The sequence below is a fragment of the Dreissena polymorpha genome, chromosome 10 (genome assembly GCF_020536995.1).
Source record: "Dreissena polymorpha isolate Duluth1 chromosome 10, UMN_Dpol_1.0, whole genome shotgun sequence".
Taxonomy (NCBI): domain Eukaryota; kingdom Metazoa; phylum Mollusca; class Bivalvia; order Myida; family Dreissenidae; genus Dreissena; species Dreissena polymorpha.
The window spans coordinates 57,729,509-57,801,597 of NC_068364.1; the positions used below are offsets into that span (position 1 = coordinate 57,729,509).

The following is a 72,089-nucleotide window of genomic DNA, read 5'->3' on the forward strand; positions in this document are numbered from 1 at the left end:
AAGATCTGTCTGTGACATCATGACCACTGAACTTGACAACTACATAGGTTCATTTCTCCTGTCCATCCGTAAAGCCGACGGGTCTGAGTATGAGCCTGACACACTCACAAGCTACCATCGAGGCATTGACCGGTTTGTAAAAGAAATTCATATTTATACACCAAAACATAGTAGAATAAAGTGCTCAGTGTATAAACAATCAACATTGAATCGAAATAGTATTTCAGTGATGATCATGCAATGTTGTTGTAGTACTGTATTACTCACTGCTGTAGAGATAGTTTAAACCTATATATTTAAGCTTGAGTCCATCGAAAGCCTAAGGCTTATATAAACACTCTCGAGTCCATTTTCTGGGCTTAGAACCATGACTATGTGTCTTTGTGAGAGATCTTAAGAATGCTTGCACGGTGGGGATCGAACCCATCACCTCCCAGTGGCTAGACGGACACCCTATCCATAAAACATTAAAACATGTCGACCTTGCTGTAGAGTTAATTTACTACATCCAACATAAAGTGATTAAATTAAAATATTTAAACAGCATGAAATGTTATAGCTGTGTAATTATGCTTTATAGTTGTTATGTTAACCTGATTGGTTATTGCACACATCTATGAAAATAAAATTTAATTAAGTGGCAAATAAACGTATAAAAATTATTAAACAAAACAATATGTAAATTGAATATAACCCGCACAATGATATTAACGGTGTAAGAAAAAATAATATCTCGAACAAAATGTAAATAATGCCCATAATTTTCCAATTATTTTCAGTAAAAAAAATCAAATAATTCTGTACATGGTTCAAGTTTAAAAAATGAAAGAATGAAAATCAATTGTTTAAATGTGATTTTTTTCCAGATATTTAAGGGAAAATAAATATTCCCACAGCATTTTGGATGACAGAGAGTTTGAAACTTCTCGAAAGGTTTTGGCTTCCAAAAGAAAGGAACTGAAGCAAAAAGGAAAAGGAAACAGGCCCCATGCTGCTGAGGCCATTACCTCTGAAGAAAGAGGGATTTTAAAACAAAAAGCAGTAATTGGACTTCAAAGCCCAAGACAGCTGTTGAATCAAGTTTGGCTAAATAATTCAACATTGTTCGGCATTCGTGGTGGAACCGAAAGTCACAACCTTAGATAGGGCGACATCAAACTGAAAAAACATGATCAAGGAAGAGAATACCTTGAATACAATGAACGGTTGACCAAAACACGTACATCGGAAACCAAGTCGGATTAAAGGGCCTTTCCACCTAAGCAGTTTGCTCATACCAACAAAGATTCATGCCCTGTTGAAGCGTACAAGGAGTTTGCTCATCACAGACCGAAAGAAGCTCTGCGTGAAGATGCCCCTTTCTACTTGTGTATAAACTATAGTCGACACGCTGGGTCCAACAAGTGGTATAAATGTCAGCCCTTGAGGTCAATAATGAGAACGATGGCCGAGAGGGGCGATCTCACAGGTCGGAAGACAAATCACAGTGCCCGAAAAACAACCTGTACGACTCTCTTGCATAATGGGGTTGCTCCAACAACAATTCAACAGCTAACTGGACACAAAAATGTGCAAATTGTTAACAATTACGCAAAGGCTTCTCTCGAAATGCAAGCAGCCATGTCCGACATATTATCAGAAAATCCTGACCAACAACAAATTATGCAACTTAACCCTAGACCTACCTATGGTTCTGTCATCCCGGCCTCGGTGCGAAACACATCTATGTCAAGCAGCAACAAAAACACATCCAACGCCGCCATTGATGATTCCCACGATAACACAAATCTCCAAGGTGCACAATTATTCCGGTGTAACGTAACCATCAACAACTGCTATGCACACTCTCCATCGAAGAAACGCAAGAGAATATGCATAGTAGAAAGTGACAGCGATTAACTGTTGGTGAATTATAAATCCAGCTGGTAAATCCAACAAAATGTGCTTTCAACACGCGAAGATTAAAACATGTGATTCCCCTGTTCAAATGTGTACACGTTAGACTAATTTGCATAAACTGTATTCATGCGCGTGTTATATAAACTATGGCGTTCCGTTTGTATCATTGTGTTGTCTGTTTTGTTAAAGCAAAAAATACAATTGTTAACTGTTTTCGTTAGTTGCTGTATATAATAAATGGAATATTACGCTAGTCAATTGTTCCAAGAGTTTGTATTCAGACTCGTGGCTTGTGCTATTTCGCATCACACTCGAGGCTCCGATACGTCATCACACAAGCCACTCGACTGCATACAAACTCTTGGAACAATTGACTAGCGTAATATTCCGTATGTATTTCGTTCCCATCCTATCCAAGCATGTTAACTGTATAAATGTTGTATGTAATTCAATATAACACAATGTGTATTGTTTGAAATAAATATGTTTAAACTAATCTAAATTTAGCGCATTCACTGCACCTTTAAAATAGATAATAATACACTACAAGATGATACTTGCAATAAATATCGGCAACATCAATCTCTGTTTACATAAAGTATCACGGCAACGTAACTTGTTTAGATATTGATCTTAAAATCCTGTCTACGTCAATTCGCTTACCTCTGATTCAAGTAATTAGGGTGCGATCCCTACCGGAACAGTGTGTCCCGTAGTTCACGTAGATGTAATCTTCCTCTGTACACATTTGAATCATCGTGCGTCGCAGGGCAACGAAACTCTACTATCGGTTTAACGATTAGACACTATCTTATATTAAATAAAAGTCAAATATTTTGTATCATAAAGTCGTAAAGTAATCTTAAATATTATATTAATAATAATAATAATAATAATAATAATAATAATAATAATAATAATAATAATACTCACAGAAACACGAACTACTGTTCGTTCCTATTTAAAGTAATATTTGAATAAGTATTAAGTTTGTTTTATTACTAATAAACTAAATTTAGCGTATGCACTGTACCTTTAACATACACTACAAGATGATTCATGCAATAATTATCGGCAACATTATTCTCTGTTTACATAAAGTATCGCGGCAACATAAGTTGTTTAGATATAAATCTTGAAATCCTGTCCTCGTCCATTCCCTTAACTCTGATTTAAAGGGACTGTCAACCACGAATGACGAAAAAAAGAAAAGTTGTAAAATACCGTATTTATTTACAATTATTAGTTTATATTGATTTAAATTTCAAGACTGGTATATTACATTACCACTGGGGGCTGACGAGGTCAAAGCGTAGTCCGTTTCGCTACGACGTCGAGTATATGTTTTACTACGAAAACATTGTTTAAATACACATGACATCGAGAACGGATAAGTCGAAAATTGTGTTTAAAACATGTAAGATTATGATTTTGTAATAACAAAACTCTGAATTTAAGCACAATGTAATTTCATAGGTCTGTTACATCAAATTATAATCCAAGATGTGTCTGGTTTATGCGGTTAAACATGAAATAGACTGCTGATTTATCAAACCGAAGTCAAGTTTCACTTAAAAAAATGCAATTAAGGTTTACAACTGTGTTTAATTGACACAATTTTACAATTTCCATATTGATCTATGTATTGTTAAGCCACTGGTGTGTTTAGAAATGTGTAGGGTGACCCAGTTATCAGAAATAAAGGCTACATATTATTATAAGGCATGATCATGTCTCTGACAGCATACGTATATGCCTCGCTACGACAACGCTTTAGCGTGCATGCGTTTCTCACAGAAGACGTATTGGTTATCTCTCAAAGGCAAAATAAAGAAGAAAAAAAAATCAATACAGAGTCATGGAGTGGCTGGATGTTTCCTTTGAGACAGAGGTAGTAACAACGGCACAACATGATCCGAAGCGCACAGTCGACATGGTAATGCACATTATTATGATATAATTACATTCACGACTAGGCCAAAGGAAACTATTAAAATCGAAAATCCATATATAAGATGACAGTTGAGAGTCGAGAACCTAATGTCGTCGGTCTCAATAAAAATGACGCATCTTCACCTTTTGACAATCCCTTTTACGTTCATTTTGATAGAGACCGACGATAGGTTTTCAGCATACGGTACTCTTTATCAAATGACATTCGATTCTCGTTATTCCCAACTCGCTTATCTCGAAACTCTGCTTATGTCAAAGTAAATCCCATGTTCCAACTTCGATCATTATTTATCTCATACGGATTTTGATTTTTACATTGTATATATCAAAGCGATTTTCTTGAAAATCGGTTATCGTCAACTAATTTTGAGGTGAATTTCATGTTCGTATACATGATTGTACCTGTAAAATCCACACCTGTAACAGCCGTAAGGTGTGGAAAGTAGGACCCCAATGGCACAAATCCGCAATTGCATAATCAATATATTGTTGTAAAGTTGTGGCAGTGGGTTTCTGTCACAGGTTATTGTTAACTGCGTACATTACGGCCGGTAAATTTACTTCGTGTTACAATGCGGTTAAGGCCCAGTCTCACTATGATGCCGGCGGAGCCCCAGTGCGTGATCAGGCATCTACCGGGATGAACCGGGGCCCTACCGGGATGAACCGGTGCTCCACCGGGATAAACCGTGGACGACCGGGGACAACCGGTGCTCCACCGGGAAAGTATTAAAATGTTTAATACCTCCGGGATGAACCGGGAGTCACCGGGTAGGACCGGCAACGACCTGCGTGGCACCTGGAACAACCGGGACTGTACCGGGAACAACCGGGACGGCACCTTAGCTCCACCGGGGCCCAAAACCATCCCGGCAGAGCTACGGCAACGCCCCGGTGAATGCCGGCAGAGTCCCTTTATAGCTACGTTACATAAGTAAACCGGTGCTCTGACGGTACCGTCCCGGTTGTTCCCGATGCAGTCCCGGTTGTTTCCAGTGCCAAGCCGGTTATTGCCGGTCCTTCCCGGTAACTCCTGGTTCATCCCGGAGGTATTAAACATTTGAATACTTTCCCGGTGGAGCCCCGGTTGTCCCCGGTTAAACCGGGGCTTTGCCGCAGCTCTGCCGGGGTCTGATGCCGGTATAACCCCGGTGAGTGCCGGCGTAGTGACGGTATACCGGGGCTCTGCCGGGACTCTGCAGGCTTTCACCGGGTTCAACCTTTTCGTTTGGATGTTCATGCGCACAGTGAAGCACGGCATCTTTTGCACTGGGAAATGGCAGTCTGCAGTAACTGAAAACTGCATGTGATATGTCCAGAAATGGATACAGAAACTTCGTTGAGCAACCTATACATTATATTTGTACTTCGTTACGCAACCAATACATACTCTGTGCGAAACCTTTACATAAAACGACTTGTAATTTCCTTCGAAACAAAGAGTTTGCATAATTAAAATATATGTTCGTAACCTGTTTTGTACTTTAAAATGTGTAATGTACACTGAATCGAAGTAAAATGTAGTTTTATTTAATTTAAGTTACCGTAATTGGCTATTTTAACAGAATAACCACCTTATGCATTGCTTCAAATCAAAATATTTCGATTTTAGCTCAAAATAAACTTAAAGGTTGCAACTACGCGCATTTGTTATTAGTTTGTTATTGAAAATAAGTACCTACCATTACTGGATGTTCCGTTCTCTAATCCATAAACACCAGAAAATATGAAACTCGCCTGATTAAGTAGTGTATTTACACCATGTTTTCGTAGTAAAACATATACCCGACGTCGTAGCGAAACGGACTACGCTTTGACCTCGTCAGCCCCCAGTGATTACTTGAAAAAAGTTCATATTTTCAGTATATTCGGAAATAAAATTTCGCGATGTGAAATCGAAAGTACATCGCGAAAATAGGTGAAATAACGATATACACACTATAAATAACGAAAGTAGATTGATCATTGTATATATACAATATATAAACTTCACTACGCATGCACAATTTGCATTCCCGGGTTTACCACGTGACGACGATGATCAATCTACTGGCGTTATTTTTAGTTACCTGGTAGACATACCCAGTAAAATTTATTACCGAAAATACTGCAAATATGAAAACTTCACAACTTTTTTCAAGTAAAAAAATGTACCAGTCGTGATATTTTAATCAATATAAACTAATTGTAAAAAATACGGTATTTTACAACTTTTCTTTTCTTCATCGTCGTGGTTGACCGTCCCTTTAAGTTTGGCAGATATCAGTCACAGGAATAAGAATGTGCAATTAGCACTGTTAAATCATCTAACCGAGAACCAATCACCTTGATATGACATAAATATGTTTGAACACGGCAAACAATCTCATTAAACAAACAATAACCTCTTTGTAAACTCCAGTGGTTATCTCCACATGCGGAATAACGATAGCGAGCTGTGCTCTTACACAATCAAATCTATACGCGGAGGCAGGTCGATTTGATTTCACTTTATGGACTTTGTTTACTTTATATGTATGATGATAATATACTTAACCTCATATATATATATATATAAAGTCTCTATTAGCCTTGTTGTATGACATTCCATGGATGATTTCCAAATAATGGGACTCGAAAAACTCAGCGGGTCGGACGAGTACCGCAAAACCATGGAGCAATTGTGGAAGTCAAAACTAAGAACATACCGACCATATGGCATCAACGTGCAAGAATTAACGTTAATAAAAGGGCGCGTAAACAACGTTGACGCCGGAAATGCACGACGTCATATTCGTTCATAATAAAACATCTGAAAATAAAAAAATGGCCGCTGATGAAGACCGTGAGGTCGAAAGCTTCGGCAAAAAATAATACAGCGTTTTTGTTTATATATATCATATATAGTATCATATTATATATATATTTGTTCATACGCTTGATAATGGCGGTCGGCTTCAGTGCAATATGTATTTACATGTAAGATTGCTACTTTCGTTCTTACCGTTGGTCAATGTGGGTGTGTATATTTTATATTGTTTATATTTATATGTTATATAAAGTCAAATATCAGAAATAATCATAATGTAATATTGAGTAAGGTATTTGATATGTTGTACACTATTGTTTTGTTTGCGATATGCTCACTTTTAATTACAATCAAAGGTAAAACAAATGAGTGTAATGAATATGTATGTTTGTTATCGTCATGCGCCTTATTACTGAAACAAATTTGGTGATAAGTAATTTAGGCAAATTTACTCAAAACAAGTATTTTGATGGCCGTTCTTTGCTCATCGGTATTTACCTCGTCTGCTTCACTTCGTATAATTACATTACCCATACGAATGTCAACATTTTACTCATGAGATGTTTGCTATAACTGTTTTATTTTTTGAAGTGCTTAATTGCTGAATTTATTGTATCGTAAAGTACACGCAAACTAAAATTGTATAAAACGCATACAATTCAAACTGTAGAGAGCACATAAAATCGTTGTAAAGCCCCAATAACATTCAAAATCAACGAATATTTTATAAACTATTTTGTAAAATAATGTTAATCCATACAAATCAGTGTTCCTTAGAGAAATAGCCAAACTTTCAACGTTAGATGTGGTCTGGTAAGATAGATTTAACATGATAGAAATTGGTCATTTTTATTTTTTCTGGGGTACAATATGTTCCATTTTAATTTTCCGCAATTACATATATTCATACGACACTCACACACTAACATCGTACATGAACATGTATTGAATATAATATGCCACAACAAATAAATAAATAAGAGCATGTGGTATCTTGTTAAATCTATGTTACCAGACCTCATCTATCGTTTTAAATTTTGGCTATTGCTTCAAGGAGCACTGTTTTTTTTAAGGGTTATCTTTATTTTTTTAAATGTTTTACGAAGTATTAGTTGACTTTGAGTGTAAATAGGGCGTAAAAAAAATACGATTGTATTGCAATTTTTACCATCATTAAGCTGCGCAAGCAGTGACCCTTTATAAACGAGTTAAGATGTCTTTGATATTATTTCATTAAAGTCCCATTAACCCCAAAAATCAACGAAAATTTCGTAAAATATTTTATGAAGAAGGTTAACACATACAAACTCAGTAGCCCTTATAGCAATAGACAAACTTTCATTGCTAGATGTGATCTGGTAACATATATTTGACAAGATAAAAAATGCTCTTTTTGCATTTGTTTGTGGTAAAATATTTTCAACACATGTTCATGTACTAATTTAGTGTTCGTGTGTCGTATGAATATATATTGTTCCGGGGAAATTAGAATGGAATATATTGTACTACAAACAGGAATAAAAAAGCATTGGGAATCTTGTTGAACCTATGTAACCAGAACACATCTAGCGTTGACATTTTGGCTATTGCTATCAGGAACACTGATTTGTATGGGTTAACTGTATTTTACGAAATATTTTACGAAATATTTTACGAAATATTCGTTGAATTTGAGTGTTAATAGGGCTTTAACACAAAAAATATAATTGTATTGCAATGTTCACCATCATTCAGCTCCCAAATCGGTGAACCTATCTGCAGACACGACAGACGTGTCAGCTGGTCACTCACCACATCTGACTTGTCTTCATGAAAATTTACCCAATCGTCTCGTGGTGGCTAAATGGAGAAATAGCTCTGATCGCGCAAGTTAACGGAACAGAGTGCCTGAATACCCCAAAGAATCCAGCTTATCTTACTTACTGTTCATGTACATACACAGTGCACACATGTACACTTAAGAGCTTCAACAGGTCTAACGTTGGTGACCAATGAGCGTGCTCTATTAGTGATTGGGATGGTATTGTAATAAAAAGTAACATTCTGAAATTAACTTTGCCAGGTATTTATTACACCATTTTTATTTATTCATTTATAAATGTGGCACTAGAAACATTTGTTTGTTTACATCTAGAAAGAACAGCATGTATGTCAATGCTTTTACTGTATATGATCGAAACTGACGCAACGTTATGTCAAACATTCGAAACCTCTTGCACCGGACATCCACTGTGTCATAATGAAGGTTCTGTTTAGAGGGGATATCAGTTTAGACGTGAGTTATTGCCACCAAGTATATGTTGAGTCTCTGAATGGTAAACTATTGAAACGCACATAATTATTAATGAGTTAATATGCGTTTGATGTTATTTCATATAAGTCTAATTAACACTCATAATCAACGAATATTTCGTAAGTTATTTCATAAAATAAAGTAAACACATACCAACTCAGTATTCCTTATAGCAACAGATGCGAATTGATTGCTAGATGTTGTCTGGTAACAAAGATTTAACAAGATGCAAAATGCTCTTTTTTTACAGTTTTTGTGGTACAATATATTCAACACATGTTCACCGCCGTTAATCACGCGCGCCACCTCTTTTTTGTGATGCATTTATACATGAGCCAATGCAACTTCCGAGGTGGCGCTCAAACCCGGATGTTTTGAATTTTCATGGACAATTTTTACAGGGTGATTAGGTTTTATATGTTTTTTCAACATAATTAACATCATTTATAAAATCGGGCAATGTAGTGCGATTCAGTGAAGATTGATTCGTCCAAAAATGTACACACACGTACATTCTCAACCAATTTAAAAACGTGAGAACCTTTATAAGTTGTGGCATGGTGGAGTTTTAAAAAGCATGTTGATGAGTTGTTCCAGTGTGACGAGAAAATGTCCACCCAATTAAATCGCCCACGGCATCAAACGATTACGTACAACATGCATTAGATGCTGCATGCACAAAAATATTGGCTTCTTGCCGACGTACTAGATAATCTTTCATTTTCCAAAATGAGATGGAGCCAATGCTTAAGAGGTGGCGCTATTGATAAGAGGTATCGCTGATGCAGGATGTATCAATTAACAGTCGTATAATGACATTATCACATGACGTAGATTTGATAGATAATGTAATTTGTTATATTAAATTAATTTTTCATCATACATACGAAGGCCCAAATCTTTACAGAACATAACCACATTCTATAATAAATAAGATGTAGTTTTTTAAATATATCAGTCATCAACTCAATTAAGAAGACACCAACATGAATAAAACATATTGTACGATGTATACCGAAAATGCGTAATACTCAATCAAACCAATAACTTAATATTCAACACTATCTAAATAATTAATCGACAGCAAAATTTGTTTACAGCAAGATAATTCACAAAATAAGTATTAGATATCACTTTTTCTTGAAACTATGATTTGTGGCCGTTAATCCAAATGCTTAATTAACTAAAAGGCCAAGGTCATCGTATCTTATTAAGGTCTTTTTTTCACTATCAACTCCAAAAAATGAAGATAGATCGGTCTTTTTCCGTTAACATTTTGTATAATACATGTTAAATGTTGTTATCTTACAAAGATGAACGTTTAAATCCATCAATATATTATTAGAAATCTACTTTTTTCTAATTAAAAACGCACGCGACTCAAATGTGCTGAAGTAGTCACTTACAAAATATCATCTAATTCCTGTAGACATAACAATAACCATAACATTAAAAAAATCACTTAAAAATATATCCAGAGCTCCAGATAAGGGTCGTATTTTCGTAATTACGAATTATTTTCAAGTCCGTTACGTATTTATTTTAAAATCTTGTCGTACCATTAAGAATTACAAAATCAAGTTACGAATATTATTTTTACATCGGTTCGTATCGATTTTTATTGAGTTCTTTTCGAGTATTAAAGATCTTTGCGGTACTTATATAGAATGGTTATCGGGTTTGTTTAACAAAGCACATTTTTTCCAATAAAAGCGGCGTATACAGTCTATCTGTCAAAAAACAATGGCGGCGCCCAGAGAGCGTCCTAAAAACTGCAAAGCGTCCAAAAACATGCTTTTAACATATTGTACGCAAAGTGAGCCGAAGTTAAATGTTTAGAAAGACATTATAGAAATGATCTTATACGATGTTGTATGTTCAGTTTCCGACACAGTCGGAAAAGCTAAACAAAAACGCGACACGACGGGTCCAAATTTAAACACACAAAAAAACATTGAACGAGTTGAAGGGACAAGTCCCGTGGCTAATCGTTGAAAAGATTGAAGGGGAGACCCGTTTTAATTGTGAAATATGTAAAAAATTCATCTAAGGCATGCAATCTAAGCACAGTTTGGGCATATGAAGGTATTTGAAAAATGAAATTGTATAATACTAAAAAGACACTGCTGAACTCGTATAAATACAGTTGCTAGTATGTTTATTTTGATTTTTTTGCATGAAAAGAACCATTATTATTTATTTTTAGGTCATTTATAAAAAATAAGAATTATTTTCCAAAACTTAGTAGTAACGTTAAGAATAAAATTTCAGAGTTAAGAATTCTTTTTGAAAATCTGGTAGTAATTTAAGAATTTCACAAAACCTTATCTGGAGCTCTGTATATCTAAATGTGCATTTGCGCCACCTCCTTATCTGAGCGCCACCTCCTTGGCATTGGCTCCATCTATTTTTGAAAAATGCAACTTTATCTATCAGATCGATTAGAAGCCGATGTTTTTGTGCACGCATTTACTTGAATGTACAGATTCAAAGCAATAGTTGTATGGAATGAGCGAATTAATTGGTAGGTAATTCGCTCGTCACACAGGCAAACTACATCGATTTGCTTTAACAAATTCTACCATGCCACAACTTATAAAGGTCCTCACGTTTCCAAATGGGTTGTGATTGTATGTTTCTGTGTATTTTGAGATGCATTTATAAACGCTAAATCGCACTTCATTGGCCTATTTGTTTTAAATATCGTAAAATGTGTTGAAAAACATATTAAACTAATCTCCCTGTAAACTTTTCCATTAATATTCAAAACATCCGGGCCTGAGCGCCACCTCGGAAGTTGCATTTGCTCATTTATCAATGCATCTCAAAAAGAGGTGGCGCGCGTGATTACCGACCGTGATGTTTATGTATCAATTTAGCGTTCTTGTGTCGTATGAATAGATATCATTGCGAGAAATTAAAATGGAATATACTAAAAAATTAAAAAAAAAATATCTTGTCAATTCAATATTACCAGAAAATCTCTAGCATTGCATTTTAAGCTATTGCTACAAGGAACACTGATTTGTATGGGTTACCTGTATCTTACGAAATATTTTACGAAAAATTCGTTGATTTTGAGTGTAAATGGGGCTTTAAAAAATAAATACAATTGTATCGTAATTTTTACCATCATTCAATTCACAAATCGGTGAACCTATCTGCAGACACGACAGACGTGTCAGCTGGTCACTCACCGCATCTGGCCTGTCACCATGACTACTATCAAATCGTCTCGTGGTGGCTTAATGGAGAAATAGCTCTGATCGCGCAAGTAAACGGAGGAGACTGTCTTAATACCTCAACGAATTAAGATCATCTGGCCGACTGTACGTGTACATACACAGTGCACACATGTACACTTAAGAACTTCAACAGGTCTAACGTTGGTGACCAATGGGGGTGCTCTATTAGAGCTTCGGATGGTACTGTAATAAAAAGCAACATTCTGGCATTAGAATTGCAAGGTATTTGTGACACCATATTTATTAATTCATTTATACATGTTGCACATAAAATATTTGTTTGTTAACATCTAGCTAGCACAACAAATATGTCAATGCTGTTACTGCATATGATTGACACTGACTTAGAGCATCGGAAACCCCTTAAACCGGACATCCCCTGTATCATAATAAAGCAAACAATGAACACATGTAACTATATCACGAGGAAATCTTTGTTTTGGTTTTTTAACGCAACTTTTCTATAGAGATAATGTGTATAACGAATACTCATAGTTTATTTGTTCTTTTGTGTAATTGTGTCATCTAAGTAAGTAAAAGCTTCCTGTTAAACAATGTACCAATTTGTGAAAAAGTTAACATGTAACGACTTGTTACAAACATTTTAGTTAAATATCATTTTGTTTTCAATTCGTGAAAATATTATAACCGCGTCTGAAAATAAACGGATGAGCCTTTGTCCGGGGTAGTCATTTACGAAAGTGCTTTTGTCTACCAACAACATCGTCGGGTGATCGAATGACAATGTTTATCCAGATGCTGTTTTTGTTACGATCCTTGTAGTCCTAGTTTCTACTTAACCTATTTGAAACTTGCACATAATGCTTGTCAGTGACTTATTGTCATATAGTGTCATCTCTGCATATATGTATATTGACGTTGATCTAAGATAAACTTGGATGCATTTCAGTCATTTTTAAAATACAATATAAAAATAATCAATTAGTATGTTATGAATCGATGACTGTACAACATAATATTGCGTGAGTGTCGCATATTTCTCGTTTTCCATACAAAAGCACAACTTTACAACTTGCATTGGCATTAGTATATATTAAAAGCAATTAAAATGATTACGTTTAACTAACGTAGACTTGGCACAAAGAAGTACAAAAAGATGAAATATTTGTTCTTCTACTACTTTATTGCCAAAGCAACATCATAATCACAACAAATATACATTTTCTCCGGACCGAAGTGAATGTCTTGTTTTTGAACCTTGCTTACATTGTCGTGAAAATCGTCGAAAAATTGAAATATTTCTTAAAAAAATAGAAATGATAACTTCAAAACATTCGCTCCAAAGTGTTTTTTTGTATAAAGTTTCCCCTTCTTTTAAAGAAAAAAATATATATTGCTTTTATATAAATTATCCAGTAAATTTAAATAATATTTTATTTTAAGAATTGCCAAGAGGAAATAGTGCCGAAAAAGCAGTGATTGCTGGTTCAGTTGGTGGCGCTGTTGGTGGACTTATAATCATCGTTGTTATGGTCATCATATTAAAACGTAGAAAAAAAGGTATACATCTTTCACATTTTCAGTTTTGTGTACACTATGAATGTTTCTGGCAATATGCTTGTTATACATGTCTAATAATAACTCAATAAAATTTGGATTACGAGTGCTTTCGTAAAAAAACATGATATATAATCGACAGTACGTTGATTATTATCGTTGCTATTTATTTTTCAAAGCCGCATTAACACTCAAATCAACGAATATTTCGTGAAATATTTTGTAAAATAACGTTAACCCTTACAAATCAGTGTCCCCTATAGCAATAGCCAAAATAAAATTTCAAATTTAGATGAGGTCCGGCAACAAAGATTTAACGACATACAAAATGCTTTATATTTCCCGAAACGATATCTTTCATACGACACACTCGCGCTAACATGGTACAAAAACATGTGTTGAATATATCGTACCACACCAAATAACAAAGATTATTTTGTATCTTAATAAATATTGGTGTTTTACATTTTTTTGTTATCAATTAATTTTATTTTTAAGATATTCGAAGCGGCAGTGATGACCATGCTCTTGCCAGTGATTTCTGTGATTCCAAATGAAAAGCCCATATCATAAATTGAAATGACAGACGAACTATAGAGTATTAGTCGATAGCAACTATTTTACGTTAAGGCCCAATTAATACACACAAATCAACGAAATGTTCGCAAAGTATACGTTAAATAAAATTACACAATCAAATATTAATGTTCCTTATAGCAAAATCCAAATTTTTTATACCAGATGTGTTCTGGTCACATTAATGTTTGTAGCTACAAAATACTTGTTCTTAATTTTTCGTGTCACAATAATGCCCACGTTAATTTCCCGCAAATATATCTATTCATACGACACATAAACAATAAAATGGTACCATTTAAGTGATCTTGTGTCGTATGAATAGATATATTTGCGGGATATAAAAATGAAATTTATTGTGTCACTAAACAAAGAAAAACGTGCATTTTATATCTATAAACATCTATATTACCAGACCTATTCTGGCGTTAATTTTTCGGCTATTGCTATATGGAATACTAATTTTTAATTTAACTTATTTACGAAATATTGTATGCTATTTTCATTGATTAGGAGTTGTAATGGGGCTTTAAGCTTGTTATACAAATGAAGCAAATATGTGTACAGCAAAGCACTTGTGAAAATAGATTAATTTAAGTTGAATCCATTAAATACATTTCCGTTGCCATAACCTCTCATGTCAGTGTGTCGCTACTGTGGTTTATGCAAAATCAAAACATGTGTTAGGAGATATACGTTTTTTGTGTAGTTATTATGTGAGTAATGCACCTCATGCATTGATGTTCTTAATTTATCTGATGCTTCATTTACTTTAGGCTAGCACAATAAACAAAAAAAATATAGCCAACACATAAAGAATAACATTAAAATTCGGACTCAAAGCGTGTAATTTGTGTGAGTTTGTTCAATCAAATATTAAAACAACTGACAATCTTTTTTAGGAATGCAGTTACATTCAAGAATTATGGACAAAACTGCAACATTTTCTGAAAATTCTGAACGTGAACATTGAAATAAAATTAAGCAAAGAAATGGCCTTTCTTGGCATTATCGACAAAAAGTATACAATAATGTTCTGAATTGTATAGTAATTTTATTGAAAACATTTATATTTAACATGCAAATTAAAAAGTGCATCCCAAATTGTAATATTTTTATTAATTATCTTAAAATACAAATACAGAAAGAAGTATACATTGCCCTTAATAAAAACAAATATGAAACAAATAAAATGCATCCACTTCGTATAATATTGTTCAGCCAACAAAACTTGTGATATTCTTTTAAGTTACATATTAAATTGTATATGGTGCCCATGCTCTCAATAATTGGAACTTGTTTATGTTTAAAACGTCAACCACAACATACTTACAATGTGTTTGAAATGCTTTATATCTTTTTTTAACCGTTTAAACACAATCTGTATTGTGTGTATGTGTGCCAGTGCGTGCGTGCGTACCTGTGCTCATGTCTACACGTCCGAATGAGGACATCCATCAGCCTACACAGCAACAAATAAGGAATCGATGTCCATATGAGGACGTCATCACTCGTCAACAGAGTAAATATGCTTCAAAATCCTTATTTTTCCCCATAAAACATAAACAATTTGTTCAGATCGAAGAGTCCCACTTGTCGTCCGATTCCTACCATTGTTTTCGTGTATATCATCTGTGTACACCTCGACCATTTTCCGAATCTTCAGTTATATACACACGATATGCTTGCGAATGCGCAATCATGATGTGACGGCATCGTTCAGTAAAATGGTGTAGCCGGTCGCCTTGAGAATAGGATTTCGAAATAAGAACGATTTTACAAATAAAATGGTAAGATTTGAAAGTTTTGAAATTATATGTATGGTAATATGATGGTAAACATCTGCATTACCATTAGGGACATTATTTCGTGACTGCGTTGATCCTTTTTGTGAAATAGTGGGCACTTATACTTATCTGAACTAGTTTTATGGATTGTACATAGCACAATTATGACAGAGATTTATTTATATTGTAAAATATAAAAGGGTTATTATGAGAGGTATTTTTTCTTTTTCCGCGCTTTTTTGATTCAACAGTATCAGCAAAAATCTTCACAAAAGAATTTTGTGAAAGTTCTTTCGTTTTGGATTTCTCATCAACCCGGACAATACTTAAATCTGTAAACCTGACAATTACGGTGGTGACATGGTAGATCCACTTATCAAATGAGATAATATTGATTAAATAATTATAGAAGCCAAATAATTTTATGGGGAGAAAACGTATATGTTTGATGAGTATATTAATACATGTACGGAACACGACCGGATTTAGAAAAAATAAACATGAAGTGATAGCATAAGTTACTCCCGTCCAATAAATTTTTATTTCATCCACGACTTGGTATATTTTTTAAGTTTTAGCACAGTTTGTCGATTTCTCTAAGAACCTTAAAAATGGTTCGTATGTCTTAAGCCAAGGGAGTGGAGTGGTGTTCCCTAGACCGTAGACGAACAACCAAACGAAGCGGGCCACACTGCTGCAGTGGGACTATCGACGCGAGACAGAGACCCCCTACTCCCGCAGCGTCCGACTGCCTGGCAGGGGCTCTCTGCTGAAAACGTTTAAGTCCTAATTTCGAGCGAAGTACAAAATGTCACCAGCCCGATAAGCGGGACCGTAAATGTTCAGTTTGAGTTGCTCGCCTTTGACGGAGTCATTTCCAGTGGTTTCCCTTTTATCGTAGACAACAATAGTCTGCGATATTGTTCAAGTATCAAAAGCAACCAGCCCGATCAGCGGGACCGTCGCAACGGCGTCGTTCAGTGGGACCGAAGGCAAACAACCGAAAGGAACGGGCAACACTGCTGCAGTGGGAGTATCGACGCGAGACAGTGACCCCCTACTCCCGCAGCGTCCGACTGCCTGGTAGCCAACAGCCCGACTAGCGGGACCGTCAAGGTCCAGTTCGAGTTGCTCCCCTATGACGGAGTCAGTTCCAGTGGTTTCCTCTTGACCGTAGAAAACAATAGTCTGCCAAATTGTTTAAGTATCAAAACCCACAAGCCCGACCAGCGGGACCGTCGCAACTATTGCCCTATTCCCACAGGCAGCGTCGAAAGAGGATTGCAGTTGTTTTCCCTAGACCGTAGGCAAACAACCAAAAAAAGCGGGCCACACTGCTGCTGCAGCGGTATTGAGACCCCCTACTCCGACGGTAAGTAGGCGAGAAATGTCAATCCGAATGCGAGCGAATCTTCCTGTCCGTCAGCGTCGAAGGGTGGGCCAGGCCATGCTGCCCAGCAAGGTCTATGCGAAATGTTCAAGGTCTCCAAACACGCAGACACGACCAGCGGGTCTATGACCCTAAAAACGTGAAAGCAAACCCCTCCCTGGGTCGACTGGTGGACTAAACTTTTTCATAAAACCTTTCGTCCGCCTACCAGTAAGTTCACCGCAACTGCACCGAGAGACTCCGTCTTCGCGTGACCTGGGCCCGTATTCACCAACCGATTCTTAGACTTAAGAATAAATAATAGACTTAGAACGAAATAAAATGTGTTCAGTGTTTAAACATATACAGGCCTCCCCTGGTGATTATGTCATTAACAAAATGTTCTGTATAAAGAAAAATTTAGATAGAGATGTTTACTGCAGAGTTCAACTCAAAATTAAAGAAATTCTTGAATATTCTAATTTAAAGAATTTTCTTTATTCTTAGACTTTAGTCTAAGAATTGTTTGGTGAATACGGGCCTTGGGGAGAAATGCCCGTCTGAATGCAGACAAATCTAGTCGAAGGGCTACGCCAGGCCAGTTGGATGACTTTGACTTAGTCATGCGACTATGTCTACTAGTTATTTTATCACCGCGACTGCACCGAGACCAACACTCCCGCGTCGACCTGGGGAGAAATGCCCGTCTGAATGCTGACAAATCTCCTTGTCGAAGGGCTAAGTCTCAACGGATCGAAGTGTGGTAGCTGCTCTGCCTACGTACGACACCCCGAACGAGAGCTAGGTCGTCTGCGGATGATTTCATATCGCTGCTTTCGCATGGGATAGATCTCGCTTAGTCCCGCGGCGCTCGTATTCGAGCGGCCCGCCGAGCGGCCGCATGGTGTGGCTAAACCGACACGCAGTAATGCGGGCGTATCTTTGCCTCCCGTAGGCGGCAGTGAACAAGGTATCGTCGTGCTTATCGGGCAGGCACCTAAACCAAATGTCTGAACCTGCGGTTTTTTCTCGTACTGAGCAGGATTACAATTGCGACGACTCTGCGTCAAAAGTAGGGTAAAACTAACCTGTCTCACTACTGCCTTAACCCAGCTCACGTTCCCTGTTAGTGGGTGAACAACGCTTTGCGAATTCTTCTTCGCAATGATAGAAAGAGCCGACATCGAAGCATCGAAAAGCAACGTCGCTATGAACGATTGGCTGCCACAAGCTAGTTATCCCTGTAGTAACTTTTCTGACACCTCTTGCTTGAAACTCTCAACTGGTCAAAATGAGCGATAGACCGCGCTTTAACGGTCCGTATTCGTACTGAAAATAAAGATCAAGTGGGTTTTTGCTCTACGTGAGGTTTCCGACCTAGCTAAGCCCACATTAGGACACATGCGTTACCGTTTGACAGATGTACCGCCTCAGTTAAACTCCCCGCCTGACAGTGTCGTCGGATCGGGACGCCCGCCGCCACCACGACGGCGAGCTTCGCTCCACAACCTAGGCGCCTTCGCGCCGGGTCCCGTCTCACCGCATAATTAAAGGAACGATAAAAATAGTGGTATTTGACGGTCGCCTCGCGGCTCCCACCAATGTTACGCCTCCCGTGTCCCTTCACAAAGCCAAACTAGAGTCAAGCTCAAAAGGGTCTTATTTCCCGCACGAGTTCCACAGATCTTCGCTCATAATGAGGCAACGGACATCAAGCTCGCACTATGATGTATCGGAACTGAGTCTAGATGCCTCCATTTCTCACAAAAGAAGGACACCAGCCCCGAGGACGCTCAACAGGCGTCGCAGACGTCCAGCTTTTATTGATTAAAGTATGTTTTGTGTGTCTTTGATTACTTCATCACTATTATATTCCTTATATATATAAACGTTTTTTAGAGCAGACATATGATACTCTGTCGAAAGTGAAAGGTCTAAACAAAATCCTTAGCCATAAACAAACAACTGTGTCTCAATGACATACGTACAGAACAATACCGCTTATTTGATGCAATTCATAATGCAGATAACGATAAGAATCTGCACATAGTCACAACTAACACACAACACTCTGTCCTTAATAGTTCTGAATAGTTAAGTGGTACAACGCACAACCATCACCACAACAAAAACACCTAGATATAAATACTTGTTTATTTATTTATTTATTTATTTATTTATTTATCTATGTATGCATTTATTTATATACGAGAGTTGCCCAATTTCACGAACAAAACAAACAAAAGACATGAATAATTTATTTTCTAAACACATTTTATTGCAACAAATGCTCAATATGATGTTCATTGCAATTATAAATCGCCTTGATATGCTTTTGCCACGATTTCAAAGTCTTGTTGATGGTAATTTGTTCCAATTTGCGCCATTCGTCCTTCAGAGCTCTTTTGAGACCAGAAAGTGAGTTGACTTGTCGTTTCTTTAAGCGTCGTTTTAGTATCCCCCATTTACCAAAATCAATTGGGGCCGCATCTTAAAACTTTGGCCTTCATTCTTTGAGTGTTATGGACTAAATGATTGATCTTTTAGAAAGTTAACTGTGTGTTTGGAAGTGTGGCTAGATGCACTGTCTTGATGGAACGTCATGACGTATTTACCCTCCGGAAAGAGTCTCGGGACATCATATCGTATAAATTGTTTCAGAGCTTTAATATTATAGTATTCTGAGTTGACCTTAGTCACTTGCGGAAATTATTCTTATCTCTAATTTACCTCTGGACGATACAGCAGCCGATGCCATGACGACACGCCAGCGTTTTCTGCCATTCTGACATAACATACTCTTCTTCTTCCATAACTTCCACAAAGATAAAGCATCGCCTCGTCAGATGTAACGAAATCTCTCCACTTGTCACATTTAAGTTTTAGATATAGCTTCCAAAACCTGGCCCGCGCTTCTGAATATGTGTCATTTTGAGCTGATGAACCTTGAACTTCTTACGTAGTTTTACTTTCAAAACATTCCTGATAACGTACTATACTGTTCCTTTGGACATTCCTATGTCCAATGCCACTTTTCCCTGGGACGGCGAATTGATTTTAGAGATCCAGATACGAATTTTGCATACGACGTCAGGTTTGACCTTATATGGTCGTCTACTTGAATTTGAATATGTAGCACCACCAGGCGTTCTATTACGCTGTAAAGTAACCTCATGTAGCGAAAGTAGCGAAAATGGGCAACTCTCGTATATTAATAGATATATTTATTTATTTATTTATTTAGGACGAACGGACGGACCGACGGACGGACAGACTGACAGACAGACAGACATTCGTATAATGTAAAAAAGTGGACTCTGACCGCCGTTTATTCCTTTTAATGTTCGATTAATGATTTCAATAACAAAACACGTAAAAATGTCCTTTTATTGAAGGTTATCCAACGATAATCGATTCATCGTCGCTGAAATATAAAACAATAATCCGCTCAGTATGTTCACTTATGTACGCAACTTTTCCATAGAGATAATGTGTATAACGAATACTCATAGTTTATTTGTTCTTTTGTGAATTTGTGTCATCTTAAGTAAAAGTTTGCTGTTAAACAATATACCAATTTGTGAAAAAATTAACGTGTAACGACTTGTTACAAACATTTTAGTTTTCAATTCGTGAAAATATTATAATTGAGTCTGAAAATAAACGGATGAGCCTTTGTCCGGGGTAGTCATTTACGGGTGCTACAGTCTACCAACAACATCGTCGGGTGATCGAATGACAATGTTTATCCAGATGCTGTAATTGTTATGATTCTTGTAGTCCTAGTTTCTACTTAACCTATTTGAAACTTGCACATAATGCTTGCCTGTGACTTAATGTCATATAGTGTCATCTCTGCATAAATATATATTGACGTTGCTCTAAAATAAACTTGGATGCATTTCAGTCATTTTTAAAATACAATATAAAAATTAATCAATTAGTATGTTATGAATCGATGAATGTACAACATAATATTGCGTGAGTGTCGCATATTTCGCGTTTTCCATACAAAAGCACAGCTTTACAACTTGCATTGGCATTAGTATATATTAAAAGCAATTAAAACGATTACGTTTAACTAACGTAAACTTGGCACAAAAAAAGTACAAAAAGATTGAATATTTGTTCTTCTACTACTTTATTGCGAAAGCAACATCATAATCACAACAAATATACATTTTCTCCGGACCGAATTGTATGTCTTGTTTTTGAACCTTGCTCTCATTGTCGTGAAAATCGTCAAAAAATTGCAATATTTCTTAAAAAATAGAAATGATAACTTCAAAACATTCGCTCCAAAGTGTTTTTTGTATGAAGTTTTCCCTTCTTTAAATGAAAAAAATATATATTGCTTTAATATAAATTATACAGTAAATTCAAATAATATTTTATTTTAAGAATTGCCAAGAGGAAATAGTGTCCAAAAAGCAGTGATTGCTGGTTGAGTTGGTGGCGCTGTTGGTTGACTTGTAATCATCGTTGTTATGGTCATCATATTAAAACGTAGAAAAAAGGAATATATCTTTCACATTCTCAGTTTTGTGTACACTATGAATGTTTCTGGCAAGATGCTTGTTATACGTGTCTAATTATATCTCAATAAAATTTGGATTACGAGTGCTTTCGTAAAAAACATGATAATCAACAGTACGTTGATTATTATCGTTGCTATTTATTTTTCAAAGCCGCATTAACACTCAGAGTCAACGAATATTTCGTGAAATATTTTGTAAAATAACGTTATCCCTTACAAATCAGTGTCCCTTATAGCAATAGCCAAAATAAAATTTCAAATTTAGATGAGGTCCGGGAACAGAGATTTAACGAGAAACAAAATGCTTTATATTTCCCAAAACGATATCTTTTCATACGACACACTCATGCTAACATGGTACATAAACATGTGTTGAACATATCGTACCACACCAGATAACAAATATTATTTTGTATCTTAATAAATATTGGTGTTTTACATTTTTTTGTTATCAATTAATTTTATTTTTAAGATATTCGAAGCGGCAGTGATGACCATGCTCTTGCCAGTGATTTCTGTGATTCCAAATGAAAAGCCCATATCATAAATTGAAATGACAGACGAACTATAGAGTATTAGTCCATAGCAACTATTTTATGTTAAGGCCCAATTAATACACAAAAATCAACGGAAATTTCGCAAATTATTTCGTTAAATAAAATTACACAATCAAATATTAATGTTCCTTATAGCAAAATCCAAATTTTTTATACCAGATGTGTTTTGGTCACGTAGATGTTTGTAGCTACAAAAAACTTGTTCTTAATTTTTCGTGTCACAATAACGCCCACGTTAATTTCCGGCAGATATATCTATGTATACGACACATGAACACTAAAATGGTACCATTTAAATGATCTTGTGTCATATGAATAGATATATTTGCGGGAAATAAAAATGAAATTAATTGTGTCACTAAACACATATAAACGTGCATTTTATATCTATAAACATCTATATTACCAGACCTCTTCTGGCGTTAAACTTTCGGCTATTGCTATATGGAATACTAATTTTTAATTGGCGTTAAACTTTCGGCTATTGCTATATGGAATACTAATTTTTAATTTAACTTATTTACGAAATATTGTACGCTATTTTCATTGATTTGGAGTTGTAATGGGGCTTTAAGTTTGTTATACAAATGAAGCAAATATGTGTACAACAAAGCACTTGTGAAAATAGATGAATTTAAGTTGAATCCGTTAAATAAATTTCCGTCGCCATAACCTCCCATGTCAGTGCGTCGCTACTGTGGTTTATGCAAAATCAAAACATGTGTTAGGAGATATACGTTTTTGTGTAGTTATTATGTGAGTAATGCACCTCATGCATTGATGTTCTTAATTTATCTGATGCTTCATTTACTTTAGGCTAGCACAATAAACAAAAACAATATATCCAACAAATAAAGAATAACATTAAAATTCGGACTCAAAGCGTGTAATTTGTGTGAGTTTGTTCAATCAAATATTACAACAACTGACAATCTTTTTCAGGAATAAAGTTACATTCAAGAATTATGGACAAAACTGCAACATTTTCTGAAAATTCTGAACGTGAACATTGAAATAAAATTAAGCAAAGAAATGGCCTTTCTTGGCATTATCGACAAAAAGTATACAATAATGTTCTGAATTGTATACTAATTTTATTGAAAACATTTATATTTAACATGCAAATTAAAAGGTGCATCCCAAATTGTAATATTTTTATTAATTATCTTAAAATACAAATACAGAAAGAAGTATACATTGCCCTTAATAAAAACAAATATGAAACAAATAAAATGTATCCACTTCGTATAATATTGTTCAGCCAACAAAACTTGTGTTTTTAACTTTTAAGTTACATATTAAATTGTATATAGGTGCCCATGCTCTCAATAATTGGAACTTGTTTATGTTTAAAACGTCAACCACAACATACTTACAATGTGTTTGAAATGTTTTATATCTTTTTTTAACCGTTTAAATACAATCTGTATTGTGTGTATGTGTGCCAGTGCGTGCGTGCGTACCTGTGCTCATGTCTACACGTCCGAATGAGGACATCCATCAGCCTAGACAGCAACAAATAAGGAATCGATGTCCATATGAGGACGTCATCACTCGTCAACAGAGTAAATATGCTTCAAAATCCTTATTTTTCCCCATAAAACATAAACAATTTGTTCAGATCGAAGAGTCCCACTTGTCGTCCGATTCCTACCATTGTTTTCGTGTATATCATCTGTGTACACCTCGACCATTTTCCGAATCTTCAGTTATATACACACGATATGCTTGCGAATGCGCAATCATGATGTGACGGCATCGTTCAGTGAAATGGTGTAGCCGGTCGCCTTGAGGGTAGGATTTCGAAATAAGAACGATTTTACAAATACAATGGTTAGATTTGAAAGTTTTGAAATTATATTTATGATAATATGATGGTAAAAATCTGCATTATCATTAGGGACATTATTTCGTGACTGCGTTGATCCTTTTTGTGAAATAGTGGGCACTTATACTTATCTGAACTAGTTTTATGGATTGTACATAGCACAATTATGACATAGATTTATTTATATTGTAATGTATAAAAGGGTTATTATGAGACGTATTTTTTCTTTTTCCGAGCTTTTTTGATTCAACAGTATCAGCAAAAATCTTCACAAAATAATTTTGTGAATGTTCTTTCGTTGTGGATTTCTCATCAACCCGCACAATACTTAAATCTGTAAACCTGACAATTACGGTGGTGACATGGTCGATCCACTTATCAAATGAGATAATATTGATTAAATAATTATAGAAGCTAAATAATTTTATGGGGAGAAAACGTATATGTTTGATGAGTATATTAATACATGTACGGAACACGACCGGATTTAGAAAAAATAAACATGAAGTGATAGCATAAGTTACTCCCGTCCAATACATTTTTATTTTTACGACTTGGTATATTTTTTAAGTTTTAGCACAGTTTGTCGATTTCTCTAAGAACCTTAAAAATGGTTTGTATGTCTTAAGCCAAGGAAGTGGAGTGGTGTCCCCTAGACGGTAGACGAACAACCAAACGAAGCGGGCCACACTGCTGCAGTGGGACTATCGAGACGAGACAGAGACCCCCTACTCCCGCAGCGTCCGACTGCCTGGCAGGGGCTCTCTGCTGAAAACGTTTAAGTCCTAATTTCGAGCGAAGTACAAAATGTCACCAGCCCGATAAGCGGAGCCGTAAATGTTCAGTTCGAGTTGCTCCCGTTTGACGGAGTCATTTCCAGTGGTTTCCCTTTTACCGTAGACAACAATAGTCTGCGAAATTGTTCAAGTATCAAAAGCAACCAGCCCGATCAGCGGGACCGTCGCAACGGCGTCGTTCAGTGGGACCGTAGGCAAACCACCGAATGGAACGGGCAACACTGCTGCAGTTGGAGTATCGACGCGAGACAGAGACCCCTACTCCCGCAGCGTCCGACTGCCTGGCAGCCAACAGCCCGACTAGCGGGACCGTCAAGGTCCAGTTCGAGTTGCTCCCCTATGACGGAGTCAGTTCCAGTGGTTTCCTCTTGACCGTAGAAAATAATAGTCTGCCAAATTGTTTAAGCATCAAAGCCCACAAGCCCGACCAGCGGGACCGTCGCAGCGCAGGTGATCAGCGGGACCGTATGAAAACAACTATTGCCCTATTCCCGCAGGCAGCGTCGAAAGAGGATTGCAGTTGTTTTCCTTAGACCGTAGGCAAACAACCAAAAAAGCGGGCTACACTGCTGCTGCAGCGGTTTTGAGACCCCCTACTCCGACACGACGGTAAGAAGGCGAGAAATGTCAATCCGAATGCGAGCGAATCTTCCTGTCCGTCAGCGTCGAAGGGTGGGCCAGGCCATGCTGCCCAGCAAGGTCTATGCGAAATGTTCAAAGTCCCCAAACACGCAGACACGACCAGCGGGTCCATGACCCTAAAAACGTGAGAGCAAACCCCTCCCTGGGTCGACTGGTGGACAAAACTTTTTCATAAAACCTTTCGTCCGCCTACCAGTAAGTTCACCGCGACTGCACCTAGAGACTCCGTCTTCGCGTGACCTGGGCCCGTATTCACCAACCGATTCTTAGACTTAAGAATAAATAATAGACTTAGAACCAAGAAAAATGTGTTCAGTGTTTAAACATATACAGGCCTCCCCTGGTGATTATGTCATTAACAAAATGTTCTGTATAAAGAAAAATTTAGATAGAGATGTTTACTGCAGACTTCAACTCAAAATTAAAAAAATTATTGAATATTCTAATTTAAAGATTTTTTTTTTATTCTTAGACTTAAGTCTAAGAATTGTTTGGTGAATACGGGCCTTGGGGAGAAATGCCCGTCTGAATGCAGACAAATCTAGTCGAAGGGCTACGCCAGGCCAGTTGGATGACTTTGACTTAGTCATGCGACTATGTCTACTAGTTATTTTATCACCGCGACTGCACCGAGACCAACACTCCCGCGTCGACCTGGGGAGAAATGCCCGTCTGAATGCTGACAAATCTCCTTGTCGAAGGGCTAAGTCTCAAAGGATCGAAGTGTGGTAGCTGCTCTGCCTACGTACGACACCCCGAACGAGAGCTAGGTCGTCTGCGGATGATTTCACATCGCTGCTTTCGCATGGGTTAGATCTCGCTTAGTCCCGCGGCGCTCGTATTCGAGCGGCCCGCCGAGCGGCCGCATGGTGTGGCTGAACCGACACGCAATAATGCGGGCGTATCTTTGCCTCCCGGAGGCGGCAGTGAACAAGGTATCGTCGTGCTTATCGGGCAGGCACCTAAACCAAATGTCTGAACCTGCGGTTTTTCTCGTACTGAGCAGGATTACAATTGCAACGACTCTGTGTCAACAATAGGGTAAAACTAACCTGTCTCACTACTGCCTTAACCCAGCTCATGTTCCCTGTTAGTGGGTGAACAACGCTTTGCGAATTCTTCTTCGCAATGATAGAAAGAGCCGACATCGAAGCATCAAAAATCAACGTCGCTATGGACGATTGGCTGCCACAAGCCAGTTATCCCTGTAGTAACTTTTCTGACACCTCTTGCTTGAAACACTCAACTGGTCAAAATGAGCGATAGACCGCGCATTAACGGTCCGTATTCGTACTGAAAATAAAGATCAAGTGGGTTTTTGCTCTACGCGAGGTTTCCGTCCTCGCTAAGTCCACATTAGGACACATGCGTTACCGTTTGACAGAGGTACCGCCCCAGTTAAACTCCCCGCCTGACAGTGTCGTCGGATCGGGACGCCCGCCGCCACCACGACGGCGAGCTTCGCTCCAGAACCTAGGCGCCTTCGCGCCGGTCTCCGTCTCACCGCATAAGTAAAGGAACGATAAAAATAGTGGTATTTGACGGTCGCCTCGCGGCTCCCACCAATGTTACGCCTTCCGTGTCCCTTCACAAAGCCAAACTAGAGTCAAGCTCAACAGGGTCTTATTTCCCGCACGAGTTCCACAGATCTTCGCTCATAATGAGGCAACGGACATCAAGCTCGCACTATGATGTATCGGAACTGAGTCTAGATGTCTCCATTTCTCACAAAAGAAGGGCACCAGCCCCGAGGACGCTCAACAGGCGTCGCAGACGTCTGGCTTTTAATGATTGAAGTATGTTTTGTGTGTCTTTGATTACTTCATCACTATTATATTGCTTATATATATAAACGTTTTTTAGAGCAGACATATGATACTCTGTCGAAAGTGAAAGGTCTAAAAAAATCCTTAGCCATAAACAAACAACTGTGTCTCAATGACATACGTACAGAACAATACCGCTTATTTGATGCAATTCATAATGCAGATAACGATAAGAATCTGCACATAGTCACAACTAACACACAACACTCTGTCCTTAATAGTTCTGAATAGTTAAGTGGTACAACGCACAACCATCACCACAACAAAAAACACCTAGATATAAATATTTGTTTGTTTATTTATTTATTTATTTATTTATCTATGTATACATTTATTTATATACGAGAGTTGCCCAATTTCATGAACAAAACAAACAAAACACATGAATAATTTATTTTCTAAACACATTTTATTGCAACAAATGCTCAATATGATTTTCATGGCAATTATAAATCGCCTTGATATGCTTTTGCCACGATTCCAAAGTCTTGTTGATGGTAATTTGTTCCAATTTGCGCCATTCGTCCTTCAGAGCTCTTTTGAGACCAGAAAGTGAGTTGACTTGTCGTTTCTTTAAGCGTCGTTTTAGTATCCCCCATATACCAAAATCCATTGGGGCCGCATATTAAAACTTTGGCCTTCATTCTTTGAGTGTTATGAACTAAATGATTGATCTTTTAGAAAGTTAACTGTGTGTTTGGAAGTGTGGCTAGATGCACTGTCTTGATGGAACGTCATGACGTATTTACCCTCCGGAAAGAGTCTCGGGACATCATATCGTATAAATTGTTTCAGAACTTTAATATTATAGAATTCTGAGTTGACCTTAGTCACTTGCGGGAATTATTCTTATCTCTAATTTACATCTGGACGATACAGCAGCCGATGCCATGACGACACGGGCGAACGCATCACGTTTTACAAACTTCCACAAAGATAAAGCATCGCCTCGTCAGATGTAGCAAATATCTCTCCACTTGTCACATTTAAGTTTTAGATATAGCTTCCAAAACCTGGCCCCGCGCTTCTGAATATGTGTCATTTTGAGCTGATGAACCTTGAACTTCTAACGTAGTTTTACTTTCAAAACATTCCTGATAACGTACTATACTGTTCCTTTGGACATTCCTATGTCCAATTCCACTTTTCCCTGGGACGGCGAATTGATTTTAGAGATCCAGATACGAATTTTGCATACGACGTCAGGTTTGACCTTATATGGTCGTCTACTTGAATTTGAATATGTAGCACCACCAGGCGTTCTATTACGCTGTAAAGTAACCTCATGTAGCGAAAGTAGCGAAAATGGGCAACTCTCGTATATTAATAGATATATTTATTTATTTAGGACGAACGGACGGACCGACGGACGGACAGACTGACAGACAGACAGACATTCGTATACTGTAAAAAAGTGGACTCTGACCGCCGTTTATTCCTTTTAATGTTCGATTAATGATTTCAATAACAAAACACGTAAAAATTTCCTTTTATTGAAGGTTATCCAACGATAATCGATTCATCGTCGCTGAAATATAAAAAAATTAATCCGCTCAGTATATTCACTTATGTTATATCTCTAAATTAAAACACATAATTGCAGTGACATAAACTAAGTTAGTTAAATGTAAATAAAATGCGATTATATGCGGTTGATTAATTACACAAATATTATAAGGTTTAAAAGCTCAAACGAAGCAAGAATATAATAATTTGTATGTACCTGCTTTTTATTTGATAGTGACCTAAACAAATAAGTTTTCAAATCTTTACTTTTTTAGATATCCACTTAATAATAAGTAGGTACCGAATATTTTTAGAAGGTATCTACTTAATCCGAGTTCGAGTTTTTAACCTGACTTTAAATATAGGCAATAGATACTAGTGCTAAATGAAATGACATTATTCGCGCATCCAATTTTTCTAAAACTTCATCAAACATACATACACGAGTTCACAAACTGGCTTGAACTGGCGACTACATGGAACATCAACCCAGTGATAGTTGTGCGAGGCAACAATGGCCCCACAGTTCCCTCCAGTACCGTCGTTTGGTTGACCATGATCCCAGTCTGTATATTCCGCACGCTTTTCCGAAGGATACCAGGTCCAGATACCTTCGTTTGTCGCGTCGGATAGTCCAATCCAGTGCTGTTGATCTGAGAGCACGTATGTTAATAGTTATTTTCCTCACGCAGTATGTCTAGTGTGTAATAAAACACAACCTGCTGCGACAGTTCTGGATTCAAAAATACTCGGATTTGTGAATTCTGAAATAAAGCATGTATTATGCTGGTGCAGGCTATGCTCCATATTGTTTATATTTAAAGTGTGATTGATTACATTATTCACGTTTATTGATATTTTGCTACAAATATTATATACAAACGTTGTTTTTTATCTACATTTTATGTCTATATATGCGCACTTGTTATTGTCTATTGGCTTTAGCCAATGGACTTAATAACCATAAATTGAAAAGACGTCTCGTCAGTTGGGTGTAAAACTGCGATAAAAATGCCCGAATGTAGTAGGATTTTGACAGAAAAAGAGATAAGATAATTAAAACTGATTTTTCTAATTCTTACAAATGTTCACTTACAAACCTTTTTTCGTATATTTTCGGGGAGCAAAGTTCAGATATAAAGCGTATTTTAATACGAAATAAACGCTTATAGCATTTTTATTGATATGGCTAGAAATTGAACGTCATTTAGTTAATAAACAAAAGTAATAAAGGTTATAATTTAAGCCTAGTATAACGATTGTTTACCTTCAACATCGTTTATAAAAGTATTTCGTTCTTACCACTCAAAAGCATCAAAAATCCTTTGAGAAAATCGCTCTCATCTTTGGACTCAAGGTTTACCAGCGAAGCACCGTAATGTTCACAATGCCTCTAAAAATATTATAAAAATCAATTAACCATACAAATAAATTGCGAACACATTAAACCAGGGTTATATGTACCTATCATATCGGGTCGTCTGCATAAAAGGCAGAACAACGTGTATAGTAATGAGCAAACGTCGTGTGAACTAAGTCAATACGAAATGCAATCAATAAAGAAACAAGTTAAAGCGAGATGATACGATTTTGTAAACTATTTATGAATTTATATAAAAGTTGTAAAATAACTTATTATGTATATATGTCAATATAATTTAACTAAAAGTAAAGAAAAACATGTGTCGAAAAATTAGAAATAAGCCAGATATTTAATTCTGAAATCGAAAATGTCTGTACAGTCGAATTCGCCAGCATGTATATCATGCATGTACGATGTGAATCTAAATTTTGTTTTGCGGATCATTTTAAATCCCTGCAATAATATATGTTTACACGACACAAAAACTAACTCCTCATAAAAAAACGAATGCTTCGGTTATTGTAGGAACATATGTACAAAATATCTTCGTCACAATCGGCTCGGTGCGCTAATTTGTCCTTGCTGCATTTTATGAAATTTGTCTTCAATGTATAATTGTTCTTGCCCATTTTGTCTATAACTGTAACATAGTTTATCAATATGTTACAATTTAACACGTGTAAAATATCGTATAATCTCGCTTAAGATTCTTTATATCCGCGTTCCAAAAATACGGGTTATCCTACATGCCTTATTTAATGAAGGACAACATAATCACCGCTCACATTTGGCAAAAAAGGTATTTAAGTCCGTTTAAAATGCCATGTCTTAGACAAAACGACCGTACTTTCTGTCGTTTAGATCTTCACGATGTATGACAGAATTATATATTTAACGAATACCATCAACGTCGAACAGCGACTTGAAATATATTATTCGTCATGCTGTTACCTGAGAATCCAGAAAGTTGTAAGCTGTGTGTCCAAAATGGTAGCACGAGTGCTCGTATCTCACCCAGCCGTTTGGACATACTGATTCACAAAATGCTGCAATTAAACAATTAAGAGTTTACAGCAATCTATTGTTCGTGTGAAATGCACGTGACGCACGTGTTGAAACACGCTCGTACTCCTGAGGGCTGAACGAGTATTCATGGCCATATAATAAATATTGTTAGAAGAGCATATTACAACGAACATATATGCATATGTAACGGTTGTATAGAATGTTTATGTAAGATTTGCTCTTTTATAATCTTATATTTTATTAAAAATAAACTATCGCTTACATAAACTAAATGTAAATCATTACCGTGTACAATAAATCAATTAATGAAGGTATACTCCTACAACATATGTTGTGTATTTTAGTGTTACACAAATACGTCTAAAATGAAACTAGAATTATTTCAAATATTGAAATTACAATAACGAGTAACGGGATTATCATGATAAATATTTTCATACCAATAGTTACATACCAAAAAAAGAAAATATAACCGCGCAAAATAGTTTCGTATTCATACTTGACGCACAAAACACGGTAGTTTAATAGCTCTAATTTGTATCGCTATAACATAGAAATCCACTTTGGGACACTCTTATCTTTCACACGTTATGTACACAACTAATTAGTGTTGGAAACGATATCTTTCTGTCTGTTACACAACTTAATTAAAGGACGGAAACGGCACTTGACGGTGTTTGATAGTAGGAGGCGAAAAAGTACACCATTTTACATTAACAATAGAACATGATGGCCCTAAAGCGTCTGGCCAAGTTTCATCAATATTGAGGCATACATGTGGTTTTATGGTTGCATTACAGTGAATTGTAAGGTTGAAAATTCGGAAAGAGTGTATGACCAGGTAACCCAGAGTTTAGGACGGTAATAATCCAGATTCCAATTTTGCTTACATATTGTAATCAACATCATGACCAGTCATATCAAAAAAAAGTTATAAACGTAGTTTCTTGCAGGATTCATGTGTTTTTTTATAACATTTCACCTAGTAAAATCTGGCAATACAGATATGAGAAGGAATTCCCCATTTTTTGTCATTGTCTTTACTTTCGATTTTGTCATTTTTAAGTATAATTTGATGTTACGAACAATACGTATTGTTGTTATACTTGTAAACTGCGTCTTACTGGGAACGAACAACAATCAACCTGTGTCGTCAAAGCAATATAACAGCACTTCAGTAACGTCCAAATACTGATGAACACCCCATGTTTGCAATGGAAACGATTTTGAACTAGCATTTGATATCATTTAAATTTCTTATTGGAAAATGCGTTCCGATATTCGTTACAATTTAAATATTGTATGCGCACAAAGCATACTTCACGCAATTCAATCACCCTCGCGCGAACAGTCACATTCGAGTAAGTTATCTTCAAATGCTTAGAGCTTTGCTACATTAAAAAAGAGTGACTGGCAATGAGCAATTCCTTGCTTAGAACATGCATATAATTGGAAAATGCATTAGTGAAAGTGCTCTCCCTAAGGGTTAACCCTTTCCACACAGAAGCAAAGTGGAAAGGGCTATGTGCAAACATCATTACACCAGAACAGCCTGCAAGTAATTCGCAGTCTATTCAGGTTTTATGTTGTTTGCTGCGCATCAGTATCTAACAGTCCGAACTGAAACCTTTTTAAACTTGGATATAGTAAGAAAGGTCTTTAATAAATTTATCTTTCTGAGGGACAACAAATGCGTTCAAATGCGTAACTTATTGGTGAAGGGTTTAAAATATGTGTCTGTCGAACTTAACACGTCTCATTAGATGTGATATATGTTACACATTGATACTCTGTAAGTGGCTCTTTTCCAACAGATTACATGCGGGAGATATAAGCACATTAAATGGAACTTAAAATATGGCTTACGTAGTGGTAACAAAGCTAACAACAAATACAATCGTAGAATGAGCGAATCTTTAAGTTGAGAGATTCCTCTTAAAATAATGTCAAGTTTAAAGTAAAACAAAACTTTCTGATACCTTAGCGAACACTACTATAGTAGTATTGATCAGTCCTCAGCCACAATATATGAATTTAAGGTTCAAATAAAATCCTGTATCATCTAGTTGCTTTGCAGAAATAACTATTTCTATTTAAAGGGGCCTTTTCACAGATTTTGGCATGTATTGAAGTTTGTTATTAATTGCTTTATATTGATAAATGTGAACAATGGATCTGAAAAGCTCCAGTAAAAAATCAAAAATTAAATTAAAACAATTAAAAAGTAACCCTCAACAGGGCTCGAACAACTGACCCCTGTAGTCCCGGAGTAAAAGTCTACAACTTAGACCACTCGCCCGTCCGTGCTCATACGATGAAGGATGTATTTTATTTCTTAATATAAGCAATCCTCGAAGTTTTACAAGATATAACTACAAACAAAAACTGCAAATTATTCAATCGTTTCGCATTGCAACGCTTTATAATTCTCAGGTTTTTTAATCGTCAAAAGATGTATATAATGGCTATTTTAGAGCATGGTAAATGTTCAGTATTACTGTTTTCACACAAATATCATAACTAAAACGAAACTTTGCGAATCGTACACGTTTTTTTTTTATTTTATCAATTTACCAAAACGTGAAAAGGCCCCTTGAAGCACCTTTCACTACCAACTATATAGTATTAAGAACGTTTATTTAGTATCTACTGTCATTATTGGTCACATATCTTGACGATCATTGATAACATTTAGTTATGTTATTGCTTTGATGAATAATCTTTTACCATTATTTATGTTGCACTTACCCTTGATATGTGGAGTTTTAGATGTTTTGTGTTTGCGAATGCGACATTTCTTGCAAAACATAATAAGTATGCAAAATGTTTAGGATTGTATTTGTTGTTTATCTATTTTCCATAACTTTTTTCTATGTATGTGGTGAATACACAGATATGTGTCTACAGATGCCCTCATTATATTTTTGTCTTAAAACTCCGCATACGTAAAACAGCTCAAACTTGATCTGAAAGTCATGCAGAAAGACTCTCACACTACAAATTAGGTAAACGGCTGAACATATCGGCAAAGTGTTACTTAAGAATTTTGTTTCAGTCAAAGGTCATTAACTTCGTCGAACATCAATTAACCGGAACACAACTCGAATTAATCTGTAGTTCAGGTATGTGGACCTACACACCAAAATAAGGCCAGCACCTTAAAGCGTTTCGGAAAAAATCCGGAAAAGTTGTATTTGTAAGAAATTTCCAAAGTCCGTCCGTTACTTCTTTAAAAATCAATCAATGGAAACAAAGCTCAAACTTTATCTGTAAGTCATGTAGATAGACTAACACACCAAAACCATCCGGTAAATTTATGCAAGCGTTTAGCAGAAAGTCCGGAAAATTGTTATTGTCGAAATAAGGTCTCAAGTCCATAACTTCGTTAAAACTCAATGGGGCAGAACGAAATTCGAGCTTATTCTGTAGCTCATACAGAACAAATAACATACCTAAAATCAAGTACATATCTCAAATCTTTAATCTAAAATGTCGGTTTGTTGTTACGATTTAGACTCCTTCTGTCAATAAGTTCTTGCTTTGACTAGATTTGTTTGTAAGTGGCGTCGCATTGATATGGGGAATAACTTTGTTGTTGTATTGTCGTATGTTCAGGCAGGGACCTATACAAACAAAGGGATGAGACACTCACTGAACCGAAGAACAAGCTATCGCGTTGTTACGCAAAAGGGAACGAGACTTGCGACCCAACGAGACTTCGCGCTTCGAGGCAAATTTTAACAGCCGCCATTTTGACAAAGCGAGACCGTGACAAAGCAATCGAGAAATAATAAGAGTACAAATTAACCAAGTGTTGCCAACACAGAAGTATTCATTGCAAAGGTTTGTTGAGTTTGATACATCTTATTGTTTCATTTGTTTTCGACTATGCTTTGTATTTACTTATAAAACAACGGTGGGTATTTTCACCAAATCATGCGTATCATTGTTTACACTTCCATAATCCGAGAAACGTGTGTCGTGGCTTTTTTCAAAAGGCTTGGTCAAATAAAGCTCTATACTATTGATTTTGGTATTCTTACAAACGTTACATTTCAACGCATTGTGTGATGCTAATTTTATTTGTATTGTTAGCAAATTCATGATTTTAAATGAGCACAAAGGCAATACAATTTAAGTCATTTTTTAATTTTTACCACTATCAGTTTCATCAACATATGTCGTGGCTCTTTTTGAAAGGCTCAGTCAATACTAGCCCTATATTAATCTTATGGGTATCTTTACAAACATTACATTTCAACGCATTGAGTGATGCTAATTTTATTTGTATTATTTGCAAATTCATGATTTTGAATGAGCACAAAGGCAATACAATTTTAGTCATTTTTTTATATTTTACCACTTTCAGTTTCATCAACATATGCCGTGGCTATTTTTAAAAGGCTCAGTCAATACTAGCCCTATATTAATCTTATGGGTATCTTTACAAACATTACATTTCAACGCATTGAGTGATGCTAATTTTATTTGTATTATTTGCAGAGGCATAATTTTGTATTAGCTCAAAGATTATACAACTTTAGTCATTTTTTATTTTGTAATCACTATCAGTTTGATCAACATATGTCGTGGCTCTTTTCGAAAGGCTCAGTCAATACTAGCCCTATATTAATCTTATTGGTATCTTTACAAACATTACATTTCAACGCATTGAGTGATGCTTATTTTATTTGTATTATTTGCAAATTCATGATTTTGAATGAGCACAAAAGCAATACAATTTTAGTCATTTTTTTATTTTTTTACCACTATCAGTTTCATCAACATATGTCGTGGCTCTTTTTTGAAAGGCTCAGTCAATACTAGCCCTATATATATCATGTTGGTGTCTTTACAAACGTTGCATTTCAATGCATTGTGTGGTGCAAATTTAATTTGCATTATTTGCAAAGGCATAATTTTGTGTTAGCTCAAAGATAATACCATTTTAGTCATTTTTTTTATTTTGTAATCGCTATCAGTTTGATCAACATATGTCGTGGCTCTTTTCGAAAGGCTCAGTCAATACTAGCCCTATATTAATCTTATGGGTATCTTTACAAACATTACATTTCAACGCATTGTGTGATGCTAATTTTATTTGTATTATTTGCAAAGGCATAATTTTGTATTAGCTCCAAGATGATACAATTTCAGTTATTTTTTAATTTTTTTAGTTAAACGTGTTATCAACATATGTTGAGGCTTTTTTCAATAGACTCCGTCAATAGTAGCACTATTTTGATCATGTTGGTATTTTTGCAAATGTTACACTTCAATAAATTGTGTGGTGCACATTTTATTTACATGAATTGCAAAGGCATAATTTTGTATTAGCTCAGAGATTATACAATTTTAGTCATTTTTTTTTAACCAGTCTCGGTTTTGAATGTGTATGTCAATGCTCTTTTCAAAAGGCTCGGTCAATAATTGACCTATGATAATCATGTTGGTATCTTTAGAAATGTGACACTTCAATGCATTGTGTGTTTCACATTTAATTTGCATTATTTACTAACTCATAACTTTGTATAAGCTCAAGGACAATACAACTTTAGTCATTTTTTAATTGTTAGACCGCTTTCAGTTTTGTATACATATGTCATTGCTTTTTGCGTAAGGGCCAAGGCTCTGTAAATACTAGCCCTATATTATTCATGTTGGTATCGTAACCCTTTCAGCGCTGGAATCGAATTTTAAAGGCCTTTGCAAACTGTTTGGATCCAGATGAGACGCCACAGAACGTGGCGTCTCATCAGGATTCAAACTGTTTGCTATTCTGAAAGTATTCTGTGAAAAAATCTAAGAAAATGCTAATTTTAGAAATTCAGCAGACGACACTTCAGCAGACGACAAATTTCCCAGCATGCTAAGGGTTAACAAATTGTACACTTCAGTGCATTGTGTGGTGTACTGTTAATTTGCATTATTTGCAAAGTTCTTGATTTGTTTAAGCTCAATGATGATACAATATTAGTCCTTAATCAATTATTTAAAAAAACAATTGAGATTAACATTTGTCTCCGCTTTTTCTTATGGATTGGTCAATACAAGCTATATTATTGTTTGTGTTTGTACCAATGTTACATTTCAATGAAATGTATGGTGCATATTTTAAATGCATTTTTTGAAAACACATAGCTTTGTAATAGCTCAAAGAAGATGAATGAAAGTTTACTTATCTATAGTTGTATTCAAACGATAAATTCTATTTTATGAATAGATATATCCGAAGCTGATTGAAATCCTAAAAAAGAGACATTTTGATTCTTAAGCACAACTTTTTTGTTAATTGGCAAATTCCAATTTCTGTAAACTGCTTCGTTATTTATGTTGCTAGAAACATGCAAATCCATCATCATAATGCCTTCAGTTTTCAAAATTCTCTCATTTTCATGAGCATGTATGCATGAATGCGTTGGAAACAGTTATTTGAAGCAATCGCTTATTATTTAAGACTAATATTGAATTGGTAAAAGACATAAACAGGACAAGTGCAACCTACAGCATAAATATATCAAGTTATGAGTCGCTCACACAAAGTATGAACCACTATTCAGAATGTATGTTATAGTGAAAAAATCACAGTACAATATGCTAAGGGTTGCGCATAAATTGTATTTATTAGAAATTGGTATTCATTAAGTTAACAATAAACAGCTTTGACTCATTACTTAGTAAGGATAAAATCTGGAATCAATTAGTTAAGGGCCAAAAATAGAAGGATAATTGCTGTACTAATATCTTAAATATCCATAGCAACACACCAATCAAGGAAGGTCTCAAATTGACACCAGTTACTAGTGCTGTATATTATTCCATACATAAATGCCTTTTGTGTCATACAGTTTATGGCTATTAGTGTGTTGATATGCACCTTATCTGTTATCAAGGGATTATCTCAATTTGATTATGTCTGGCACAGTATGATATTCGATGAGAGATATCCCTTTCCCAATTAAGTCAACTTTGCATGATAAACCTTATCCCTATGCCTGACAAAGGGGTGCCCCTATGACACCATGGTCCCATTCCCCCTTGGACAAACACCATGTCCTTGTTTTAATGTCATCATCATGATTAATAAAGTTGTATTTGAAGCTTTAATAAGCTTAGCAACATTTTCACAACATGAAACTAGTTTTATTTATTAAATAACAGGGTTGTAGATGAAAATCAAAATCAGTTAATACTTTTGAATGTCAATTTAGAAATTCTTTCCATTCAGAACTGGTTTTAGTACCCATTCTGTGCTGGTTATTACGCGCTTGTACTGTAGTGTAGAATAACAATAAAGGACATTAAAATAGTTTTTTGTTAATATCAACATGTGCTTTAAACATAGTAAGACAATTATATGTTCACAAATCTGTATTTTCAAAGAGCTTGTAATCCTGAGAATATGCAAAAGACTTGATGTCCTAATCATATTCAGAAATATCTTACTGACAGTACAGTAACTAAATGCTGGCGCATACATCCACGATTCGATAGAAAAATCTTCATATTCACTATCATCTTCCATCTACATCCATTTTCTGAATAAAGTTGTTAGCAATATCACATCCAAAGTGTTATAATGCCGGTTTGATATAAAGTGTGAACGAACATGTGACATTCCTATGCAACTCAATTTAAATGAAAATGGCGATTATATCAAAATAAAACTATTTTAAGCATTATTTTATTTGTATAGAACATAATATGTTATAAGGATAAAGATGTAATAAAGAGTAACATTTCCAGATATAAAATTCACATATCATTGGTATAAAATTAGAAACATATGTATCAACATTTAGGGGAAAAAAAACATTGAAGGAAACACAACTTTGAATTGTTACTTTCAAGCAAATACAAGAAACATTAAATGTTCTTGCCCTTCAGTTTCACTCAAATACATGTAATAGTTCTACAAAGCCATCAAATCCTGGTGACATTTCGTACAGGAGTTCATATTCTTTATTGACCTACCAATTGTATTTAGTTACGGCTTAGTTGATCGGCTGATATGCTTTTCAAACTTCCTCTGAGACTTTTTGATGGAGCTGACTTGTCAAAAATCTTTCCTCTACTTATTGTGCGTTGAATGGCCCTAGCCATAGCAAAACCTCTTATTGTTAAAAAAATCTCAAGGCAGTCTTCAAGAAAGCACATGTCACTGACATCCTCTTCAGAGGAAAACTCAGAGTAAAATAATTTGTCGGCATAGTGCTGAATCATGAAAGCTTCAAGGACCTTTTCCTTCATTTCCTCTTTTGAGGCAATGTTGTGTTCAGTGTATTGGTTTTCCCTGACAACACGCTCAAATTCACGAATCATGCAAAAGAAGTCTTCACATGGCTTCTTGAGTCCACCTCGATTCTTTTTATCATACCACACTGAAAATTTGTCAGTAAAGGATACTGCACCAGAAGAATTTGTTAATGCTGACACTGTTTTAAGACTTCTGTCCCTTAGTTGTTTATTTTTCTGTTTTGAGTGTTTTTTTTTCCAAATATTTGATAATGTACCCAGATATGTAGTATAGGACTTTGTTGTCTGAGTCACTTATTTCAGATACTTTTGCTGCAGATGTTTTTTCTTCAAGTTGCCTTCTTGCTTTAATAACTTCAGCAATTAATTCTAAAATGATAATTTGGAGGAAGTTGTTTATGTCTTTTGCACTTTGTGCTTTTACACTTGATTGTATCAAAATCACTCCTTTACTAACAATTTCCTTGTCAGTCCTTATACGGTGAACTGTTTTGAAGAGAAGTTCCCTTTCTTCTGTAGAAGATAGGTTGTTGTTTTTGTGACAGATTGTAATTATCTCTTCAAAATATTTCTCAACCTCCTTGTTCATCTCTAATTGTTCGGCGATTTCAGCCTCAATCGACTTTCCAAAAATATTGTATAGCTCATTTGTTTGGATGTTTTTTAAGCTGTTTGAGAAGGCTTGAGGGAAGATTGTCTGTAACTTAGTAAATTCTTCTTTGGGCCAATTACTGTCTTGTCCCTTCTGGTTGTCGTTTTTCTTGTGATCTGATGCTGAAAAATGTTAGGTTGATACTTGTTTAATCCTTTTTTACATCACTGAACAAACTATAGTATGTGACTGCAAATAATATGTGTTCATTATTATATGAGTCGTGTTCTGGGAAAACTGGGCATAATGCAAGTGCGAAACTGCACAGGCTAATCGGGGACGACACCTTCCGCCTTAATCGGATATTTGCTTAGAAGAGATTTCATTTCAACGAAAAATGTCATAAAAGTGGAAAGTGTCGTTCCTTATTAGCCCGTGCGGACTGCACAGGCTAATCTGGGACGACACTTTCGCACATGCATTATGTCAAGTTTTCTCAAAACAAGAGACATAATTTATAATCGTTCTCATTCACAGAATGTTTGGCCAATCTTTTTTTAAATATAAATTTTATAACTATGATCCTAGAAAAAAAATTGAAAAATTGCAAAGGTCATATTTCTTTATCATTGGAGAAAACATTTATTCTGAGATATTTTCAAGAGTTTGTTTCGACATTGTTAATGCTTCAATTAAGAATTTCTGAAATGTGTAGATAATTGTTATTCAATTACAGCAAAAAATCGGAATTCTTACATAAATATTTCAATTAATTTTATTAATATGTTGATACAACTAAGTACATTTTTATGTCCATCTGTCTGGTCGTCTGAAATTCCGTCACACTTTGCATTTAGGTTTTGCGTTAAGGTTGCGAAAAATGTGGAAAAAGTTGGCATAGTCTATTAGTCTTCCTATGGTTGCAAGCCATGTTTTCAATAAATAATGGTGACTGTGTAAACATTTTATTAACTGATTTTTAGAATATGTTTTGTTTTATGCTTTTAGAATGCCTAGAAAACGCAAAAGAGGATCCCTTACGGTGAAACGCAAGTACCACTACATAACATCTGAACAGCCAAAGGAAGAAAACCATGTTGCCAGTGAACCCCTGGTGAAAATTAAAGCTACAACAGATACTTCTACCCAGTCAGAAAGTGAAAATGTGCAGGTCACAAGTGATCATAGTTATGCTATTGATGAAGACTCCACATATGAGCTTGACTCCTTCCAGGAGACAAACATTGATAAGCCTGAAGCTGATGTGATGGAATGTAGTTCAGGGCTTCTAGAAATGGAGGTGGAGACGACAACCTTCTCAGACTTTGCTGTGGAACTTAAACTGCAAAATATTTCATCTCAGTTCGTTGTAAAGGAATCAGAGCAATCAATTCAAATGTTACAGTTGTACGCAAATGACAGTCTGACAGCAATCAAGCTATCGGTTGAAATTAAGAGTGATTTTACATGCTCTGTCTATGTGCATCGGAAATGCATTCCGAGATCTCACCAAATATGGACTGGACTGCCACAACATATCAATCGCGTTGCTTATGTTCTGGTGTTATTGGAAAGACTGTTAAAATTTGATGTCTGCATAGGAAATCCTGAGGTGGAATTTTCAAATTTAGTTCCCATTGGATCAGGGTTGTCCAGCAACAACTCCCCAGAAATTGTGGCGTACAGGGAAGGGGACTTCAACGCAACACATGCCAGTGGAGAGAGATATAATTCCACTATTAGATCTGTGAAATGTGACATGCTGTCCACATCAAAAAAGTGTACAGCCTGCAAAAAGTACTTTTACTTATTACAAAGCAGGAAAAATAGGGTTGAAAGCAGACTAAATTCGTGCCGAAAATACAGCCACACAAACTTTAAACATAGAGACATGACTAAACAGGAACTTAATATGAAATTAAACGAGCAGAAACATGAAATAAAAAATTTACAAACAGAGTTGTGGAAACAAAGGAGGGAATTTGATAAGATCATCACAGCAAATGGGATCAGTGTTGAAGGCAGTGAACATCATGAACTGAAAGACCTGATGGCAAGTTGTGAGACAGAATTTGAAAAATCGTTCCCGATTTCTACCAGCCGACAGCGTCTGTTTTGGGAACAGCAGATGTCTTTTGCCAAAAAGAAAGACAGTCGAGGGATGCGCTGGCACCCCATGATCATTCGTTGGTGTCTCTACCTTCGACAAAAGTCAGAAACAGCGTATGATGTTCTTCGCGAAACTGGATTTGTAAATTTGCCATCAACAAGGACATTATTTGACTATTCGCACTTCCTTAAGAGTGAAATGGGTCACCAGGCAGATGTTCTAGGTTTGTTGAAGGAGGAAGCTGTGAAGAGACACCTGTATGACACAGAGTGGAGGAATTATGTCGGTCTTCTCTTTGATGAGATAAAAATTAAAGAAGATTTAGTGTACGACAAACACACTGGACAGCTCATCGGATACTGCAATCTAGGCGATGTTGCCAATGAAATGATGCAATTCAGCGAAACAAAGAATGAAACTAAAAAAGAACTAGCAAAATACATGTTGGTTGTGATGCTGCGAAGTTTGTCTTGCAACTGGTGTTTTCCGTTGTTTGGTTTTGCAACGACAGGCATAACAGCCGATTTTTTGTACCCCATTCTGTGGAAGACAGTAGCGTTACTACAATTATCCCAAATTAATTTACATGTCTTGTTCTTCACTTGTGACGGTGCATCACCAAATAGACGGTTTTTCAACATGCATCGAGTGGGTATTGAATCTGTGGTATACAAGACGGAAAATCCACACAACAGTGACCAGAACATTTACTTTATATCAGATGTTCCACATCTTCTGAAGACTGTGAGGAACAATTTTAGTAACTCACATGCCCACAAAAAATCAAGAATGCTGTGGAGGAATGATAAAGACATTTCATGGATGCACCTAGTTCGTTTATTTGAGGAACATTGCGAGATGAACTTGTACTCTCCCTGCCCAAAGTTGTCGCGAAAACACATTGATCTGCTTTCCTTCAACTACTTGAAGGTCAGTTTAGCTGCACAGGTTCTGAGCGACTCTGTAGCTCTTGCCCTTGAGGAGTTGTACGGTCCAGAGGTCTCAGAAACTGTGCAGTTCATGAAACTATTCAACAAATTTTTTGACTGTCTAAATGTTAGGAGTTTGTTTGAAGGGAGAAATAAACGCAATGACAATTTACTGCCTTACACTAGTGTGGATGATGAACGCTTGAACTTCCTCACTAAAGATTTTCTTGGTTACATCAATAAGTGGGAGGAGAGCATTCAAAGTAGACCAGGAATTTTCAATGATTCCCAGCGGGCCCAGATGATTTTAAGCCACCAGACTCTCGATGGACTTAAAATATCTGTAAATTCCATCACCGAGTGTGTGAAGTTTATGTTAAGCAAGGGTGCTAATTTTGTATTGACCCATAATTTCAATCAGGATCCTCTTGAGCAACATTTCGGTCACTATAGACATAAAGCGGGATCAAATAATAACCCAACTGTCTATGAGGTCAGAAATGTGATGACAACAATGAGAACTGTCGACTCTTTGGCTGTACCAGTAAAGCAGGGAAACATTAAAAGGGGTGCGGTCGACAAAGAAAACATAGACCATTCCAAGTTAAAAAGACGAAAGTAAACAGAAAAGGTTGACTTTAACCCATTTATGCCTAGCGTCCTGAGAAAAAGAACATTGTAAACAGGGTAGACCCAGATGAGACGCCGCATAATGTGGCGTCTCATCTGGGTCTGCGCTGTTTGCTTAAATGAATTTCTTTATGAAATATTCTAAATATAGATATAAATATACTTGACACCCCTAATTTTGGAAATAAATTGATCCAATTTAGAAAGATGGGAGAGTCCACTGGGCATAAATGGGTTAATTATGTCAGGGACCTATACAAATATGTTTGTATAGGTCCCTGATTATGTTTGCATAAAAATAAATCTTTTTTTATGGAAATGTATGTTTACAGATTATTAACATAAGTTTCCATAAACCAATCATACAGATTTATTTGTATGCATAGATAATTCATGTAAACCTTTTCTGTAAATTTAACTTTTGTCAGTGCTGGGATGGTATGCACAATACATGAACCTCATACACTCGATGATGGAATTTTTTTTATTTCTGTACATTATAAAATATCTGCCATAAGTCCTAGAACAAAACTGGTATCTTTAAAAAGTAACTTGTATCCTATAAATATTTTTTAGCTAATGCAGTGAACTTTACTTATTGATCAATTTAAATGACAAGGATAAATCATTAAATAAATTTCGGTGTTATATATGTTATGAATTTTTATGCCCCCAAATGGTGGTGTATAGTTTTTTAACTGTCCGCCAGTCAGTCCGTCCGTCTGAAAACTTTAATATTGGTCATAACTTTTGCAACATTGAAGATAGCAATTTGATATTTGGCATGCATGTGTTTCTCATGGAGCTGCACATTTTACTTTTATATTGTCATGTTATTATAAACTGAGTTCCTAAAACCATGCAAATACTGCTTAATCACTGGTTCTGTATGTAGCATCAATGTCACTTGAATATTACCATTTTCTTTAAGAAATTTGTTCTCACTGCAGACTCAAAAGAACTTTGAATAATTTAGTTTGCAAAAGGTATTGATCGCATTGAATGAATAACTAGTATTGGATTTTTTGGGTATAACAAGTATTGGATTTGTTTATATGTTGTACATAATATGAATCTTTTATTTGATTTTATTCAGTTTGTTCAAGTGCGATTACTGAATGTAGACTACGTGCCTATTTATGTAAAAGTAATGTGCGGTATAGTTAAAGCATATGTCTTATCTTTTGGATCCATGTTTTTACATGTTGTACACTTGTTTTATATTTTAAGAAAGTGATTAGTTACTGAAACATTACATCCAACTAGTATAACATGTGTATTGTTGAATGTTCATGTAACATGTGTATGTTTTTTATGTATAGTTATTTTGTTGTTGTTTTTTTAATTTGAAGGTATTGTACATTAAATAATATTGTATGTATGAAACGAAAAAATAGTGTACTATTTGAAAAAAAAAATGCGAAAAAATAACTTACCATATAATTTGTATAATATTTACTACATGTAAGTTATTTTGTCGTATTTGTTTTTTAAAGCTAACAATATTATTTAATTTCCTACGTACAATATTATTTAATTTCCTACGAGCAAATATATCCCTCTAGCTCATCTATATATTTTTTTCGCATAGATAGTCGATGTTGGGATATAGATAAATGAAATTAACTAGTTTGTATAGATGGAGTTATTAATTTTACTTATCGATTGCTCTCTAAATAAAATGATTGTACTTTATATACTCTAAGGAACCATATCGCTATACATAAACTATAGTTTTGCTTTAGTATAGGTTGTCAACACAAGGATATTACTTATACTTAACTACAATTAAGTGTAGCATAGGTAGAGGTATCATTTATATCATACAGCTTTTACATTGTCAGTATTACTCAATTCTATATTTCTAAAATTTTGTAATTACGAATGAAAAACAATGCAAGTATATACTTTATGCAATTATATATGTCCTAACTTTATATTAATGTATGTAATTCTAGTTTTAAAAAAATCATTATAATTATATTTTTCACTTATGAACTTTGGTACAGACAGGGACCTATACAAGTATAAGTGTTGTTATTATTAAACTACATTTGACATTATGTGGTCACTATGTATTAACAATATTAACATTCTCACGAAAACATGTTTATTCCTTATATTGTAAATTGAACTTTTTTCGAAGTGATGCATGATTTGTATTTACTTCAAAAGCATGCTGTTATTGTAAATGTAATGTAAATGACGATTAGCTTAATATGCTTAAGTCAGAATAAACATTTATGTTCTATTAACTGCATTTAAATCTTTGTCCATAATTTTGTCAAAACCATTCTACAACACGTTTTATATTCATTTCTTTGAAAATAATTGAAGGAATAAAACACTAAACTCCTTTGTACACACTATTTAGTAGTAACTGTAAATGCCAGATTCAATTGTCTCATCATTATTACACCGTATCATGTGTCCACTGTTTTGGATATCTTACTTGCATGTGCGAGGATTTGATTTATTAATGTTGTTTTATTTATTGATTGTTCGAGATATATATGATAATAAAACGAATAAAACATGAGTATATATATATAGAACTACTAAAACACGAAAACCTTTCTTGTTTTTTGTCTGGTTTGTACGCAAAATGCAGAACTAAAAAATGCATCCAATATTTATTACCTCGTAAATTCTGTTGATGTTTTTTCATGACATGACCTCGAAATCCTGATACACTTTTATACTCCGCGCCACAAACAGGACAAATATAGCACAGCTCTTTCGTGCTTGCTTGCGATTTATTGTTTGCCTCATCATCAGTATAATCACCTAATACCAAATCTAAATCTATGTCGTCATCCCATGAAAGGAAATCTTTATGTTTAGAAGACATTTTCAGTAAATTCCATGAATCCGACGTTCACTATGACTTAAGGGAGTCCAAATGAATATTAAAATGACATTCGAAAATTTGCTGCGTCGGAGGTTAAAAGAACAATTATACATTTTGAGTTGTTTGCACTTAACATGTCTTGATAATGTTGCTATTTTAAACAAAACATGGTAACATTTTAATTCTATTAAACGACCGGTCTTTTGTACATGCATGTACGTGCGATAAACAACGGCAATTTAACCCTGGCGAAACAACCGGCAATTAATATTCATCAAAGAGTCCGATAATTGGGTGCCCGTTCGACATACTGCGTAATAATAAGACTAATTAATGATTGATTTTGAGATCAACAACACAACAATTAAACGAATACGTACTTGTTTATTTAACATAATATAATTTGAATCCGAAAAAACGTAACGCGTTAAATAAGCGAAATCCCTCGCAATCGATATCGTGTAGCCGCATTATCGCTACACAGGACCAATCGATCGAGATTATCAAATCTCGCGCACCGATTTATTATCGCTGCACCGGGACCAATCGATCGAGATTAAAGTATAGGTCCCTGATCTCGCGCACCGGTTTATTTTGCGTGCTGTAACGGGATATCGCGAGGTTGCTAATCCCTTTGTTTGTATAGGTCCCTGGTTCAGGCCGTAAGCATGCAGAATGTGGATGTACTAGAAAATCAACTCATATTCTACCTTGAAACGTCAAATGCACTCTATGATGACACCGGAATGTTTGCGACTGTTTTCTGCCTTTTAAGTTTTCACGATTTACTATTTGTGAATTTTTTGCCAAATGTATATATCATTAAAAACTATAACAATACTTGACAATGCTGTATTTTATTTCATTTTAATCAATGTTTTACACGCTGATAATATGGGACGCGTTCAATAAAAACAGGGCTACACGTACGTGCGTAATGTTAAATCCCATTATCTCATGTGCAGACCGCATATGGTAATCAGGGAAAACTTTTTCCGCCTACAGGTTAATTTCATTTAGAAGAGACTTTCTTTAAACGAGGAAATCCATAAAGCGGAAAGAGTCATTCCTGTTCATTAATGCCGACTGCAAGGGCCAATCTGGGACAAATCTTTACGCACATGCATTTAGCCCAGTTTTTCTATAACGCGTCTCCTATGCACATGGGTAGAACAGAGAACAGACTGGTTGATAAGATCGCCCTGGTTCTTGTGTTACTTTGTTTGATCTTATTTGCCAAATTTCGTCTTTATTCGATGTAAAATTCCTAGTTATGGAAATATAAGTTGGTGAAATATGTTCATATTCCGGTTCATTTTACGATGTTACGTTCAACATACACGTCCAAACTTAAACACTTATTATAAAAGCTTTCAAAGCCGTCGCTCGCCACGAAACAGCTGTACGGAGGTGACCCATAAAGCATTTGTCTCATACATTTGTAAGCTTAAGGTGAGATTATATGAAACCAGCAGGCTCCTTTCAATAGTTTTTTCGCATACACATGGCAATGTTTTGTGGGACTTTTATGTGATCTGAATTCAGTAGCGATCAGAATTTATATGGAATGTGATCTGTGAAAATGGGGTTTAATGCATGTGGGTAAATTGTCGCCTCATATTAGCCTATGCAGTCATTACAGGCTAATCAGTGACAAAACTTAGCTTGTTTGTCATTTTTCATTTACATAAAGTATATTTTAAGCAAAAATCCAGTTTAGGCGGAAATTGTCGTCCCTGATTAGCCTGCGGACTACACATGCTTATTTGGGACGACACTTTCCGCTCATGCATTAAACCCCCTTTTTACAGAGCACGGCTCATTTGAATATATGTAGGGTCCTATAATTTTAAAGAACATAGTAATTATTTACAAAAGTATTGCAATTATAACGTTTTATTTGAAGAAAGTAGAATACATAACATGTAAATAATCGATGTAATTAATCATGGTGACAGCGAGCTTAGCCATAATAAATTTATAATTTTTAATGATAATTTTGTTAAAGCTTATATTATTATAAATTAAACGATATGAGCGGGAATTGACCAGTCGCCAAATTATCGATCGCTCCGCCCACATAATCACGTGGTCTAGTGATTAGAAAACTCAGACAATCAGATCGCAATTATAGCGGATTACGTGAGGGAAATTCTATATTTGTAATGATGTATTATGCTCTTTTCTATAATATAAATTATTAAAGCCGCACACTAAACTAAACTGCTTTGTAAAACGTTAATACAATCATAAATACTTAAAAGAGAAATCGCGTAATCAAAATAAATGAGTTAACGGCAGACTGACTATCAGAAACGTCTCTTATACATATTATATAGGGAGTTGATGAAAAATCCGTTGTAAAAATGAGCATTTATTTCATATTGATTTTGAACTTGTATTCAACCGTCTGACAGTGAACCCGGTGGCTATTCATATATAATTTTGAAAATATTTTTATTAAATGCAAATGACATATCCATATCATGATGCTTTTTTTGTTTATTAAAAATGTTTAGATCTTTGTTTTATTGTGTTATTTTTTAAAAGACACCGATTTTTTTATTTAGATATAAATTGAATTTTGATTGTAACCACAATTTAATACAGGCCTAATTTCGTGGTTTCATTAACAGATAGTTTAATATGCATTTTATTTCATTTATGTTTAATGCGAGCCTGTTACATTTCACTATCAAAAAATGAAATGTTCGTATTACGGTGCTGTTCACGAACATACGAATTGAATACATTCAGCATTTTATGCATTTGCTTATTTATAACAAGATGGCCATTATATGTTAATTGCAATTTTCACATTTCTCCCCGTAACAATATATGTTGTATTAGAAATGTTGTTGTTGTATAATAAGCCGTACATTTTACACTTGAAGTCGCTTTAAGCTGGCTAAGCCGCGTTGAAATCACCTTTTTGTTGTTTTTACTTTAGTTAAAACAATATTTAAGTTAACAATTTATAATGATTTCCCTTGTTTATGATCCACAGAAAATAAATATATAATTGGAAATCATTTAAGTAATTAAATAGTTTTCTTTTCTTGTGTACAGTACCTAACAATGCCTTAATGTTCCTTCATTCTGAGATCCACGCAACATACTGTCATTTATTAATCATCGACAATTACGCTGAGATTAATAAACACGTATGGCAATTTTTATGTTGCCCAAACTGCTTAATAATATTGTGCATCAAACGGTATAACACGTTTTATAGAACACACACCTGGTGTGGTTAAACTATTTATTGTGTTTGTTTTCTCATTACTCGTTCATATGTTCAAGAAATAAAGATAAAATAATAACCTTTTATAAAGTATGTATAGCACCTACAATTTTGAATAATGCTCGAACAGTAATGATCATGCATTTGATATAAAATCTGTGTAAACTCTTAAAAATTACGTCCATTCCATATGTACCACACGCTTTGTTTGTCGGACAAAATGGCGGCCAGATAAGCGTTGCTGAGGGGTGTGTGAAAAATCGATATCTGATTGGCTGATCGAAAAATGTGGGCGGAGCGATCGATACTTTGGCGACTGGTCAATTGCAATAACAAATAGGTATCAGTTTATGGTTTTCTTCCGAGGTTAAGAAATAAGTTAAAACAATTAATAAATATTGTGTGTGCTGCATATGCATACATGTATTATAAACTATAAAAATGATGCAATATGTATAGACCCTTCCTTAAAACAAGATGTTATTGTCGTTTGGTCGATAAGTTAGAACCAATAAAATTCTAGTAAATTATACGGTTTAATTTTCAAGTATTCGTATAATCAGCAATGCTTTTTGCAAACTACAATTACATCATAAATACGTGTGCGCAGTAAGATGGCTTCCGGCTATATAAATAATTATTGTATGCAATTCTGATTATTCTACCACAAGTATAGGAAAGTTTATCATAGCAAACAAAACATATCACTAAATAATATAAATAAAACAAGCAACAGCATTAAAAAACAAAAACCATAACAAAAACAATGGTACATTATCTGAAGATATGTTTAACAAGTAATTAGCAACAGAAGAATCAGTAATATTTATAAAAAAAACTCTTTAAAATGGCCAAAATATATGGGCCGTGCTCTGTGAAAAAGGGTTGTAAAGCATGTGCGTAAAGTGTCTGCACTGCACAGGCTAATCAGGGACGACACGTTCCGCTTGTATGATATTTGTCGTTTCAATAAAGTCTATTCTTAGCAAAAATCCTGTGTAGGCGGAAAGTGTCGTTGCTGATTAGCCTGTGCAGACTGCACAGACTAATCTGGGACGACACTTTAGGCATATGCATTAAACTCCATTTTCACGAAGCACGGCTCATATAAATTTCGATTCTTTACGGATACTTCTTAAAGACTTATATGCAATTATTTAAACATACCTTAGTTTACGCGACATTTATCTTGAAATTCCACCTGTCAGAATGTTAATTTTACAATTAAATGGATGCTGTAGAGAACGGTGATCATTTGAATGAAAAAAAATGCAATTCCAACGGCAAACAATAACATACAATAAATAACAAATAACTATCGTGAGTACATATGGGTGAAGAACCAAAATAATCACCAATCGTCGATAAACAGAAGTGCTGACAATTGTTCATTTTGTTTATCCTCTAATGATTACACCGAAGAACACTGAGAATTACAGCGTACTTGTACACTTAATATCAGATTTTACATTTACAAATATTGATTTCAGCATATTAAGCATTTTACAGCGCATATATGAGTTCAAAATCCATAGGGAAATATGAATGCAAGTATCAACATTTGTTTGTTCATAGTCTACAAAGACACAACATAGTTTTACATTATTCGCTAAAACCTTCTGAATGATATAAAATGTAAAATAAAATAGGCATTCAGATGTACTACGGTTATTTGGTTATTTATAAAACTACATAGGCATTCATTAAAATTTGATTCATTTGCGCACCACTTATTAAGACGGTTGCGCAGTGTTAAAGAAAATATTTTAGCCACAATATTATCGAGAGGTATTCCTCTATAATATGCCGTCTATGATTTTCCCCCTAACTTTTAACAATGGGACAAGTCAGCCTTGAGCCAAAGGCTAAGTATATACGCTGTCATAAAAAATCGAGTAGATATTTTTACCTGCATAATGCAATATTTTTGTTAAATAAAACAAGATATGTTGGAGCAAACAAACCAACCAACCAACAGACAGGGCAAAAACAATATGTCCCCCACTATAATGGTGGGGGACATAAATAAGTCGGCAACCTAACCGTCCAAATCAAAACGTTTTTTTCCGGATATTCGATATATCGGTCTAATAATTTCATAAGTCGTTAATGGACCACCGAGAGAAAGGATATTTGTATCAACAGCTGAATTAGAATCAAAGTACTGACAGTACTGGTGTGACGATGCTTTTGAAGAGGATTGATATAAAGCATCTATTTAAGTTTATCTACATCAGCACAATTGTGTATGTGGGTACGAACATTTTGGGTAGGGAAAAAATGGGTACGAAAATTTTGGGTAAAAAAATTTTACCAAATAAAAATGGGTACGAAAAAAAATTTGGTTACGAAAAAAAATTGGGTAGGAAAAAAAATTTGGTACGAAAAAAAATTTGGGTACGAGCAACAATTTGGGTACGAAAAAAAATGGGTACGAAAAAGTTGGGTACGAAAAATGTAGGGTACGAACAAAACATTGGGGGTACGGGGATGCAGTACCCGTGGGAAACTTGATCCATTCAGCGAAACTGGGAGGCGGGTTACATTTTCGATCAAATATAACAAGAAATATCTTTAAAAAGATATTCGACGTGTATTTTCTGTACCACTTATCTTAAAAAAACGTTCTGTTACAGTAAAACGTAGTGGGTTTTAACATTATGTTTCAGCATATAAATTCAAAACTTGACATGATCTTTAATTACACCATGCTCTTTAATTTCACATGTATATCATACCAAACTTTATATTTCGTTGTTTCCTTTCCTAAGTTAATTATGCTATGTGTACGGACGTGATTTCACATGCCCATGTGCATGAACATATAATTTTTCTCTTTTGATTTTTGTTTTTTTCTCTAATTCAATAAGCATAGGCATGTTTGTCCGTTAAGTACGGCAATAATTTCATGATGATTCCCGAAAGTAGGTATGAGCACATAGTCGTAAGAGCACTTGAATACGTGAGTTCGCCCATGAACACATGGTAAGGTTAACAAAATTTCCGCGATATGACCTAATTTGTGTTTAAAACAGCAAACAATATCCAACAAACGAATGAATTATCAAACATAGTATGTGCACTGTTGTGGCTCTGTAATTTCTGTTTGAAAAGTTTATAAAATATGCAAAATGAGAAAGCACGCAAAATTTTCACAGATGTCATTCGGCTATTATTCTGCTTATATACCATAGTCGCTACAACGTTTACAAATGGCAGGTTCGAAATAATTCGTTTTCTTTACACTCATGATCGCGTTGAAAGTTAATTATACACGTTTTAATTCGCAATTTATATACTGAATCACGACAAATGTCAAATACAATACAGAAAATGCATAGTTGTTTCATTGATCTATAAACATATAATGGATTGAATATAACTGATTTAAAATTAACGTTATCAAACTATTATTAAAACTTTTTTCTCAGAATATGCTGTCCTATTTATAGCTGAGCTTCCTATACCTTTATCAATGATAATCAGCGAGGTATGCCAATTGGAAAAATCGAGCTATCTCAATCGAACTGGCTTAGTTTTTTACATAGGTCGCAATTGTGGATAATTTTTTCATGGTATGATAATTTAGACGATCTGCTTCGCAGCACCGTCAACAATGGCAATTTCTAAAACAATTTTAGTTGCAGATATTTGTTTAAAGTGAATTAATAATTAATTGGCATGTACATTGGTATTTATTAATGTATTTATTGAATGTCTTAATGTGTTTCCGAAATTTTCGGATCTATTAATGCATTTTAGTAGATGTTGCTCTATGTTATTTTAATAATATTATAAAATGATAAACGTTCAGAAAGAAAGTTTAAAAGTCAATTTATAATATAGGTGATTTGTTTTACATATAAACTAAATAGTCTCCTGGTGGCATGTAATAGTCTAACAAATTAACACCATTAACACTGAAACAATCGGGTTTTAGCAGTTTCATTCATTAAATGTGCATTATTTTCAGTTTTTTTTTATGTAAGCTGAAAATATTTTTATATAAAACAGGACCACTACTAGATCTATAACGTTTAAATTTAGTCCTAACAAATTCTTAGTGTTCAAAAACTTTTTTTATTTCTACCAGAATGATGCAGTGTTTCTCACAGAAGAGCAAAGTCAAAGGAAGCTTTGTTGCATAACAAGTTGAGGTCAGATAATTGAGAGCATAAACCTTAAACGTTACAAACAAGATATGTTAGCGGATTCCGTTGCATATCTTACCAGGTCAACGCGGCCCATTGTTACTCGTTTGCTTCCTTGCATTTTGTAGCTGAGGCTCGGATCGTAGTGGCGGTAGTTTGGTTGCGGATCGCAGTGGCGGTAGTTTGGTTGCGGATCGTAGTGGCGGCACGTCGGATGCGGATCGTAGTGGCGGTAGTTCGAATGCTGGGCCTGGGGGAAGTTTATTAACTGTGAATAGTGAATCGTCATGTGGAGTTTACATTAAACCAATCATGCGCGTTTACCTTCAGATGGAGCCTTCATAATAGGGTAATTCACTAGTGTTACCGGTAGTATTAACCTGAAGAAACTAGCGGCTGCCCTGTCAAAGTAGAATCAGTTTCTGATGTTTACCTTAAGACAGGCAATACTTGTATAGATCTTTTTGTTGTATAAAGACATAAATTAATAATGAACGCCCACGACTAGTGTAATACTTTTTAAAATACCATCGTGTACTTACTGAGTGGGGCGCAATCTCCACTTATGTTGGACGACTGTCCTTCAGTACAGTTTTTCAGACCTTTAGTATAAAACAGAGTAATAAAGAGTAAGTATAACGCATATTGGTGTACACTTGAATTACACGCAACAGCTGTTAAGGTCGCAGTGGCGTAGTGGATATGGTGTCCGCCTTGCGTTCAATCCACATCGAGTTTGTTAGAATTTCATCAAGTTCGAAATTCAAAACACAACATAATGCTAATATATTTAGAAAGTCAGTTTCACGGGATCAGTTGCACAAGTCTTCGGGCCCTTTTTAGTCCCGATAATGCGGGAGAATGTACTTAAGTCGTTTGTGCGGAATTAAAACTCTAGGTATGTGGTTTCAAATACTAAGAAAAAACAGTAAAAACACTTGTACGCAAATTAATTGTTTATAGTATATTTTATTGAACTACTACTCTGTATAAGTACGAATATGTCTGGTCAAATGTGTTCAGACATTTTCAATATCTTCGTACATTATGAACGTTGCTGTTGTTTTGTTCACAGGCATACCTACATTGTATATTATTTATCATACAATGGATCATTTTATTCACAAAATGGTCACCATGAAGCGTATTCACATGTTTCTCGCTTCAACAACTATCTTAACAAAGCGCTCTTTTGCACAATATTGGATTTGCCTGGATTCAAATTTTAACCAATATAAAATGAAAACCAAACCTTTGTACGTACAACATTCGATGAGATCGAACTCAAAAGTTATGGGCGAGTACAAGGCAAAATCATGATACAAATTCGATAGCATTGGACTTCGTTTGGTAACTTAAGTGTTTGAGATAATTTCACCATGGTATATAACCTTATCCAGTGCACCACCGTTATGATGCGCATCAAGACATTGCTATGTTTGCGGCTTGTCTGCATCGAATAACTAGATATTCGAAATGATTAGATTTCAATACAACATGCTGTACAAAGCGAAATCAGGCTACTCACAACATCCGAACACGTCGTCTGAGTCCGGAATATTTCCGAACTGGCAGAAGCATTCTCCGACGACGGCAGACTCGCAGTTCATGCCTGGCTTACAGCAGATTAGTCCGGGAGGAAATGAACAATCAGGACCTGGGCAAAGACATCAGAAACATCGTAAATGAGTTGGCATCTTTTGCAAAACGACTTATTTTGGTACTATATCAATTCATACTTTATGTTCACATTGAATTATGATTTCGTCGTTTAAAAGTGTTCGTATTTTGTGTTAAAAACTACTTAAAATTGCAAAAAAAATATATTTATCTAGAATATGAAATAGAAGAGACAAAGTAAATTTCTTTAACGATTTTCATGTCGTAATATCTAATCAGATGTTTGTAAAATGTATTACCGTTGTGTCTTGGTCAGTCTTGACTACAATTGAATGGTTTTCAAATACTTTTTACAAATGAATTTCGTTTAAATGAGCATAGTTAGGATATTTGCAATCAAGAAATTATATAAGATTTAAATAATATATTAAAATACATTAACCTTAAGTCATTTATAGTTCTAATCTATTAAACGTTATCGTTAACGTAGGGTGTACTTGAAAATGATGTATTGCTACCTTTTCAAATGTCTGAACAGGCTTTCACAAGAAATAGCTTTTTCCTCAATGTTGAGGAGTGCGTATCTTCTGTATTCCGCATTCATTATATTGTTAAAATAATAACTTAAAAGATTCATAAAAAATACATCATTCAGCCTACTTATACATACATATATCACTACATGATGATGACTTTGGCATCTCCTCGTTGTATTCGGTAAAGGCATCGGTCCCCCAAGGGCTTACTTTAGGTATCGTCTCCTCGTCGGTTTTGGTAATTGTATCGGTGCCCGAAGAGCTCGCCATAGCTGGCATCTCGTCGTCGTATTTGGTGATAGTGTCGGTGACAGAAGAGCTCGCCAAAGCTGGCATCTCGTCGACGTATTTGGTGATGGTATCGGTGCCCGAAGAGCTCTCCATAGCTGGCATCTCAACGTCGTATTTGGTAATTGTATCGTTGCCCGAAGAGCTCGTCATAGCTGGCATCTCGTCGTCGTATTTGGTGATTGTATCGGTGCCCGAAGAGCTCGCCATAGCTGGCATCTCGTCGTCGTATTTGGTGATGGTATCGGTGCCCGAAGAGCTCGCCATAGCTGGCATCTCGTCATCGTATTTGGTGATGGTATCGGTGCCCGAAGAGCTCGCGATAGCTGGCATCTCGTCGTCGTATTTGGTGATGGTATCGGTGCCCAAAGAGCTCGCAATAACTTGCATCTCAGCGTCGTATTTGGTGATGGTATCGGTGCCCGAAGAGCTCGCCATAGCTGGCATCTCGTCGTCGTATTTCGTTTTGGAATCGGTGTCCGAAGAGCTCGTCATAGCTGACATCTCGTTGTCGGATTGAGCTGGCGTCTGCTTGTCGTATTTGGTATTTGTGTCAGTGTCCCAAGAGCTTGAATAAAACTTGCTGCTGTATTCCTCCGACATTTGATTAATGTTGATGACGATTTGATACTTCGTGTCATCCGAATTTGTCCCATAGGACTTTGATATGTATTTGATGTTCTTGTTTTCAGATTCGGTATGGGAGTCGGTCGGTTCGATACTCGATTTTGACCTGCTATTATTTCCATCACTACGTCTACGGCAGTTATCTTTCTTACCACCACGTCTTTTTGCGCCGTCATGGGCTGCCACTAAGGGTGGCTTTCTGCCAGGTGGTTCGGTGCCGTCATCGCGTGTCCCTATAGGTGGCCTTTTTCTTGGTGGTTCTGAACCGTCATTGAGTGTCCCTATGGGCGGCTTTCTGCCAGGTGGTTCTGAGTCGTCAATGCGCGTCCCTATTGGTGGCCTTCGACCAAGTTGCTTTGCGCCGGCATTGAGTTCACCTATGTGCGGCTTTATGCCAGTTGACTCAGCGCCGTCAGTGAGTGCCCCTATGGGTGGCCTTCTGCCAGGTGGCTCTGTGTCGTCATTGGGTTCCCCTATGGCCGGCTTTCTGCCAGGTTGTACAGCGCCGTCATTGAGTGTCCCTTTGGGTGGCCTTCTGCCTGGTGGCTTTGCGCCGGCATTTAGTTCTCTTAGGGGCGGTTTTATGCCGGGTGGTTCTGCGTCGTCATTAGGTGCCCCTATGACCGGCTTTCTGACAGGTGGTTCTGGGCTGGAATAAAGAGAAGTTATAGCCGGCTTTATGCCAGGTGGTTCAGTGGCGTCATTGAGTGTCCATAAGGATGACTTTATACCAGGTGGCTCAGTGGCGTCATTGAGTGCCCCTATGATCGGCTTTCCACCAGGTGGTTCTGCGCTGGCATTGAGGGACATTATTTCCGGCGCCATGTCAGGTGGCTCAGCCTCGTTATTGAATGCCCCTATGGCCGGCTTTCTTGTAGGCTGTCCTGCACTGGCATTGACTGCCCCTATTGGTGGCGATCTGCCAGATTTCTTTTCGCCGGCATTTTGTGCCGCTATGATCGGCTCTATATTAGGTGCTCCTGCGCTGGAATTGAGGGACATTGTTGCCGGTTCAATGCCAGTTGGCTCAGCGTCGTTATTGGGTGCCCCTATTGTCGGCTTTCTGGTAGGTTGTTCTACGCTGGCATTGAGTACCCCTATCGGTGGCGTTCTGCCAGGTTGCTTTGCGCCGGCATATAGTGCCCCTATGATCGGCTTTGTACCAGGTGGTCCAGGGCTGGTATTGAGTGACATTATGCCCGGCTTTATGCCAGGTGGTTTTGTGCCGTCATGGGGTGTCCCTATGGTCGGCTTTCTTTCAGTAGCTTCTAAGCCGTCCTTAGGTACGACTGTGGAAGAATTTCTGTCACGTACATTTGCGCCGTTCTGCACCTGTGTTGTATGATTGGCGGAAAACTGGTACACATGCGCAAGGAGAAAGAAGACGAGGTAAATTGATACGTGATGTCGTTCTTGAACCCTTGCTTCTCTATTTATATCGTGAAGAATAATTCAACTTTGTTTAAACATAAAGTACAAATATTACATATACTTGTACACTTTAAAGCGATTTGAACACGCATATTTAAGATTTGCCACACGTCCACTAACCTCTTGAATACATGTGTCATTTGGGAGAACAGACCATAGATTTGCGAACGATTTTATACTTTTATAGTGTGCTACAGGGATTGAAGTGTCACTCATTAAAATGTTTAAGTCATGGTGTATATAGGCTTTCATTGCTCTTGTAGCTACCGATAATGTACTTAACATACGCGCATTGAACACGCATATTTAGTATTTGCCACACGTCCACTAATCGTTGATAGAAACCTCTGTTAATGCAGAAATATGTAGAATATACAATTATGTGTTATCACTGGAAATGTTTCTTACACAGAACATCGATGTATTCATGCAGATGAGAAATTTTAACAGAGCGCTTTTTGGCTTGACGCATTTAAAAACAATACTAGTTTTGATGCCAAAAACCAACGATAGGACAGGCGAATTTATAATCAATGTACTTATAACGTCGCCGCGATCTCACCAGCCCACTTGTTTTGGTCGTTTCCGTGCTGCTGTGAGACGTCGCGAGACGGTTGTTCGTTCATGTCGTTGTAAAGCAATGGAACAACGTCGTGGGCGCGTACAATCGGGCTTGGGCGGGTGAGATTTGAATGACAATGTGACGCAGCACGACTTTTAGGTAGGTTAATTTATTGAACAATTGAGTGTCTAGCTTAAGTTGACTTTAAATGCGACGGTGTAACGTTTGAACCGACGATATCACTGTATGATTGTCATAAGTGCAGTAATACAATTAATATTATAAATTTTAGAGTGACGATGTTATTTTCTGTTATTAATTCAAGATGGAAATAATAGTACAATGGTTATTTAATGATAACTTGTTGAATAAAATTGCTGCGACCTATTGTGAGAAAGGTTGATTTTCACATTTTACTGGGTATCTTTTTAATGGGGACGAATAAAACATTTAACCAATTTATGCCTAGCGTCTAGAAAAAAAGGCCTTGGCAAACAGCGTAGACCCAGATGAGACGCCGCATGATGCGGCGTATCATCAGTGTCTGCGCTGTTTGCTTAAAGTAATTTCTGTAAGAAATATTATTAACATAGAAATAAATAATAAATATACAAGTTGCATTCACAACTTTCTGGAACGTACACCAAGGTTATTTTGATGATTTCGGAATAAAACCTTGACCAAAATGCGTCACTTATTTTTTCAATTAGAGAGAGCAAGACAGCGAAGTTTTTTTTATAAATATTTTATGTTTTTAAGCTCACATCGTATACGCGTTTATGATCTGTAACGATACTTTTAATATTTCCTCCTATTTATTTCCACTTTTTGTAATGTTGTTCTAGGAGGAATTGTTACAAAGCCAAATATCAGCATAACAAAGAGTACGTTTACTTTTCAAAAGCTGTAGTAATATGAGTCGCGTTCTGAGAAAACTGGACAAAAAGCATGTGCGAAAAGTGTCGTTCCAGATAAGCCTGTGCAGTCCGCACAGGCTAATCAGGGACGAAACTTTCCACCTTAACTGGATGTTCGTGTTGAAGAGACTTCCTTTACACGAAAAATACCATAAAAGCGGAAAGAGTGGTCCCTAATTAGCCTGTGCGGACTGCACAGGCTAATCTGGGATGACACTTTACGCACATGCATTATGCCCAGTATTTCAAGAACGTGGCTCATATCTGTCGATCTTCGTTTTATGAAAATAGTTGATGTTCTCGAGAGTTGGAAAGATCTCAAACCATGCGTCTGCTTGCGATTTTCTGTTTCAATTAAAACGTTTTCCTTAAGTTATAAAATGCTAAAAAGTTGTAAAATTCGAACAAATGAATATTGAAAAAGCACTTTTATTGATTAAAAACCATGCTAAGCTATATTTTAAGTATTAAAAACAAAGAACCCTCATAAAAACCTAAAGCAACAACTAAATAAAGAATGTTGACTTACGATAAGCAGCCTCATGATGCACGATATCCTCTGATTATTCTATTTGTTAATCAAACGCAGAAGTGGAATAAATTAAACACCAGACACCACCCATTTATATAGCTGAAAGACACGCCTCTCTAACAATACAAACATCGCAAATTATGGCGTAACTTTCACCACAGCCAATTATATAAAAGGCTACTGAAAGGTTAACATTCACAATTTAATGGCCATGAAATTAATTGGCAGTTCGTTGTTTGCTTAAAACCCTTAACCATGGTCACAATATAACACAATTAGGTTTTCCTTAACCCATTTATGCCTAGCGTATAAAAAAGGCCCTGGCCAACAGCGTAGACCCAGATGAGACGCCGCATGATGCGGCGTCTCATCGGGGTCTGCGCTGTTTGTTTAAAGGAATTTATGTTATAATTATTCTAAACATAGATATAAATATGCTAGACATCCCTAATTTTGGAAATAAATTGATCCAATTTAGAAGGATGGGAGAGTCCACTAGGCATAAATGGGTTAATTTACATGAAACATACTTCTCTGAGTGCCTATGTTTTCAATGGCTATTAACAGGTGTTTTTTTAAACAGCTACCGCTATCTTACTTAGTATTCGTATGTTTGTATTCTGTTGAACATTGAATTATTTCATAAAAATGAGATTTTACGACGTATTCAACACATTTTTAACATCCCTAGCTGTGCATATTTGTAGAATATACAGTTATGGTTAATATAGCTCGGCATCGACATGCTAGTAGTCTGAATAAAACTCTAGTACATCCGAGGTTCATTAATACATGTAATTATGCATCTAAGCATCATTTTCTCGTTGTCTTTTAACAAGTATTTACGTATTGGAGGAGATAATTTACTGTTGCTACGGGTCTTTAAATGAGCTTTTTATGTTAAACACATATAACGTTGTTGTCTCATGAGGTTTTGTGTCATAATGTTTAGTGCAATATTCTCGGTGCCGCTACTATTACACGTCCGATAATAAACGTTTGTTGTTAATGATTTTTCTGTATTGTTTCTTTTAGGGAACATCGAACACATTAAGAGAATACGGGATTGCGTATTTTTAAATGATGCTTTAAGACGATTTGCAACGCTGTGTTGTCTTTCTAAGCCTTGACTGTACTGTTTGAAGAAATTTCTATACTCCCTCATCACAACCAAATCATGCGCTATTTGTTATCGCTCAGAAATAGTTCAACTTTTAAACGATAAGTGCAGAAAGATAATATACATAACCATGTTATAATGACATATGTAATATTCATTAAAACGGTTGTGTGTGTCAAAATTTGTGATCATGCTCGATTTAAATATTTTTATCAAAACTTACGATTGCTATGATGCTAAAAAATTCATATGAAACACAAATAATTACGTTTCTGTTATTTGTATTATTATATACTCTTTATAAATGATTAATAAAATAAATTATATAAGTAAAAATATTTGAAAGATTTCGAATTTATTTTCAGCTAAAAACAACATAAGAATATCTTATAGCAAGTCAAAGGAAACATTCTTTCACTAATTTTGGCCACGCTGACTTCATCAGTATTAATTCAAATATGTATGTTTTTGAACAAACTAAGTTCTCGAAAACAATTCGCATTGTATACCAATTATTGTGTTTGTTTCTTTATAGAAACCACGTTTTTCCTTTAATTTTGCTATATTATAAGCCGTGATATGTGAAAATGGTGTTTAATGAATCTGCGTTAAATGTCGTTCCAGATAAGCATGTGCAGTCAACTCAGGCTAATCAGGGACGATACATTCTGCCTAAATTTGATTTTGCTAAGAAGAGACTTTCTGTAAACGATAAATATCATCCAAGCGGAAAGTAGTGTCCCTGAGTAGCCTGTGCGGACTGCATAGACTAATCTGGGACGACAATGTACTCACATGCATAAAACCCCCTTTTCACAGAGCATAGGCTAAAATGTATATTTACTGCTATCATATAGAGGTTGCTAGTTGTGGCACAATGGACATGAGTTAAACATCATTTCATGAATTATTAAATGAGATCAGAAAATCTATATTGATATGCCTTGCGATTTTTGTGAACTTAGAGCCGATGATATATAGATGTATGAGATAAATATAATTCGTGTTCACATTGAAATTGTGTATATATTATCTAACTGCATAAACTATGTCCATTGAAGTACTTATTTTAAACATGCTCTGATCTTAGAAAAAAAGAGGGAGCCTTCTGAAACACTTCTGGCATTCTCATAAAAATGCAATATATTTGTAAAAAGAAATAACAGCAATTTTACTACATGTTTACATTTTCTCTGACGCATGAGCATATATATTTGCCTTATTGCTTTCATGTAAACGACGACGAACTGTATATGAGTGTGGCCTAAACACACATTATGTTCTGTTTCTTTAGCTTCCAGATGATTTTTTTGTAAGCATGATGGACCAAGTAGTATAAATTATGCTCATTTAAATTGGTATAAATATTTGGTTTCTTCAATAATTCCGAATACTAATGAAATAACAATAATTCCGAATACTAATGGAATAAATATGATTTGAACGTCCGTTGGGAGAATGAAAGTAAAACTGTCGGACACGAGGAAAACCGAATCTTTAAAATAAGAAAATAAGCTATTTTTTCAGATTTTGTTTTCTAGCTGATTCGTAGAAATGACGAGGTGAATAATCATCCGCCATACGATAACCCTAAGCGGACAATCGCAGTTGGATTTTTGCTTGTACAAAATAAGATAAAACAATGGGATGCTTTCCATTTGACATCAGTATGGCTCAATTGTGAATTGCGTGATAAAAAAAAATCGTTATTAATCAGCTCGTAATGACGACACATTATATTGTATACTTTTTATTTCTTCATAGAACTTAGTAAATCGACAAAATATAAATCGAAATTACGACAATTAGGTTGTATTTACGAATATTAATGTCATGACCACGACTTAATATGTAAAACGACCAGTGTTGTTTGCCATTGATCTAAGAGCCGCGTCATACAAAAATGAATCGTATGCTATATGCGGCCAGTGCAGCCAAGAGAAATCAGAAGCTACCCTATCCGCTAATTACACCACGGAAGATTGCGTAGACAGCGTATCTTCTAAATAGTCTGCTCAATTGGGTCGGCTGGCCTTGAGCTATGCTGGTCGAATATGGCATAGAATTAGTGTAGATTGTTTAAAAACACAACGTTTCCAAGCTCAATCAACACAGGCCCATGCACCTATAGCGCTGCACTATACATGAGTGAAATAATGATCGTATGGTGAAACAGTCTAGCAAACAAACGTAATATTCTTTGCGGGGCTTTTACCTTAGAAACTGCTTTTTTCTCCGGTTATCCGCGAGAATCGCTGTTAATGTTATCGTCCGCCATATTTGGCAATTTACAAATGTTTGCACCACGTGCAAACTAATTTGAATTTTCACGGCACAACTACGTTGACACCTTCCACTATTATCGTATATTCTTCGATAAATGTCTTATATATATAATTATCAAAACATACAACGGATTATAACAATTTACGTCGACAAATTGCACAAATGTATCAAACTACGTTTGATTGCAAATTCACTTTGCGACTAGCGGAAGCACACTCATGCGCATGCGTAGCGGATGTACTATCTCAGTTAACTACCGTTTTCGTTCTAATTAACGAAATGAAATTAATTAATTCAAGAATATCTGTGATTGCCATGTAATTTCCACGTAATCTTTAATTAAGACAATATATGGGAAATATGTGATATATTAAATGTATGTAATAAGCATGAATAGTACATTACATTAGAAGGTATATCAAACATGCACTATAACATGGTTATTTTTCTTTTCATTTTCAGCCAAGAATTAAGGTGTTTGTAAAAGAAGTAAGAACTATAAAACAAATATGAACAATACTTTTTTTTAAATAAAACTAACCTTTAGGTATATTATCATTGCAAATGTTACTATATTTTTACATGTTTACTTTTGATCTAAGGATCGCAATTTGCAGCAGGGTCGATTAAACAGCAATAATTCTAAGTTTGCTGACACTTGAAAAAAATCATTTATTTTGTGACTGACAATTTAGATACACTAACGTATTCCCCAAAGTAATTTTTTTAAATATATTTAATTCATCTAGATGTATAAGTTTGTTGTTGATACATACCCCGATGTTGAACTGTGACCAGAGAGTTCAACGACTAGCATTTGTATACTGTAGTTTGAACCTTTAATTATTACAATTCAACTGCGGAACTACTTAAATCTTTCGTGTGAAATAATAAATTGATCAAGAACACGCGTCTATTTACCAATATTAAGCGGCCTTAAATGTCCGCTGACTTCTTTTATTCATCTGCAAGGTTGTATTACCGTTATCCGTAAATAAAAAACTCAGCTGTGATTTGTCATGCGCAATTACCGGTAAGATGTTTTCGGATAAAACACAACTGTCGGACAATACAGAGTCATTAAAGTATGAGAAAATCTGTGTATATGAAAAATAAAAGTCTCATAAATTTATATTTGCTTAAAACGTTGGTGTCAAAATTGAAGACTAACAAACTTAATTCATAGTAATTACGGTATAATATGCGCAATTAAGGATCTCAGATTATTACTTCTTTTTTCAAACGCGGTACGTCCTTAAAGCACATGGTCCAGCAATTTGCGTAAACTTTACGTGACCGCAAGGGTTGGGTGAATTTCACGTTTTTCGCGTTTTCCCATCACACTAGAGGCTTCCCTATCATGTAAAACAACATAATAGTCTACACGACTGATACATCCTCGTGGATTAAAACAACTAGCCTGATCTTCCGTAGTTATACTATCCGATGTCCGACTGAAGTTTCAATCCGTTTATTAGGTCAACTATCGTTCAGTAAACCTTCCGGGGGGGGGGGGGTGTAACTTCCTATATACGGGTATATAGGGGTGTGCCGAAAATATGGAATGTGTTATTCGACTAAAATTATAGATGTGGGTATGGTTTTGAGCGTCTAAGTATAGATATGGGTATTGAAATCAGAAATGCGCTTGTATATAAATGCATATAAATTTGAAAGTATCAGTATCAAAATGGGTATGATATATTTCATTCTTGTATGTAAATGGGAATCAAAAATATATGCAATTTACAAATAAACATATAAAAGCAAATTCAATAAGTAAACTGTATTAAAATGATAAAGATTGAATTCTAGTATGATATGGGTCCAGTTTATTCGAAAATCTTGTATTGAAATGGGTCAACTTTCTCAATGGTATCGTATACAAATGGGTATGCTTTTTCAAAAATCATGTATCAAAATGGTCTACTTTATCAGAGTTCCGGTTTAAAAATGGGTCACATTTCGGTAATCTCAGTCACCCCCCCCCCCCCCTCGGGGTTAAACTCAAGATTTTATTTTCCATATATAAAAGATGTTAGCCAACATGTAATGCATTATCTTTTCATCTTTGATTGTATTCCTTTGAGTTATGCATGCCTAATATTGATTTGAAAATGAATGTGTTTCAATACAAATATTGCAACGATAATTATTTATTCGATAAAGGTGCTTGTTGATCAATTTATAATATAGGAAGGTAATTTCATAAGGTGTCTTAGCTCAGGTAATATTAAATACCACACAATACCTGGAAATAAGACAACATTTTGTCTTATTACCAGGTATTGTGTGGTGTAAATGGTCAATTGGTTGTTTCTTGTCTTTCTGTGTTCATTTGCAGAAATATGACAATGAATTTATAAAAAATGAAGCTCATTGTATTACAAGAAAAGGAATTTTGTATTATGGAAGTGTTTTAAGTTAAAATGTAACATTCATGTAACACACATAGATCCTATTTTAAAGGTAACTGGCTTTTGGGGATGTCAAATGCAGTAGTCTGTTATATCGTATGGAGAAATTGCCATTATTACAATATGCAATAACAAGTCATCAGACCAGCCTGAATATTGTCGGGTTAAAATGCTGAAAGAAAGAAAAAGAATTCACATATGAAACATTATAAATCGCACGCTTATATGCCTTCTTTTTAAATTCCATGAGGCCTTTATATTTTTTATCTAAATTTAGAATAGCATATAATACATATCACATGATTTAGTGTTCATCTGATATGCTCATTTGTATTTTCGGTTTGGTCATGCCCAGGAGGAAGTGACTGAGTTATGAGGTGCAGAAGAAGCACAAGCCATTTCCACTTATTTCGCCAAAACCACTTGACGTGGGAGAGTTAACAGATATTTGGCGAGCTGCATATCTCTGTTATCTACGTCTCTGATAAAACTAATTACTGCTGCTATAACACCATTCACACGAAACTTCATATATGGATAGATCTCACTGATGAGAAGTTCAGTGCACAAGAACTATAGCTATAGCCCCTGAATAAGTATATTTATCTCGCTTTTTTATTTTTCTTGGTTGCCTGTTTTCTTGAAATAACAAGTTCATGATTGAAATTAAGTTTGGATTACATTTAGAAAGGAAATCATGCTGCTGATATGGGTTTATAACAATATGTTTCAGTTTATGTGGTATTTTGCATTGTATACACAAAAATGAAAAGTGATCTAAGTCCTTGATGTAAAATGTTTGATTGTTTGATTGATTGATTCTATTTGGTAAAAATATGAACATAACATAGTTACAAACATAATGCAGACAACATGAAATATATTATCACAGCAATATACATAGTAAACCATGGAATGCACACACAATATTAAGGATAACACAAAAAAGAGAAAAATGATTTTCACTTATTTCCATTGTGGTCCTTGATATTGGTGGCAGTAACCATGAGACAGTCATGTATTAAATATTTAATAATTTATATGTATCAAATATATACTGTTTAATATATCAAGTATATTACTGATTAAGTTATGACAAATATTATCACATGTACATTATATCACAGAAGTTGCTTAAGAAAGTATCACACTGCATATGTAGTTAATAAACACACTTTGTAGCACACTAAGAGTTTGAAAATAAAATAAAAATAAACATGAGATCATTGCACCATAATGATCAAAAGATTTAAAAATGCATTACAGTTTTTAAAAGAACATAAAATACATACTAAAAATTATACTATAGAAATCTATAAAGACTTTAAAAAGTGTTTTTTTATGGCACCCTTGAAATGATTAGGTTTCGATACATCCCTGATGTTTTGTGGAAGATTGTTCCATAAACTGATACCATTATTTGTAAATGTTTTAGAACCAAAACTACCTACTCTTGGTTTGGAAAAACGACCAGAGTCTACAAATGTAAAATTATCAGCAAAATGATCAGCTTCTGGCTGAGCTACCATATTGGACCTAGTACAACGATTATGCACACATGCACACCAGACAATGGCTTAAAATGCTCACCCATATACTCTGGTGCAAGGTCATTTTTAACCTTATGTACATGACTTAGTATGACATGGTCTACTCTTTTTGAAACAGGCAGCCAACTTAAGTATGAAAACTGTTCTTGACCACCATGGGATCTGTTATCCATATTCAGAACAAATCTAATCACCTTGTTTTGTGTAGTTTGTCGCCTATTTTTAAGTGACTGAATAAGACCAGGGTACCAAAAGGAGCAGGCATAGTCAAAGTGGCACTGTATAAGGGACATGACAAGGAGTTTTCTGGTGTGCAATTTTAAGAACTTACTTTTTCTGTATAGAAACTTGAGCCTGGAGTTTGCCTTTGTAAAAACTGACCTAGCGATGGTTTCACCAGACAGGCACTGGTCCAATATAGCACCTAGGTACTTAACAGAATTTGATGGAGTAATTGACACACTATTGCAAGAGACATTTAACTGAGGATTTGACGTTAGTTTGGGCTTTGAGCCAAACAATATGGACTCCGTTTTACCAAAATGTAGGGACAGGTTATTGTCAACTAACCACTCACTAATAAGTTCGAGATCACTAGAAAGAATGGATTCAATTTCTGAAATGTGTTTACCAGCTACCAGGATGCCAGTATCATCAGCATAAAGAAAACTTTTATTTTTCACCACAGCGGCCATGTCATTCACATAAATTAAAAATAAAAGGGGACCTTAGATGAAGCCCTGAGGAACATCACAAGAGATGGAGGCCTCGGAGGACACAGTACCCGATACGTCAACAACCTGATGGCGATCGGAGAGATAGGAGGTGAACCACCTGACTGCATCACTATGGAGACCAATAGCCTCAAGTTTCATTATTAAAATACTATGATTGACAGTATCAAAGGCCTTCTGTAGGTCTAACAATACCATACCAACCATTTTGCCTTCATCCATCTTAAAACGAACATGATAATCAGATAAATGGGTAAGACAGGTGTCTGTAGAGTAGCCGCGCCTAAATCCTGATTGATAGCTGTACAAAAGCTTTCTGTCATTCAAATAACCTTCAACTTGGTCATAAATTAATCGTTCAAAGATCTTTGAGATGATGCTTAAGACCGCAACCGGTCTGTAGTTACCAACCTCAGTCTTAACACTTTTCTTATAGAGGGTCTGTTTGTTTAGAGAAAAAGAAAACACAGGACCTAACGTCTGGGATATCATATCCTTATCAGAAAAAAATCGTTAATAACTGCAACTGCAAATATAACTCAAATGTAAACAACATCATCGATTATATTGGAGAAGTGGTGTTGTGTCCCATTATTGAAACTGCTTGTGTTGGTTGTTCTGTAGCCAGTACAGTGTGTTTCAAGAAGATTCCCTAATGTCTCTGGCACTCTGCTAATAACGCCACCAGTGCACGGTGTTCTTAACGATAAAAGACAAACAACTACAGTAACAAAACAATGAACCTAACACACTGCCCTATTCAGGCATTTTGTGTAAAAACTTGCTAACTTTCTGATAACCGCCACGATAAATCAATTGCTAACATGAAGATGCATTCATATTGTATTTTATACAGAAATCCAGCTGCCAGAAAATAAGGTTTGAAATATATATTTGTTGACGCAATAGATTGCTATACTTAACCGTATGACTTATACTCCATTAATAAAGTCGTTTACTGTCATAAGTATATTAAAACGTGTTCGTACTCGCTGCTCGTCATGTATGCATGATTTTGTATTTCTTTCTGCATTTTATATTTCATTCAAATTATGTTATTACATGTAATTCGCGCTATTCCCCGAAACATATGTTCCTTTGGCGATGGCTGTATATGTATATATGTATCGATGCACTGGACAAACATTTATGATAAATAATTAAAAAAGTTATCACATGCATGCATGTTCTTGCTAAAATGTGGTTTATTTCGTTTTCCGTATCCTTCTTTTTCTGTTTATTGTCTTCACGTGATGTTGCTGCTGCTCATCCGCATAAAGTTGGCCTTGATGTTCATATTAGTGTTCGCTCAAGCATGGTATATACATGTATTCCATATACACTCCTCTCACGAAGTCTTAGTGTTGTGATAATCAATATCACATATTTAATGCGTTCGTGATATTATATATGTTCTAAATAATTAAATTCAAGAGAGGAACGCTTTTAATCATCGAAGGGTCGTATATAAATACATTTGTGGTATTTGCGTCCGTATTCGATGTCATTAAATACAAGATACCGGATTTAAGAGCTACAATTTGCTTTGAACCGTGTTTCACAATTTTGTATAACCTTCATAAGCTAGTAAACAGCTCAATGAATAATCTTCAATTGGTTTATTTTGAAATCAAATCAACACTTCCTTAATGAAATATTATTAACTGCTGACATTTCATTGGTTACGTTGTAAGTTCAAAAACATGTTTATGGTCTGTCTCACGTAGTCACTTTACAACGATAGCTTACTATTGGTTAAGCCATCAAGATAATGCCAATGCTTGCAATTTTGAAAATTTTCTCGACGTGATTCATGTCCTGTTTTGTCGAAAATACAGGTTACGAGAGTCGCGCCAGGAAATCAAAGTGGATATAAATTAGACACACGTCTTCATTTTGGACGCAATCTTCGCTGATGATCAACATCAAAATGAAGGTTGTTGCAGTGTTTTTCGTTGCTTGCATAGCCATCGCTGTGGGATCTGATGTTGTGATTTACGACTCGACCTCTCAGGTAGATTTTATTTCACGTTTTGTTAAGTTTGTAGTTGTATGCTTTTGTCTAATACAATGGTAGTTAAGTCAAATTGCAGTAATTTCGTGTAATTGATTTATTGTTTATTGTATGCCAATTACTTTCTGAAGTTGATTAACCGGAATAGAACTTGTTAGACTTCTTTGGAGTTATAGCAAATTACATAGGTGATTATATAAGACCATACATAAAAAGTTATCAGTTTAAAGGAGCCTTTTCACAGATTTTGGCAAGTATTGAAGTTTGTCATGAAATGCTTTATATTGATAAATGTAAACATTGGATCTAAAACGCTCCAGTGAAAAGTCAAGAATAAAAATTTAAAAAAGAAAAAAAGGTACCTTCAACAGGGCTCGAACCACTGAGACTTGGACTAATGGAGTTAAAATCTACCACTTAGACCATTCGGCCATCAGTGCTCATACAATGCAGGACGTATTTTATGCTTTATATAAGCAATCCTCGTAGTTTCCTAAATTAAAGGAAAACACAGAAATCTCCTATTCGTTTCACGTTGCAACGCGTAATAATTTTCAGGTTTTTAAATCGTCAAAAGATGCATATGATTGTTTCCTCACAAATATAATAATTAAAACGAAAATTTGCGAATCTTAAACAATTTTTCTACATTTTGTCATTTTACCAAAACGTGAAAAGGCCCCTTTAAATGTTATCGAATAACGTAACGACGCGACTTTGCACTCGGCTTAGTTGCACCGAGCGATAGCGTTCTTTCATCATCCTACTTTTTAAGCATAAGCATCCGCTGAAACTCGAATCGTATTTACGGATCAATATAACTTAAACTAAAATATTTACACTAACACAGAAAATATTGCAAGTGTTAAGATGTTCCAGTTCAGTTCATACTATGTTATTTTATTTATCTTTTTAAGTTGTGAGCTGTTAAAATCTTTACATGAACACATGTTTATACTCAAAATGAAAATAATCGGTACAATTTGCCATCTATCCGTTTCATCAGCTATTGTCAATTGTTTTGAACTTGACAATTTTTGTTCTACGAAATCGTTTTCTACCGTTGGAGAGTCTTGAGCTGTTGTTAAACAAACGACCTTACATATGCGGAATATTAATAGTCATTTTATACCGATAGTTTTCACTATTGTGATATTTACTATTCTGAGTGCCCTTTCTTTA

General features: G+C 35.6%; 4 protein-coding genes across 4 annotated transcripts in view; 2 read left to right on the top strand and 2 right to left on the bottom strand.

Moving 5' to 3' along the window:
- Positions 1 to 29,017: 29,017 nt before the first annotated feature.
- LOC127848174 (perlucin-like protein) lies at positions 29,018 to 32,102 on the bottom strand. Its single transcript, XM_052380477.1, has 5 exons — positions 31,965 to 32,102; positions 31,436 to 31,530; positions 30,424 to 30,514; positions 29,564 to 29,774; positions 29,018 to 29,143 (listed from the first exon to the last, which is right to left on the bottom strand). Exons 1-5 carry the CDS (start codon positions 32,005 to 32,007, stop codon positions 29,116 to 29,118), a joined length of 468 nt encoding a protein of 155 aa, XP_052236437.1. The 5' UTR covers positions 32,008 to 32,102; the 3' UTR covers positions 29,018 to 29,115.
- Positions 32,103 to 35,128: 3,026 nt separating this feature from the next.
- On the top strand, positions 35,129 to 44,019 carry LOC127849147 (uncharacterized). Its single transcript, XM_052381867.1, has 2 exons — positions 35,129 to 35,353; positions 41,367 to 44,019. Exon 2 carries the CDS (start codon positions 41,368 to 41,370, stop codon positions 44,017 to 44,019), a length of 2,652 nt encoding a protein of 883 aa, XP_052237827.1. The 5' UTR covers positions 35,129 to 35,353; position 41,367.
- Positions 44,020 to 54,372: 10,353 nt separating this feature from the next.
- LOC127849148 (uncharacterized) lies at positions 54,373 to 59,401 on the bottom strand. The gene is made up of 5 exons (XM_052381868.1): positions 59,338 to 59,401; positions 56,564 to 58,633; positions 55,802 to 55,930; positions 54,812 to 54,875; positions 54,373 to 54,523 (listed from the first exon to the last, which is right to left on the bottom strand). The coding sequence occupies exons 1-5, from the start codon at positions 59,399 to 59,401 to the stop codon at positions 54,373 to 54,375; spliced, it is 2,478 nt and encodes an 825-aa protein (XP_052237828.1).
- Positions 59,402 to 70,714: 11,313 nt separating this feature from the next.
- LOC127848177 (uncharacterized) overlaps positions 70,715 to 72,089 on the top strand; it is a 2,627-nt gene continuing 1,252 nt past the window's right edge. The window contains exon 1 of the mRNA XM_052380483.1: positions 70,715 to 70,907. Coding sequence (XP_052236443.1) covers positions 70,809 to 70,907 — 99 coding nt within the window. The 5' untranslated portion in view covers positions 70,715 to 70,808. The remainder of the gene's footprint in view (positions 70,908 to 72,089) is intronic.

Excerpts from the sequence above, each read along its gene's own strand:
- LOC127848174 (XM_052380477.1), bottom strand. The coding sequence starts at position 32,007 with ATGAATACGAAACTATTTTGCGCGGTTATATTTTCTTTTTTTG. Across the intron at positions 30,515-31,435 it reads ACAACTTTCTGGATTCTCAG|AGGCATTGTGAACATTACGG; the intron begins GTAACAGCATGA and ends TAATATTTTTAG. Across the intron at positions 29,144-29,563 it reads AAGCCAGTTTGTGAACTCGT|CGACGATGAATCGATTATCG; the intron begins GTATGTATGTTT and ends TTTATATTTCAG.
- LOC127849147 (XM_052381867.1), top strand. The coding sequence starts at position 41,368 with ATGCCTAGAAAACGCAAAAGAGGATCCCTTACGGTGAAACGCAAGTAC.
- LOC127849148 (XM_052381868.1), bottom strand. The coding sequence starts at position 59,401 with ATGAACGAACAACCGTCTCGCGACGTCTCACAGCAGCACGGAAACGAC. Across the intron at positions 58,634-59,337 it reads CGACCAAAACAAGTGGGCTG|TCGTACCTAAGGACGGCTTA; the intron begins GTGAGATCGCGG and ends ATTCTTCCACAG. Across the intron at positions 54,524-54,811 it reads GATTGCGCCCCACTCAGTAA|GCCCAGCATTCGAACTACCG; the intron begins GTACACGATGGT and ends AACTTCCCCCAG.